Raw genomic sequence first — 72089 nt, 5'->3', positions numbered from 1 at the left:
TCCTAAACCACAGGGACTAAACCACTAGAAAAAACAAGGCAGTGACACATTGTAAGGAGCTGCCCAGAAAGTACAGCTGTTGGAATGACATATTAAGACCTTAACTAAGTCACATTTGGGAGAAGCTGTGAACTTTGTTGTAAATGGGTGCAACAATTGGCGAAACATACACAAGAAGAGATGATAGGTGACAGGACTTGGTCGGACCGGACTCAAGTACCTGGTGTCAGGATTGTGCAGTATCAACACACCATCCCCACTCTGTGAGACTGTAAAGCCACCCAGAGATGGGGGGGTTGTTGAAAGAACAAGGACAAGGACAAGCAAACACAAGGAGGGACGATAAGCGATAGGACTTGATCGGATCGGACTCAAGAACCTGGCTGTAGGACCGTACAGCCTCACTGCACCATCCCCACGTGTGTGTGTGTGTGTGTGTGTGGGGGGGGGGGTAAAACGCATTGGAGGTTTTAAGTCAGCTTCTACCCCCCCCCCCCCCCCCCCCCCCCCAAATCCTTGTCAACCAACATGTTTCTTTTCTCCTTGACTAGCCACTGCACGGGGGAGTGGCAGGAACAATGTGGGTGAGAGGTAGGTGGCGGTGCAGCAAAAGTAAACCTCCAGACATGATCTCACAGCGTCGGGGGCACAAAGCAAGCTCCATGGGCCCGGTACGCTGCCACAGGAACACCTTCCTGACGGATTCTGCCTCAGGGCGTTTTAATTATGCTCTCAGCCATCATAATAATAATAATCCCTGTGTGTGTGTGTGTGTGTGTGTGTGTGTGTGTGTGTGTGTGTGTGCGTGTGTGTGTGTCTGTGCGTGGGGGCTTCAGAATCACAGTTGGATTTAAAATAGTCCCTGTTGTCTGCTATTGTCTCTCGTGCTTTGATGTTCCTGGTAGTGAGTAGTTAGTAATTAGCACGCCTACACAATATGGCACATTTTGTCCTCTTATTCATTTTCTCGTTTACTTTCTTTTTTCCAGATAAACGGGCGGCACACGCCTTCCTTTCCTTTTTTACATTTGACTGTTAATCATTCTCCACATACAGGTAGCATTTGCTTTTTTCACATTCTCTGAGTCCTGTTTGCAGTGAAGCATTCAGCCTATTATTTTCTTGTTTCCCAGTACAATAATTAACCCTGCAATCTCCCACTTCTATTTTTTAACGTGTTTTTTTTTTCCAGCATCCCTCTTCCGAACCTCTAAGTCTTTCATCCTTTTCATGTATCATTTGCTTTTTTTCATAATAGCACAGGGATGTGTTCTGCTTACCAAGAGAGCTGTGTAATTTATCAACACATGGGAAATTACCACCTATTGTTGTTGGGGAATGAACAGGGGCGGTGGTGTATAATAGGTTTAAGCACGTAAATGAATCATCAAGCCAAACCTTCTTACTCTCTTGTTATTCCCATTTCATTTGGTCTCTCTCTTCCCTCAGTCTCTGCTGCTGTTTTTGAACCTCTCTCCACTTCTCTTTCTAATTCTTCCATTCTCAGGCCTGATCTCTATTTCGGTCTTGGCTTGTTTCATTTCATGCGGGAGGGAGCTGCAGCTCTGACCTTTGCAGCTTTTTCTATTGTTGGTGGTTATCTTGGCAATCCAGGATTTGAAGTGTACTGTTAATTCTCTTTAAATAGTAGCCTTAACTGCAGTGAACCTTTATTTGAAACAGGTTTATAGATGATGCTGTATATTTGATACTATTTTTAAATAACTGTGACGCTTCCGGGAGAGGAAATCTTTGTTTCTGGCTACAATGTGAAAAGAACAGCAGCAACACTTTTACTTTTCTTCTTTGTTTTTCATTTTGATTCTGCTTTCCTGGTTTTGAATTACCAGCTGTTGCCACTGGAACTCACTACCACTTATTTAAAAAGCTCTCTCACTGGAGTACTGTAACATGCAGCCCTGTTCTCTCTCTGTTTCTCCCTCTACCTGCTGCACACCTGTTCTCTCTCTCCTTGATTATCCCTTCTCTTTCACCTGCTGCACACCTGAGAGCAATCTGTACTCAGGGAGGAGGAGACTTCCACCAGATGCGTGTTCGGTCCGACTTTGCTCTGTTCCGGCAGCGCACTTTATTTAATGTGTGTGCTTCCACTGGGTCCGCTGCGCTGCGTCTCAGCTATTATTATTATTGTTATTTTTTTGTTTCTTTAAGTTGATGTTGTCTTCTTAGGTAGTTTAGGGGGAGGTGCAGAGAGCAATGGCCCTTCTTTTTTTTCTGTCTGGGGTCTCCGGCCCCTTTTGTTTCTTTGGTTTCTTATTTATCCTTGATTACTTTGGGGGGATATTTACATCTAATAAAGCTTGAGTTTTAAAATCATATATCTGCGTGGCTTCTTAAATTTTTTTCAGTCTCCATGTTTTTAGCCTTGATTTAATTATTTGCATTAAGGAGGCCGTAAAAAGTACACCTGTTAGATCCAACAATACATTGATGTGAACTGTAAAACGTGTATCAACAGAAGTGCTGACTCAGTAACGATCAAGCTCTATCATTATAAATGATGTGCATTAAAGGGAGTGACTTCCTACCCATCTTTGTTTTAATATACACCCTCAGTAATCCAGACAGACTTTTTTTTTTTCCTTTTCATTGTTGGCCATCACAGAGAACCAGCCTATTCTCACTCCCAGATCTTTAAGTATATCAGCTTAGTCAGCGGCCAAGCACTCAGGAGAGGAAATAAAATGGTACCACGGTAGCTTCATTAAGGGTTTCAGACCACTAGCTCAGTGGTTCTCTACTGGTCTAGCCTCAGGATCCACTACCAACTCCTTTAGGAAAAATCACAACCCAAATATCCCATATCTTTCGACCAATCAGATTTATTTAATGAAGAATTGTGCTGTATGTACCTCAGACGGTAAAACAAATAACAAAACAAAGGCACAGAACAAACAAACATGTTTAAAAAGCGCTTCATATACTTTTTGACATGTTTTTTTTTTTCCAGGCATACCTTCGCAAGCTGTTTAAAATGGCCTGTGAACCACTTTTAAGTCCTGACCTACCAGATGAGATCCACTGCTCTAGCTTGTTGCTTGTTGTTATAAGGTCTGAATCAGCTGAGGTTGTATCAGGAGCTCCAGTGACAGTGGTTGGGTAAAGTAAACTAACACCCAGAAGAAGAGTTGTGATTCCCAATTTTAAACCAATGGTCATTGTTGACGACTATTACTCTACAAAACCTATGTAAGTTATGTTACATACGCCAATTTGATTACTATTGTACTGTTTGCACGTTTGTTATGTCATAACGGCTGTTGCTCAGTTGGCAGGGTTGTCATCTCTCAACTGGAAAGTCGAGGGTTCAATTCCCAGCTCCTGCAACAACATGTCTGATGTATCTCTGTGAAAGACACTTAACCCCAAGTTGCTCCTGCTTCATAGCCAGTGTATGAATGTACATGATACTGATGGACACTTTACATATCAACCTGCGCCATCAGTGTATGAATGGGTAGGTTGTAAAAGCGCTTTGAGTAGTCAGAAGACTAGAAAAGCGCTATATAAGCTCTAGTCCATTTGCCATGCAGAAAAACCAACAACAAAACGTCATAAAAAACTGTAGTCAAAACATCTGTACACTTTCTAACTCGCAAACAAACAATTATTTGCAACCTTCTGGTTCCAGACATCAGACAACGTTTATTTGCAAGTTGGCCAGTGTGCAGGATTTCACCATGCAGAAGAACACCATGAAGCTGTCATCCAAACCGGCCTCTGATCAGCACCATGGACAGCAGCTGGAGTCGCACATTAAACCACGCTGCACTAGCAGCCATACCGCCTCAGCCTGTTCAGTTAAACTACCAAACATCCGAAACCAGTTCACTTGGGAGCTTACACTGTGTATTGATGAGAATGAATGAAAGACTTAAAATGAAATGAAATCAACCTTTATTCATGGTGGCTATTAGTTTAAATGTAGTCAATAAAAGAATCATATTTGACAATTGCCAGTTTTTCCTTCCTTGTCATTTCCTCTGGATCACAGCATCAGCCTGAGGTATTAAATATAATGTTGAGTTTTCTCCATTTCTGCGTCTCTCTGGTTTTTTTTTTTTTGTACTACAATTTTGTGAGTGCCTCTGAGGGCTGTTTAAATTTAACTGTGAGGTTCAAGTGTGCCTCAGAGAAATAAAATACTAATACGCCATATGCATCAAGAGCAACAGATAATCAGTTACAGAAAGGGACCAATAAAATGTGGTGTTTCAACAACAGTATCAATATTTAATCATCTCTGTAGTTCTTATCCTCTTCATATTCTTCCTTGTTTCTTTTTCTTATTACACCTAAGGTAATTATGTCTCTCTCTTTCACCTTTTTTTCCTCGAGTCTGAGTGTCTATTTTAGAACAACAGACGTCACCTGTGACACAAAAAAAACTGGAAATTCTTACAATTTCTCTCTGAACTCTGCACAAACTGTCTCCCTCTTCACCATCCATCTCCCCCCTCTCTCCTCCTTTTGATAGCTGCTAGGAACGATCTTTATCAGAGGAGACAGAATTGAGACTTCACAGTTAGTCTTTCTTTAATCTCCTCAACCCTCTGCCATCTCTGAGATTACTGAAGTGGTGTGTGTGTGTGTGTGTGTGTGTGTGTGTGTGTGTGTGTGTGTTTGGTTGTGTGGACGTATGTGTGGATTGAGAATTTATTTAGTGTGTCTGCTTGCATCACACACCTCACAGTAGTCCAGGTAATATTGTGTTTTGTACGATTTGTTTGCACGTGTGTCAGGTCTCAGTTTCTGTGTCAGCTAATAGGTTTTATCATATTATTATTATTCTCTTGAAAAAGACAGAAAATGTATCCATCCATTACGGTTCCAGCTGTCATTGGGCGAGATGTGGGTTACACCCTGGACTGGACGCCAGTCAATCACAGAGCAGACATATAGAGACAGACAAACAGTCACACTCACAGTCACACTTATGAGCAATTTAGAATCACTTACTGACCTAAAGAAAATGTCTTTGGACTGCGGGAGGAAGCCGGAGTACCTTGAGAGAACCCACACAAACTCCACACAGAGAAGCTCCTGTCCGACATGAGGATTCAAATCAGGAACCTTCTCGTTGCAAGAACAATTCCTTTACAAATGTTAAGTAAAACACTTAACATCATGAGTTTCTTTTGGGTTAATTGATGCATGAAAGTCCAATGCTGGTTCATATTTTGAAAAGATGTAGGAAGTTTTCATGCTTCTGATTTGTTATGCAACCTTTTTTTTATTTTTTTTTCAAATGCAAATTCTCACAAAATTTACAAGAAAATCAGCAAAGGAAAAACTAAGGAGGGTGTTGTGATGAAAAGCATTGCCGCTTGCCAAAAACAAAACCGCAAACACAATATTTGTGTCCTGTTCCAATGCACGGCCGAGCCTCAAAACAGCTGCTCTGAGTGCAGTTGGTAAAGGTCAGGGGAAACAAAGCTAAAGTCTGAGTTTCCTTCTCCACGTATAGGTGCAGTAAAACTCTGAAGAGTTAGAAAGAGGATGCATACGGAACTGTTAACACCTCAGTTTAGCATCAGAGCGATGTCAAAGAACAACTCCGCTTTATAAAGTCTACTTCACAGAGAGAGCTGCTGAAGAGGTGTGTAGTGAGAACTTTTCTGCACAGTCACGGCTGAAGTCTGTGTTACCACCCACGATATGCTGTATGTGTATGCTGTACATAACAGACTCTGGAAGAGTCAGATAAACACTCTTCTGCTTGCTGTAAATGAAGTCTTGATTCCTCACATCCAGCTATATTCCACTGCAGCTTTTAGATTAGGTTGTGCCCATGTGAGTGAATCATTAATGATTTGTATCCCGTTGAATATCAAAATAGGAACGGGCGTCTAACCTTTGCATGCACCAGTGAAGCAAATAAAGTATTGACTCATGGGATCACACTTCGACATGTGCTTGTTTGTGTGTTGGTGTGGAACACAAATTGATCACATCCTGACCCTGATCAGCCGTAGTGTGAACAGGCCCTGAGATGTACACAATGATTAATGACCGTATTGAAAAGGTAGGACATTTACATTGGTGGCAAGATCTTGAAAAACTCTTTTCAGTCGTTTTTTGCTTCCTCAATCGGAACATGCCAGCTTTACACCTGACCCCACGGCATTTTAGGACAAACACACTCTTGGGGCGCAAATGGGAGCGCAAGTTAATTTGCTATTTAAACAACATGAGTGCTGGAAGTTAAAGGGACAACATAGGGCCCCGTGTCTTTTTCATGGGGTCAGTCGGCCCCAACATTAAAACCTCTCTCTTGCACACTCACACGTGTAAATGAATGGACAAAGGTTATAGGAATAACAAACTACTGTGTCATTTCCTCATTTTAATTAAAGTTAAAAATGATCAGATTCCACTTTAATCACTCTGGTGTGTTATTAAACAGAAATATGATTCATCATACACTAGGATTTCAATAACCCTGCCACCTACCCAATAACCGAGATTCATTATTCAATAATATAATGCACATGCACTGTACAATTTGTGCAAACAGGCGTACATGTTCATAGTTGTTTTGCGTCATGAGACTTGTGACTATATTGAATCACTGATGGTCGTGTTCACTAGAATAAAATGAAACTACTGTGTTAAAGGTACCCTGAGGAGTTGTAATATTGCTACGTGTGGGCGGCTCCTTTGTTTGTATGTCGTGGACAAGGAAGTGTAAAACGCATGTAGGAGTTTTGCTGGAAATACACTACACACTCCTGACTTACAGTCTGTTGCTTTAATGCACTGAGAGACACTGCATGTGTTGCCATCAGAAAATCAGCCTTGAAAGGTTTTTATGAGGAAAGGAATGCACTCAACATGTAGCCTAATGCTAAAAGGGACCATTCATTGAAGGATGTGCGACTTTTTATAGATAAATATGACATAAATCCAGTATATCCTGTGAAAATGTCTCTCTGTCTCTGATGACTGTCGACAATGAGTGAGAAACCTGAGTCCCACCAGTTGTACTGTTGTCAGAGCCGTGTTAACATCATGTGTACATGGACGGGACGGCCTTGCATATAAAGCTGTTTTAGTCAATGACCAGAGAAAAAAAGTAGAATAACATAGTGTCACACTCAGGATACAAAATTTACTTTAACTAAAATATGTATTTATAAATAATAAATTATCAAAAAAACAAGATGTAACAAATGAAGGTGTACTGGGCTAATGTAGGTTAGACTCTTGGAGCTGGTGGAGAATTAATTAAACACACGACGGAGAATGTTGATGACCGGTTTTGTATTTCAAAGTTCAATTTTTAACAAATACCAAAAAAACACAAACTTAATCAAGGAAAATCCCACAATTTAAATAAAAGAAAATAGGCGTTCAATTAACAGATTCTTAAGGGCACTTTTTACCCTCCATACGACATATGCTAAATGTTCCCAATTTTATTCGTATAAATCAATGCACCAAAACACACTACACGTACTGCAGTTATTTGTTATGCGTGTGCAGATGTCCATCAAATTCAAATGTTTATTTAGGTAGGGGAAATCCTACCACACCCTTTGTTAGTACGTATTTTCATGGATTCATTCATCTTGATAATTTTGTGGACATATCTTTAAATTGTGTCAACCGTCTCACGGTAATTCTACTTTTGGGTCTGTGAAGCTGTAACCTTATATGGGTGAAGCACCTAAGTAGTAGCTGATCTATAAATGGATAGGAGCCAACTATATGTTGTCAGCAACTGTTTGCTAGACAAAGAGTCTACATCTGATAACGTATACAAATCAGTGTCATGTCATCTTTATTGTTTTATAGTGATGTACCCAAATAGAAAGGAATTTGTGGGCTGTACCTTCTAGCAGAATATAAGCCACACTGTGTGATGAAGACCTTGCCATTTTGGCCATTTTGCCATTTTGCCATTTTGCCATTTTGCCATTTTGCCATTTTGCCATTTTGCCCATGATGGCCATTTTGCCCATGATTGTCAATGATTGTGTGATCTTGGTCAGCGATGGTCTGCACTTTGCCAGCCATGTGTGTTGTGTTTCTGTGTTGTCTGACCATGGCTGAATAAATCTAAGATGATCCACACCGATTTCATGATTTCATAATTGTCCATCTCATACAGAAATAACCCCCACCTAACACCCTTTAACCAGACAGCCAGGCTTGAGGCCTGCCTTTTGAGGGAATCTTGAGTCTTTTGAAGTTGCTCCTTTAGCTCGCCATCTTCTTTGCTCTGGCAATATGGCCTGACCTGTTTAGGCAAACAGGTAACAACATCACAAGTCTGCTCAACTTGGGAGCAGCCATTTAATCAAATGTTCCATTGTGGATGTCTCACCAGTGTTCAGTCCTGACACATTCCATGTCAATTTATGTGCAATATGAAGCTATGAGTTAAAGTATGCTAACATTAGCCTGCTAGCACAACAATGCAGACCTCAAGCCGACGACAATTTTGTCCGCCGCTTGCGTTTAATGGTGCTTCATTATGGTGTGATCTAATTCATAACTCGTGAGTGGAGAGGGGGTTGGAGGTGTGTTACTGGAGGCGAGCCAAGGCTTCAGAAACAAACAGCAGTTTGTTTTGGTTTCATGCGAGTGCTCATGGGCGACGTCTACTGAAAAGTTGCACATTCTTCCTTTAAAAAACTGTTGTTTATCACATCGTCTATATAATGCCATTATAGCATGAGAAGCAACGACCTTTGATGAGAAGCACTGAAGCCGAGAGGTGAGAAATAGTTCAAGCCACTTCACATAATTTGTATTGATTGGAAGTCATCCATTCTTTCTCTGCCTGCCATAGAGTTTCACCAGTCTATAAATCATTAAGAATATTGCCTGCCATAAGTTTAAGTCCATCTCCATTAACAAATGTGTTTCACTTTTTTTTAACTGTGCTGTGATCTTTGAGTTTTTCTGTTCTGTATGATGCATCTGCAGAGAGATTTTATTTTATTTTTTCACATCTGCTGTAGAGGAGAAGCTCTGTAGTAAGTATGTCGTCACTCAGAGCGATCTCTATATATGTGTTTTTAACTCAGATTTGCACTCCTGAGAACTTCTAGAGAATTTCAGGAAGGCGGTTATAACATCAACTCACTAACATCAGACCACAAGACCATTTACACTTTAACAAGGCTATAGAGGCTCTGACAGAGCCACCCAACACACTTGCATCCAATCACGTCGCTTAAAAATACAGCGATAATCCAAAGAGAATTCTCAACTGAAGTATTCGGCAAAGGAACACCAGTGCCAGCTGTAAAATAGGGATGTGAGGTGGCTCTGGGTGCAATAGTATTAGAATCTAGAGACCCACTACCTTGTCTTTGTGTTTCTGTTTCGCTGAACTGATACTAGTGAACATGAAAACATGATGCTTGTTCTTTGATCAGAGTTGCACTGACAAACTGTTTCCCTGCCTTCTTTTTAGGTGCTAATGTAGTTATTTGTCTATGTGACACACACGTGTACATACGCTGATGAATGACATTGCATTCGGGGGGGTCTTTGTGTGTTTACTTCCTGAAACACTCAGACACTCCAGCACATTGCCTGCAGGCACAATAGTATCTCCATTATGTGACTGTGAGTGACAGAGCGAGAGGGAGAGAAGAGGATGTGATTTGAGGGCTTTCCTCTGAAGAAGTTGATTTTGTGTTTGCACGTGGCTCACTCAATGACTCCGCGTCCTTGCTTTTAAACGAGGGGGGCGATAAATTCATTTATTTCAGCCTTCAGTGACGGCTGGCTTATGAGAGGGAAATTAAAAAAGTCGTAGGTTTCGAGGCGGCTGTGACTTTGAGTGTATGCATGACCCACATGTTCCCGCGTGTGTCACTCCCTTTGTTTATGTGCTTGTGTGTACATGTCCCAGAAAAAATTAAAACTCCGCCCATGCCTCCCAAGCAGATTGAAAAAAGGAGCAGAAGTAATTAGTATTTTCAGCTGCAAAACAATACAAATACAAACATAAATCTCTACTGCTTAGGAGAATATTACACGGGGATTAATAATTCCGGGAGAGCGTATGAATTTACATAAAAAAAAGTAATTATTCAAAGGGAATGCATGGATTTCTCTAGGCTTGCATTCATTTGTTCCACTTTAGATGCATTTGCAGATGTGATATGTGTTTGGAAAATTGACTCTGAGTGTCTTGAAGGAGCTGTGCACTTTAGTGTCATATTTTAGGATGTGTCCAAGTAAACGTTGAAAGGTAAATGGACATGAGCTTACATAGCTCTTTTCTAGTCTTCTGACTACTCAAAGGACTTTTACATTACAGGTCACACCTACACATTCACACCCTGAGGGCAGAGGCTGCTATGTAAAGGAATGGAGCTGACTGGGACGGAGGAAGGTCGCAGCGATTGCACTGAAATGACAAACTGACAGAGGAAGAGAGGGAAGAGATTTGAAAAATTTGACAGCAGGAGGATGATTGGTTGAAAGAGCTTGTGGTTGGATTATTACTTTAAGACCAGCATAATTAGCTGATCACCAGAGCAGGGACACGAAGGAAGTGGTAGAGAGGGAGTGGCTAAAGCCTGAATTCCACCAGATGCGTGATCGGTCCGTCTGCACTCCATTACAGCAGCTGAGTTGATTGGTTTTTACTTTATTCAGTGTGTGCTTCCACTGTCTCTGTGCGTTGCGTCTCAGCTCCTGAAGTCCGCAGCCCTCTGCAGCAGATACACAAGGCTTCTATATTTTGGTGGAAGTATATTCTTTGATAAGTGGTGGTGCTTTTGTTCCACTCTCCAAATAGGAAAATACACAAATACTCCATGTTAATGTCAGACATATAATGGAAAATGAAGGAGATTTGCATAATCAGAAATCAACCCCACACAAGAACCAGCCGTCTAATTACCCTAACATTTTAATGGGAGGATAAAAGTTTTCTTCTCCTGATATCTCACTGCGGATGACTCATCTGGTCGTCTGTTGACTTTCTAAAACCGTGAGTTTTGCAAAGAACATCTATTATATCGGTGACATTTGCATATTTGAATATTTATAGAGTCAGAATCTCTCGGTATGGAATAAAGAGACGATCTTCTGCCAGCTCCTATTTTAATGTGGGGAAACAATGTTAATCAAATAATGAGTCATAGCAGAGGGGTTTTTTATGTACTCAGTTACTCTGTACCTGGTTTCAACATTGTAGTGCAAACTTTTTTTGTCCCAGTGAGTCTTTCTTGCCTGTATGTTGTGTCTGTGTTCATTTCACTGTTTCCATGTTATCATCCCATCCAGACGGCCACTTTGCCACACAGGTGATCATTACCATGAGCTCAGCCCACATGGTGCTGATGCATATTCATCGAAGAGGCGTGTGAAATGCTGCCGTCGTTTACTGTGCGTTAGTCATCAGTCAGAGGTTAGTGAACACATGTGCACAAATACAAAGCACATGTGTGTGTGTGTGTGTGTGTGTGTGTGTGTGTGTGTGTGTGTGTGTGTGTGTGTGTGTGTGTGTGTGTGTGTGTGTGTGTGTGTGTGTGTGTGTGTGTGTGTGTGTGTGTGTGTGTGTGTGTGTGTGTGTGTGTGTGTGTGTGTGTGTGTGTGTGTGTGTGTGTGTGTGTGTGTGTGTGTGTGTGTGTGTCTGAAGTACCTGTGATACATGAAGAGTGTGTGAAAAGCTTGTTTGTTGCGTTTGTTTGGAACAAATGATGTTAGTGCTTGTTTAAAAATATAGTTTTTTATTGAACAAGCCTGAATCATTAAAATGCTTCTTTCTTTTTTTTTTTTTTTACTTAACGAGCCACCGGTTACAACATGATGGGTTTTGATTCGGTGCACACACAAACTGCCTACCAGGATAAATGGGAGGTACTTAAAATGTGTGTGTGTGGTGTGTATGTGTGCAAGTGTTTCCCCTGCTGAATTAAGTAAAGGTTATTATGTGAGAATTATCCATCTGCTGGCACGAAAACCAAATTTTGTAGCCACCTGAGTCCAATTTCTGTACAACTACCGTCAACATTCTCATATGACCTCAGCAACACACACACACACACACACACACACACACACACACACACACACACACACACACACACACACACACACACACACACACAGAGTCACAAAATAGATCAAATACAATCCCAACAGAATAGGCCTGCAGATACTATGTGTTTAAACACTATGTGATAAATCCCAAATTCACAAATCCCACGTAAAAACACGTTTTCAAAGAAGGGTGTACTAAGCTGATTTTTTCTTTTTTATAATAAGGACACATGATGTTACTTTTAATTGCCAAGTTTCCATGCTAGCTGTTTATGTGCAGGCTGTGCACTAAAATGTAAGATACGCTGTTAGCCACTGTCTTACAGCGTTGTGTTAATAACCTCTTTGTTTCAGTGTGTGCTTATAACTAACGTTGAGGTCAGCTTTGATGTCACTGAGGAAGCAAGAATTTGAAAGAATTTGCACAATGTCATTGTATCTAAGGGTGCTGGGGGATAGATTTTTCTTTTCTGATGCCAATCACATCCCTGACTGAAGCTGTTTTCATGATTTTAGTTAACATTTGCAACCCCGCCGGAGATCTTCGCTGTCCCCCTAATGGGGTCCAGGCCTCAGGTTGGGAGGTGGGAAACCAATGCTCTAGACCTCATAGTCTTCTATTAGGTCTAAAGATAATAAAAATACTTGGAATTTGATTCACAGGTATTAATGGTTGCTATGACGACAGCTGCACCAAAACAGTCACATTCATCAGAATAATAGTATTTTTTTTTCCACAGTGAGTGAGCTGATGTGAGAACACAGCAGGATATAATCCAGAGATTAAAGACTGTATACACCAGACCCATACTATCTCAGTTCATGAAATTAAACAGCTGCATTACGTTTTCTGTTTGTCAGTATTGTTGTTCTCCGCTCTTTTGTTGATATAGCATCGATAAGAAGGCACATATTCTTATTACAGCATCGCATAGCGGACTCGAACTTCGTCCTCCGCTTCCCCGTTATGTTTTTTATGTCACGTCTTACCTCAGGAGACCCCCTCCCCTCCGCTGTGAAAGGGATACTCCCCTGCTGTGAGGTGGATGTGTGAACAGCCACATGAGGAGAATTTTGCATATGTGAAAAGGTGTAAGCCGACATTCATTTGGTGCTTAAAGTGTCAAAAACATCCTCACAGAGCTTCATGCTTAAAGAGCATTATTAATGTTTTATTGCAAAATTGTATTTGCATTATTTTCTGTCAATTGGTCAATTTAGAGGTGTTTTATATAAAATGTCTGGGCTAGATCCTTGCGCCTGTCTTCCCTTTTTTTGTTGTCTTCTCTGCTACAAAGTTATTGCAACTTCATTGTTTTCACAAAGTATGAGAAATAATGAAGAGTAACTTTCTGTGGGAGGTAAAAAAAAAAAAAAAAAGATGCCATTTGAACACTGTGTGTGTGAGAGTTCTTTCATGCATGTGTGAGTGCATGTGTGTGGGAGTGCTGGCACGATTCTGTGCACGCAGCAGCGCCTGGCACAGTATGTTACGAGGGCACACAGCCTCAGAGAAGTGAAAATCTTTTTTTGTAAAAAATATGCAAAGTTGTGTGCATACTCCGAATCTTCGTTCAGTCTTTTGGGTAGGGAGAGGCACAGAGAGACTCATTAGAAAACATTTAATTTCCCTTCCAAGAATTCATTTTTTTTACAAGTCAAAAAAAACATTGCCCACCTAATAGAAAAGACATTAAGGAGAAGGAGCTACATGAAACTTTCTTTTTTACTTTCTGTTGTATTCTGCAGAGTCTTGGGAAAATGGACAATTTGCTTACTATCCATCGTTTCATGGACATTATTATTGTATGTTGGTGTCACACAGAGTTCAGGAGTCTAATTATCAATGATGCTTCAGCATGTTTACAAAGTGTATGTTGGGAGATGGGGTGTCGCTCGGGATTCTGGTCCCCATGAATAGATATCCTACTGGGTCCTACTATTCCAGCCGTGGCCAACCCTGCAAGCCTTCTTTCTTTCTTTTCTTCTTTTTGACTCTAAGTCACTTGGCTTTATGACTGTGGTCAGATCAATCCTGTCAGCTCCCTTGAGGGTGGGCTAAACCATTTTGTGCATTTAGTAGGGGTGAGGGGGCCACAGAGAGAGACATATATTTCCATAGAGACTTAAGAATGGAATTCATTTATTCAACTAATGACTGTTATAACTTTTGGAGAAAATACAAGCAAAAATTAAAACTGCAAGCAGTGATGAAGGGCCCACGCACCCCTTTGCATGTCGGGGTGTGTTGCGACCACGGGGAGCGCAGCGGCAGAGGGATGTGGCTAAGCAGTGGGCAGTGCCGCGGCATATGCTGCATATGAGTGGCATATGCCAGTCTGGTCCAGTCATGTGCCGCAGCATATGTCGCATATGAGTGGCATGTGCCGCGGCATATGAGTGACATATGCCGGTCCGGTCCGCTAGTGTGCCGCGGCATATGCTGCGGATGAGTTGACCAGACTGGACCAGACCGGCATATGCCGCATATGAGTGGCATGTGCCGCGCCATGAGTGCCATATGCTGCATTTAATTGGCATATGCCCGTCCGGTCTTCCTGATGTACCACTGCATATGTCGCATATGAGAGGCATATGCCGCTCTGGTCCAGTCAAAATTCAACCGTGGATGTATTCAGGGCGGGCCCCGTATCTTTCATGACAAATTTGGTGACGATAGAACACTACATGTCAGAGTTATAACAATTGATTTCATATGGCAAGGAAGAATAAAAACTCCTTAAGTTTCAATAGGGGTCTCCCTCCGAGGTGCTTGGGCCCCTAAATATATTTTATGGGGCGCCAGAAAGCCTTGAAGTTATGGCATGCGCCCCATGTATGGAGGCTATAGTCCTCATTGAAGCGGCCGTGGGTTTGAACCTGACCTTTGCCCTTTGTTGCATTTCATCCCCCTCTCACTCCTCCCAACATTTCCTGTCCCTCTCTCTTCAGCTGTCCTATCCAATAAAGTCAAAAATGGCCCAAAAAATGACTTTAAAAAAATGATATTTTACACCAGGCCCAACAAGGGCCTCTTTCAACGTTGGGGCCCTGGGTATTCGATCCCATTTTTGTCCCCACTATGACGTCCATGCTTTGGGGAACTATAATCTCTTTGTTTAGTCAGAAGAGTCACTTTCTGAAGGAAGACTTTGATAGCCAAATAAATCCAAACCAACTCGTCACCAGCAGTGTTTTTTCTTTAAATAACACAAACAGCAGAGTCGTGTAACATAAAGCGGTCATACGGTTGAACATGAGCAGGACTTGGACCCTCGCTATTGTTGGATATCTCATCGTGTTAACTTATTTCCAACACTACGATACAAACAACACGCTCAACGTCATTTAAAATAAATAACTGTCTCGAGTTTGTTCGAACAAAACACAGCTCAGCTTTCATCTGAAACTGTTGTTTTATTCTTCTGAAGTCAAACACACGAAGGGAACAAACACTGTCTTCAAGTCATTAAAATATTAAGCTATGAGTTTGGGAGCTCAGTAATAACAGCTTTGTTCAACAAACTACAGCAAATGATAAAGAAAGAGAAAAAAAAGTGTCATATTTCCATACAGACAAAAGGCTCAGATCCGTGGCGTTACGAAAGACGCCAGATTTCATTGATGTAAGACAGTCAAAGTGCCAGATGACGACTCCTACACGCTCTGCATTGGCATCCATGACTGTTGACAATTTCATGGTGACATTTTAATTATGAAGAATTTCAAGTGAGATTTGTGCTATGTGATAGACTGGTGACCTGTCCAGAGTGTACCCTGCCCCCCGCCCAATGCATGCTGGAGTAGACTCCAGCCAAACGCCAACCTTAGCAGCATAATGAGTAATGAGACTGGCTGAATGAAGAGAGAAGCTCAGGTCTTTTATCGTTCTTATCCTTGTGTATCATTTATCTCCCTGTATCCATTAAAACTTAATACACTACTTGCAATGCTATCTATGTCAAACTTTCCCTGTATACTTTACTGTCATGTATTGATAATGTGCAAAATACAAACAGGGTGGGGACTAAAAGGACCGTGAAGGAGCACAGTGGTGAAAAATGAAGAATGCTGTCAGTCCAGAGGAAATACTTGCAGACTGAGTGAATCTAGCTCCACCTCAGTGCTTTTGCTCTAAATTGCTCATTTCTGATTTGGCTGTCACACTGACCTGGCCACGGAGGTCAACCGACCGGCCAGACCATCAGGGATTCGCCCAGGACCTCTGATGGCTATTTCTGAAACAGTCTGTAAACAAACCACAGCTGTGTCTGAAAGCACTCCCTCACATTCCCTCATTAGCTCTTCACGGTTATGCGATGAAATTAACATTAGACTCAACATTGGCAGGTGCATTGTTGCTTGACTGTAATTTACACATGTATTTACTGAAAAACTGTGCATTATAGACATATAAAGAATATAAAGAATATGTATATTGACACTATGTTTATATCTTAAGTTCTGTTAATTCATACTCATTATTATTGTCACTTCCTGTTTTATTTTGTAACTTACACCCCTTTGATTTCAAGATTTATTTTGGGCTTGTTGTGCCTTTGTTGTAGAGAGCCGACAGTGAATAGTCAGAAATCAGGGAGAGAGAGAGAGAGAGAGAGAGAGAGAGAGAGAGAGGGGAATGACATGTGGGAAAGGAGCCACAGGTTGGATTTGAACTAACATGGGGTGCGCACAATACTTCACCAGCGGCCAATTTTATTACTTACCCTTGTCTCTGACTGTGTATGAAATCACACAGTACTTACAGAGCACTATATAGTGAATGCACCATTTGGAAGTGGTGTCTGATTTCTGAATGAGCTTTATCGTACCCTATATAGTCCACTCATTGTATCCCACTATACACTTTTTGCGATTAGAAAGCTGGGTTTGACTTCTGATGGACGGACAAGAAGAGCGACCAGCGTGAAAACACAACACAGAAACACAGAGAAGTTTCCACCATTGCTCATTTTTCCAGTGTAATGTTAGTTTAGTCTAATGATGATGCAGTCAAGACATTATAGTCTTGCATAAATGAATAAGTTATGAAGGGAAAATATGTTTCATTATAGATTAAAAAATCAGTATAAAATAAATTATCCCTAAAATTAATGCAGTTTATTTTTCGTTCTTATGATCCTCAGTGGGCATAAAGCTGCACATTATAATTAATGGACGGTAATGACGTCACCTTCGGCAGCTGGTGAGTGAGCGAGTAGTGTCCAAAATGTTATTTCATTGTACCAACTGAGAGCTGAATGAGTCCACTACATAGACTGTTACTCCTTATATAGTGAGTAGGGAATGAGTGTGTGATTTCAGATACAACCTTTTAGATCCTGTTTCCCTAAATGTGTGTCATCAAAAAAGCATTTGTTTTCCAATATTTACTACCCTTTGAGTTAATACTGTTAAATACTGGCAAAGAGAAAAGAAAGAGATGATTGTGTAAAAAGGAGGTGAGTATGAGTACAGTGAACCAGAGAGAGTAAGACGTGAGAGAAAGAGAGAGCGCTCGCTATAAGGCGTTGACCTTTGCTCCAAGAAACCTCATTTTCCTCCACTGATGTCCGCCCCCATCCATCACTCTCCTCCTCCTCCTCTCCTCATCTCTTCCTCTGCTCCTTGTGTCTGTTCTCACTCTGATTAATGAGCGGGGCCCTGGCTGAACCTATTAACAATGTGTAATACCGCTCAGTCTGCAAATAGCCTGCACAGTCCAGACCTACTTTACACACTTCTCAAGGTAGCGGTGGCCTATTAGGCCGCTCTCTGACTGTGGGCCGTGTTGTCTCTCTCTGGAAATGTGCTTCTTTTACACACACTCTCTCCTTTTTTCTTTTCTTTCACTGTATCTATTCCTGCCCTCCTGCCTCCCATCATGTCTTTCACTGCCTCCTCCTCCTCCTCCCTCGTTGACTTCCTCGTCCCTCCCGGTGTCAGTTATTTTTCTCTCTTTTCTCCAGCTATCCTTGGCCCTATTAGGGTGGTCAAGCTGGGAGATTAATCGGCCTGAAAACCGCATCAATCATTCAAATGAAAACCCTTTGTGTACACGTGGAACTCTCAACCTAGTTTTCTCCTTCACTCTGAGTGGGAACCTTAGCAACACATGTTCCCATTTTATTGTACTTATCATGTATACTGTGATGTATGTGGTCGACTGTGTGTTTCTCATTTCTTATTTCCTTTTTAAAGTGAAGTTTGTTTTACTAGTGTGAGTGCTCCGATCTGTGCTCAAGCACAGTACACTTCCTTGGTCCTGGCATGCTTGGAAGAGGTGTGCTTTGGTACGTTACAGTTCATGCACAAGCACACGGGTACACAACGTTGACATCCTTCATTATGTCAATAATGCTTAAGCATGGTACAGTAGAACTTTGCTAGTGCGAGTGCGCCCTATAATGTGTTACCGAAACATTAGAGGCTTCTGTCCTTGATGTGGAGTGAGCAGGGGGATGTGATGGATACACAGAGTAGAACTGGTGAAGAGGGTGATGCTGTAGTGAAGGTTACAAAGTGTGTACTGGGAGACTAAAAGTTGCACTGACTGTCTGAGTGTTGATTTATTTTGTGCATGTTAACAAAAAAAAGGCATGGGGCTCAGGTGAGTGCAAGTAAACTGTCCTAATGTCATTTACACAGCAGGATATCTCTAATTTCAGCAAACATGCAGTACTGGCAGTGAAAAAATACCTGTGTCAGAACTCGTGTAATTCAAATGTGTACTTATTATTATTTTAAATGTTGGCATGTATATTAGCAAATCAATGGGACTAGGCCCACTAGTGTCCCAGTGTGTGTTTTCACCATGCAATACCAATTTGCAAAAGCATGAGAGACAAAGGTGCAAATACACAGCCAGAGCTCCACATACACACACACACACACACACACACACACACACACACACACACACACACACACACACACAAACACACACACACACACACACACACACACACACACACACACACACACACACACACACACACACACACACACTCAGACATGCACACACACAGCGCTGTTCTCCCCCACTGGCTCCAATGTCTTTCAGGGATCCCATCTCGCCCATAACATCTCTGTAACTACCATTGAAGCTGACACAAAGGTGGGATCCCTTTGCCCCCCCCCATTACACCTCCATGACATTCATATTTAAAGGCGAGGCGTCACAGAGGTGTAAATATTGAGCCTTTAATTGGCAATCTCAATAGCATTAGAGAAAAAGCAGGCCAGAAGAGGAACACTCCTGTAGGTGTTGCATTACTTTGTCTCATAAAAGAGAGTGTGATATTGGGAGGGCAGAGAAGGGCACCTGCAGCTTGTCAGTAGGTGCAGTGCACAGGATAAAGCCACAGTACACCAAAGAGGAAAACGTAGAAGAGACATCTTACAATGAACATTTACATACTACTGATCATTCAAAAGTTCAGCATGAAGCAGCAACACCACTGAGTGCATTTCATTGATTGTGGATGTGTGAACCCACGTATATCTGTAAAAGGGAGAGTCGTATCTTCAGTTTCCTCCTTAAAATTTCCTCCACTTCCCTTTCTTCACTTCTGGTCTTAATCATATTTTCGTAGAAACTGGTAAAAAAAAAAAAAAAAAAAACCTGTCAAGATGCCAAGATATTTTTACTTGCTTCCAGTGCAAATTAAATTAGACACCTTGAAGTAAAAGGATGTGTCTTTCTCATGCTGCTGTAATAGCTTTTATTTAGTTAAGCTTCAGGAGAGGAGTGACATCTCCTCACTGAAATGGTAAAATGTCTTTTACTGAACACAAAAATAAATGAAGACATTATGAACAGTGTTGTTGGGCTTTACAGACACACACATTATGCACACAGGGAAGATGAAAAAGGCATGTTAGTTCTCCCATCCTGTATGTCAGGACTTTAAAAGCAGTTCTCAACATGTCCTAGGGGCCAAACACTCTCTGCCTACAGACTGTGTGAGGCTGCTCACATAACACCATGTGGGATCATTATGTTGAACTCAAGCAGGCCACGGCCAATGTGTTGCTGCCAAATGCTTTGCCCCTACCTTCTGGAAGAACGTTGTGCTATCTGGGCTTTAAAGCAGCATTATGGAGGAATTTGATTTGATGCGCTCCATCGAAGGTTTCCGAGTGAGACTGGGCCTTTGTAAAACACACATAGTGCTTTTAATACAATACAATACAACATTACACTGAGCTCACCCTTCAGAAACAGACCCAGTGGGGAAGGGCGTGCGCCTTCTGACAGAGCAAAACTTTGGTGCTGACAGCGCAGGAAATCAGCAGTTAGCCTCAAGCCATTGTATCAAACAGTACAGAGACGGGCTATCTTGCGTCTTTTTGGCCAAAGGCTGCCGTGTGCACCGGAAACGTAAAGCCTTAAATCTCGGGAGAGGAGCGTCCGGCTGCCAAAATTACATTTACAACCTGATTTTATCAACCTTGAAACTACCATTTTAAGGTGGAAAAGTAACATGTTGTTGTTGTTATATTTCATTAAGTCAGAAGATGCCAAAAAATGGAGGTGAAGAAAAAACAGAGAAAAAGAGTAGAGGGAAAGACAAAAAACAGCAACAAAGTGGAGGAGGAGAAGCTGAAGATGTGAAAGAAAACCATTTCAAAGAAGAAACTATGACTGTAGGAAACGACAGTGGAAACCAATGTTTAGAGAAGAGGAAACCTGGTGAAAGGGAGAGACAGAAATTCAGACAGACATGAAAAAAAGATGTAGAGAAATGAACAGTGGGATGCCATGGTTTTGTTCGCAATCTCACTATGGAAATGGTTTGATTTGTGAAAATAGAGCTTTAGAAAATGTGACAATTTTGACAGTAGCCTGGGGTGAGCGGTTGGGATGGCCACACTTTTTTTTTTTTAAATCCGGCCCCAGCGCTTTTCCTCTCTGGATCAAAAAATGGGAGGACCTGCTAACCTATTATATAAGCCAACATCGCCAAGTGAAAGGCTGGCACACAGACACATAGGATGTCCACATCCACAAGAAAGGACAACATGAAGAGATGAAATTGAGGAAAATTGGCTACAGAAACTGTCAAGTACAATTCCTGTGATATTTTCCCCAGCTCTTTGTGTCTCACTTGATATACTGGGTGAACTAAATATAATGGAGCTTTGAATGGAATTGGGTTGCAGCCCATCATACACCAAGTCTTTGTACATCTACAGCATAATAATCATCTAATTGGACTGCACTCGGGTGTATTTCTAACCTCTCACTTTTTCAATCTAACTGCCGACCCAAAAACACACTTTCCGCTCTACATGAGGACATTTGAGAGTATATGCCACACATAGCAAATTGTTAGGTCAACAGTTAGACGAGGAGTGCGCAATTCTAATCCAAGACACTGTTTGTCAAATCCACAGAATGTCTCCTAACTGTTCAGTAGCTCTCTGTTCTTTGTGTGCCCTGAAACCAAATCCAGTGTTACACCACGCTGGCTCTGTAAATGGGAGACACAATGGGATTCCGGTCAGTTAGCAACAACTAGTTTGTGCGCTGAACCTCAACCTCTGCTTGCTTCCTCTTCCAAGTAAGAAGTAAAATAGCTTCCTTTATTACGTCTAGTTTTTATTACGTCTACCATTACTGCCAGTTTCTTGTAATTATAAGTGTTACACGACCATTTTTGCTTGTTTGGTTTTCCAAAAAGTGGTCACGACAACAGCTTCCACAGGATCCCTGTACACCACCTTCAGTACAGGTTGATCGCACCGTCTCTAGCGACACTCTGCTTTGATGTTCTCCATATACCCACCAAGTCGATTTTGACTTAAACAGGAAGTCAGACAAAGGAACTCATAAAGCATCCAGTCAATTTCAAAATAAAACACAATATCCTGATTCCCAATATGATATCCCATCACTGTATCGACATTATGTCAAAACAGGCACCAAATGACCAGCAAGTTGACCTTGCAAAGGCAAAGTAATCTGTGGTTTTTGCATGTTGTTCTATTATTTTTCGTGTGATCTTGTGAACCCGCAACTTGAGCTGCTCATGGCTGCACTCTGCTACGCCTATGCTTCAGAATCAGATCCATTGGGTTAGAGCGCAAGCCTCCTGACAAAGAAAGAACACTGCAGACGGAACACTGTGCACACTGTGGAATCTGAGGGTGATTCAGATATGTCTATTTGTCATTTTATGTTTTTGTGTCATGTTTGTCTCATCACAAGGACCGTGATTACATGCAAAACTTCCTAAATCAAATTTCTCTAGCAGCCGTTTATAAACCCTGGACTTCAGCTCAACATGATCAGGTTATTACTGGTATGTGTAACGTATGTGTTCAGCCTCTTTAATCCACATATTCTGATTTCACCAGCCTATTCAAATAGAGGAGAAGACATGACATACTTTATTCATCTCTCTAGGTGATTTTTTTTTTCACTCCTATTTTGTACCCCAAAGGCTTGAATTGTGACTACTCTGTTTTGTTTCCTGTTCTTGAGGCACAGAAAACAGGAAACCTCCCTTCACTCCTGCCTGCCTTTCTCTCCTGCTTTTCTGTTTGCAGGCTGTACTATGCTGTGTACTACCTCCCTTTGCCCTGCCAACTTGTCCTGTTATTCCTCATCTGCTCATCTACCCGATTCTTGCTCCGGGCCAAGTGGCAACCTCTGGTGCTAAAATACAAAGCCAGCACTGTAGTGTGAAAATCTACAATCTTTTTTTTTTTTCTTTCCTTTTAACTTCTAAAGGCCACTTGAGGCTGGCTCAAAGAATGGGCAATCCCATAGTTAAAAAACACAGTTTTACAGCAGAATGAAACACATTTACAGATAGTATAAAAAAGACAGTCAATAAAAAATGCTTGGGTGTCAGCTCATATCCCCATTCTTGGAAATTGTATCATATTGAATTTTTACTTAAAGGTGGAACATGTAGAATTTTTACATTAAAATATCAAAATTGATTAAAAATAGACTTAACCTATATTGTATATTTTGTGTTGAGTACTAACGTTACATCTAATAGTTCCAATAGCCAATAGAGATCTGTCATTTTATAGTTGTAACCTCTCTAGTTGGAATCACTCCCATGATTCCCCATCAGACTGAACATCATCTTTTGTTATTGTTTTGAATGAGAGTCCCCTGGTGGTGTAATTTAAATTTAAACTTAAAATGCATGATTGAGAGTATACCTCCATCCCCTACCTATAATATATCTTTAAACTGTAGAAGGTCTGCACTTTTGTTACTTTTGGAAATATAATAGAGCCTTTTATTTTAACAGGAAAGCCTCATTTTCAAAAGTGACCTGCCCAAGACTTCTGCAGTAACAATCTCAGATCAACAATTGTTATCAGACTACACTCAAAGTGCACAGAAATCCAGTAATACGACGAGGAATAATATTTCTTATTTTACAATCAGTCCAAAAGATCTGTTGAAATAGCACCAAGTGGTCCTTTAAAGAAATCAAAGTCTTTACAATGGTTCCCAAACTTGAGGGCCTTTCAGATAGGATACGGTGGGCACTGCATGCTGCTGTCAAGCCCATCCATTGTCCATTGTGTTAATTTGCGCGAAAGAACATCTGCGTGTCGCTGAGTTGATAGCAGGGCAGGGTCCAGCTTGCTGTTCTTGGGCACTGCGCAGAAGTTAAAGCATTTTTAACTTGTGTGCAGCACACTGTGATGTCACCTCCGCACGTCCAATAGGAGGGAAGATCAGATCACAACAAATGTTGTCCCACTTTCCTGAGCTCTAGTTTACAGACCTACCGGCATATCGGAGAGAAATATCTAGTTTGAAAAGAAATGTCCAGAAATGTGTGACGTGCTTGCGAAGCAGATGGAGCTGCAGCTCCTGGACGAGCCTAAACTCTCCCAAATCTTGTTGCGCCATGTGGATTTGATGGACAGACACTCTCTCCTTCTGTGCTGCTCGTCTCCTCCCCTTCAGCATTAGTAAGATCAGAGCATTCTACTTATTAGTGGACATAAACAATTACTGCCTGTCCAAAAATTAGCTATTTTCCCGACTATTGTTTCGGTCACTTAGCATGGGGCACCATTGCTTTTTGGTCGTGTGTGCGCTCCCCAATCTGCTCTGCGCCCTTCTCAGGGCACACCGCGTCCTATCTGAAAGACCCTTTACTCTGTCGGGCCCCCTTTGGCAGATCAAAATATAAAGATGAAAAAACTTCCTTATGAAAACATGAAAATCTTCTTTCCTGATTTACACTTCCAGTCCTGCAATAATTTCATAAATCCATGACTAGTTTGGGTTTGTTTTTTGCTACAGATCCTCTCAAGATTGATTGAGTTGACTGCAGGAAACCTCTCACTCAGGTGGGATGAGGAAAAAGGAAGGAGTGTGGCTCTCTTCATTACCAAGCGTTGTGCAGGTGAAGTTGAGGGCGAGATTTGACTCGTCAAATTTTCTCGTCTTAGTTTTAGTCGTTGTGACGTCTGGTGTAGATTCATTCTCAGGCTTACGTTTACTTGGAAGTCCTCTCACAAAAAATTTAAAAGGAGGATAATATGTGACCTTTAATGAGGGCTTTTTTTTTTTCTTTAATCCACCATGTAGTTCGGCGATGAGATCATCCATTAACACATATTGATGCTGCTTCTTGTGAAATTGTATCCCAGCTGAGAATGGTTTGGATTACTCTTGTAAAAGCAGGGTTTCCCATCTGGAGTATTGAATCCCGTTAGAGGATCCTGTGTTTACACTGAGTCATCAATGACTTCTCTGTTTCACCAACAGACCATACTGTGTCTGAAACTCTGTCACTCAGTGAACACATGACAGATACGACATGGAAGTCATTAAGCTGGGAAGCTTCTGACGAATGTTTCCATTTGAACTCTGCATACACACTAATGTCACAGGCAAAGCAACGCAAAGGATTTCATTAACATGCAAATATGTGATACACATCTCTCCATTTGAATTAAGTATCAACAATTATACCCTTCTAACTGGAGGACATTTCTGACCCTTTAAACTCATGTAGTTTCAATTAATTAAGAAGGATTTGACATGGCAGAGACCGCATGTGTCCTGGTTATTAATGTCAAATGGTTTTTGCCTTTCAAGTTTTAATTGAAAACGTGGAATCGCCCGACTTTCTAATTGTGGCTCTCGAGCCCCCATTACCAGCTTGCATGTCCATGAGTGTGTGTGTGTGTGTGTGTGTGTGTGTGTGTGTGCTGCCAGAGAGTGCTAAGGGCTTCTCAATAATGTCATCTTTGCAGCATATTAAAGTCAGCGATAAGTCAGAATGTTAATGTGGCCCCCTTGAATAAAGCACAAGAAACCCCGTCTGTGTGAGTCGGAAATTAAAAACGTCAGGGCCTAGTTGGGAGAATCCCACACTGTCATGAGATCCTACAATGTTACCATGTCAGCGTCGCCATCGTTTGACGGTATTGTTACACCTGATAAAAATAGAACTTCAGTATTGACCAAACAATCAGTAGGACATTCAAAAAGTTTAGTCGTTTATCTGAGGTTCAATTCTGTTTGTTCTCAGTGTGAAAATGTAGCCTAAAGCCCTGCCCTGTTTAAACCAGGTATCAACATGCATTTTAAGTGATCAGCAGGTATGTGAAGGCCCCGACACACCAAGGAGATCGTTGGTGCTAGTTGGACCGTCTGGTGTGTCCAGCTCTGTCAGACCCCTTCGGCCTTTTTTTGTCCGGCGGTCGGTGAGAGTAATCACTCTGATTGGCTGTTTAGAGGTTTCATTTCTCTGCAGCTCTCGACACAGGTTCAGGAAAGCCCCTTGAGCAAGCCGCTGTAGTATCCATGCTTTCACCCATTAGTGCGATTTCTCCTTTTCAACTTTTATCACACATTATTCTCGATTAGTAGCTACCTACAATATGAGTGGTGCGCGACAGCGGTGTGAAAATGGTCTTCTTGTATCGTGACAACGGACTACCATCGCCTGCTGGCATGGAGAGTTATTTCCTCTTGCGCTTGCGCAGAGCATACATGGTGGTTGGCCGTCAGCTGTAGTCTTTGCTGTGTTTTTAGTGCAACTTTTTGGCTATTAGTCCTTTGTCGTCTGATTTGGTGTGTCGGGGGCCTTAATGTGTGTAAGATGTTGTGTACCATTGTCTCTCTATCTTAACAAGTATGGATAACTACACACATGAGCCTTGTTCACACTTGCACATAGTTCCTAACAAAACTGTGATGTTTATTCCCTGGGAGCGGTGCATGACCACAAACTGTTGCAATCTCCATGCACGTAATGGTAAATAATCTTGAGTTTGTATAGCATACACAGCCGCTCATTTTGTTGATATTTTGATTCTCTTGAACCACACAGAGCATTGATGTAAGATACATGTTTCTTTTATAGTGCGACAGGTGGCGCATGTGTGAACAACCAGAAATTCTCGACTAATGTTCAGGTGGGCATATGAACAGACGGCTTTAATCTGCCTTGGATAACTTGTGTTTCTTTCTTTTTTCTTTCAGGCAGTGAAATGAAAAGGGAGGTAACACCTCCTGCAAATTCCCGTGAAGGTGAAGACAAGTCTGTCCAAACAGTGGAACATAAGTAACACTGAGTACGACAAACACAGAGAAAAGGAAGACAACCTGTTTAGAGGAACAAGCTGCTAATCTCTTTGGTCATGTCCTTATTTGTTCTCGGGTTGTTAACGATCCTGCTAAACATCTGTTGATGTTAATCTGTGATATTTAACGCCTCTGACAAACAGCTTAGAAACCTGTCTGACCACTTCACAGCGTGTCAACACATTCCGCACGGCGTCCTCACTTGCTTTGCAGTCTGCTTTTAAATACTGTAGTTAGCACTATGTAGGAGAATGTTTCCTTCTAAGTTCAAATTTTCCCTGCTCAGACTGCCAAGGACGTTGTGTTTGTTTGTGGTAAAAACAGATGCCCCAAAGCCGGATGTTCCATTTTCTGCTCAATTATTTGTTTCCATCTTCAAGTCTATTTTTCGTGAGCTAACTTTCTTGAGTCTTTTCAACCGACTTTTTGTCACTTCTTCAATTTATGGCCAAATTAGGGCTGCTCTGCTATGACTTCATATCTAAACTTTCAGCACAAGCCAGTGGCCTGAGAGCAGTGTTACTCTGAGAGAGTGGGGCTTACGAACGAGCGGGAGAGAGAGAGAGAGAGAGAGAGAGAGAAAGATCTAAAGTGACAGAGCAGCCGTGAGACCGAAACAGATGAGCGGGGAGAAACAAAGAAATGAGAAAGTTGAAGAGTCGTATTAGAGGAGATGAGAAGTGATTTACTGGTTCAGAGGGTGTTGTGGTCGCTGTTGGCTGGAAAATGGCTGATGTGCTTATAATTATGTGTGTGTGTGTGTGTGTCACTTTGAGAGGGTGTTTGTGTGTACATACCCGAATGCATATGGTTTGTGTGTGTGTGTGTGTGTGTGTGTGTGTGTGTGTGTTTGTTTGTTTGTTTGTTTGTGTGCTAGTAGCAGGATCATGCTAATCAGTGCTGTTTGGGACTTCCAGTGAGATATATTTATCTGGAAGTGGCTCTAATTATCTCCATGGTGATTTTCACCAAGTGGTTGGTTTCACTGTTGTGGTGGTTGGAGTGTGTGTTTGTGTGTGTGTGTGTGTGTGTGTGTGTGTGTGTGTGTGTGTGTGTGTGTGTGTGTGTGTGTGTGTGCGTGTGCGTGCGTGTGTGTGAGAGAGAAAGTAGAAGTTATTTGCAGTTAATCTTGCCTCATCTTTTGTTCTTTTTTTATTTTTGATTAATGAGATTCCAATCAACTGTGTCTGGACAACAAATCTCCTCCAAAACAAAGATTTCTCAGGGGGATGTGGCGATGAAACGGCAACATTTAAGTGGAGAAATTGTGGAAACTGAAAAAGAAGGAGATATTTGGAAGAATAAAAGAGAGAGAGGGAAGTGGATTTGACTATGAAAAAGCTCTCTGATGACGCATCGTGGCTGTAAGACGAGGGGGAAACAGCCAGGCTCCAAAATGAAAAGTCACCTATAATCCCTGTCAGTCTTATAAAAGCCTTCATTTACAAACAACAACATGCATGCTCTCTCGGTTACACTTTGTCATAGGAAAGTCGTTCACACAGGCTTTAATATAACACCTCACTGCTCTGTGCAAGGTGGAAAAGGGAGCAATGCAGCATTGTTACGGTACCAGAGGAGGTAGAAACAGAGTCTGTGTGTGTGTGTGTGTGAGGCTGACACTGTTGTTTACACGTCACGCCTCTTTTGCTCCCTTATCAAGGGCATGCTGTGTCAAATCACACATGGGTGAAGCAATGTGATGCTGTTGTTTGTTTCAGTATTAAAAAAAAACAGAGCCAGTGAAACGGCTCCAAACAGAGCTGTTGTAGAATCCCCCTCCCCCCCCCCCCCGTTCCACGGAGAAGATCACTTTATCGACAAGCTTTCACACCTGTCCCTGCTTTTTAGAATAACTCAAACTATGACATAATTAAGGATTTCTTCATTCTTTCTCATTGTAATTCAAAGTAGACATTGCTAATTAAGCAGCTACAAAGCGTCTGACTGTCTGATCTCGTGAAACCAAAGGGGGGGGAAATCTGGCAAAGGATTATAAGGAAGTAGGACGAAGGAATGCACAGAACATCCGGTTAATTTTTTAAATAACTGACTCCTGATGTTTTATCCATCACTTTATCAACATTACATCAAAATAGGCAACAAATGAAAAACAGAGCAACCTCTTCTTTGCATGTTGTTCTCTCTATTCCTGTGTGATCTACGCTCAAACTTTAAAAACAGACCCAGAGGGGCAGAACGCGTGCTTTTGGATGGAGCCGGAAGCACAGCGGAGCTAGAACACTGCGCACATGGATCCTGTGGAAACTGCCAGTAGCAAGTCAAAAAGGCCTCTCGCTATGAGTTGCATCTGAAGTGGCAATTCTTGACGATTTCAGGGGCAGCCTGTGCTGTAAATTCCAGGAGTGCATGTGTGAAAAGGCACACAACTGACGGACTCCTCCACTCTGCATGTATTTGTGTGTGTGTGTGTGTGTGTGTGTGTGTGTGTGTGTGTGTGTGTGTGTGTGTGTGTGTGGTGTGTGTGTGTGTGTGTGTGTGTGTGTGTGTGTGTGTGTGTGTGTGTGTGTGTGTGTGTGTGTGTGTGGTGTGTGTGTGTGTGTGTGTGTGTGTGTGTGTGTGTGTGTGTGTGTGTGTGTGTGTGTGTGTGTGTGTGTGCTCATTAACAGATACAAGCGATGTAAAAGTGCGGGGCGTTTAGCACAGCTTTAAAGACAGCATATCTAAAGAACGGATCAGACTTCTTAAACAATTATTAATTAATTGGTTATTAATCGTGCTGTTATCTCAAAGCTTTAATGTTTTTTTTAAAGCTAACACAATTATAGAGCCTGCTTCACATCACCAGAATCTTTGTTGTTTTTTTTTGATCTTCTGCTTTTGTGATGTTTAACAATGATGAAGGATCTCTGTTTTGGTCCTGTAGTCTTTCACTTGCTGATACCACCTAACTTCATCCTAAAGAATGAAAAAAAGTTGACTTAATTGAGTTCAAGACACAATACTTGGAGTATCCAGATTACACATTATTAATGTAGGTGTATGCAGTTAATACAACTACAAGTCTCCAGCTCTGTTTAGGGCTCTGGGGAGATGCTACTGGACAGCGAGGTTCATTGGGGCGGGTGTGGCTCAGCTGGGAGGGTCAGTCGTCTCTCAACCGGAAGGTTGGGGGTTCGATCCTGCAGCAACATGTCCGATGTGTCCTTGGGTAAAACACTTATCCCTGAGTTGCTCCCGCTATTTCATTGGGGACATATTAATGTGTATGAATGGGCTTAGTTACTTCTGATGGCCCTTAACATAGCAACCTCTGCTATCAGGGTGTGAATGAGTGTGAATGGGTAGGTGTGACATGAAGTGTGAGTAGTCAGTAGTTTACTCAGTCAGTAGTCAGAAGACTAGAGTAGCGCTTTACAAGCTCAAGTTCAGTTACCATTGAGCTAAATGCTAATGTAATGTTAATGCTAATCTTGAATCTTGAACATGCTTATATGCGTGGTATACTAACATTACCTAATGATCTTAATGAACAACTGTCAGGCATGTTTTATGTATTTGCACCATGGTATTGGGTTATGAAATGGAGACGGGCAGAATGTGCTTCTATTTATCACTTATCTTACAACTTGGGAGCCGATTACAAGACTTATACTAAGTTAAATACAATTTAACTGGAAGGAGCAAACGCCAGCAAGCTTCACGATGGAGTTATCGCTGCTATAGAGTACCCTGACCTGCTTGACATGACAGAGCAGCCAGTTTACAGAAATGTTTTTGGTAGAGGTCTTTCAGTCAGGAAAATGGAAATACAGTTAAAGTTTGTGCTGATGGCTCTGCTCTCTTGCTGCTCCGTGGGTTAACCTAAGCAGCATAACACCACTTACCAGGGAGCGAAATGCTAAACCGCTGTATGAAGGTGCACCAAAAGCTTTAGACTGGAGGCAAAGCTTTACCAGCAGTCGTGCAGTGTTTTTTTGCAGCATTAGTGTTACAGAGATTAGTGAGAAGGAAGTTGTATTTAAATGGACCTCCAATTTACAATGGCGATTCCGGAGTCCGTTGGGGCCTACTGGAAAATTCCAACCAGCAATCATCACCATTATGTTATACATAATCTGACACCAACAGACATTTTTTAAATGTTAACATTTGTTTATTTCCAAAGTCCCCATTAGTATTTGTTATATGTTTGTCAGCCCTTTATGGGCCCCCTACTGACCAGGGACCTGAAGCTTGATTTGGTGGGCACTAGGATTTTGCAAGAGCCGAGGGGGTGTGGCGCAGAATGGCACGAGGCGAGAGGACATGAGATGTTAGGTCTCCAGGCTGCAGCCATACCCACAACTCTGATATTCTCCGGACTTCTCTAAGAGCTGTGTGCAGTGATGCATTCACTTATGATTACATGTTTGTAAATGTGAATTATCCTCGTCTAATATTGCATCCCACTCCTGTCTTCCAAATCAGATAATGATTTCTCACCACCTACGAATGGGTGTTTCCAAGCTGTGAGTGAGGTTTAGTGACTAACACTTCTCAGTATCCCCCCCCCACCCCCCCGAACAACTCGTGTGTGCGTGGAAGCTCACAAACACCTCCATTACTTATCGCTCCCCAAACATTAAACACCTCAATTAATATGAACACACTACATCCCTTATCTGCTGTGCCGTATTATCTCAGGTGGCCAGATTAATGTTTTGTGCTGAATTTATCCACAGTACCTTACCTAATCCCTCCTATTAAATTCCAGTCTCCTTGTTCAAGGGAAGCTATTACATTGTTAATGATGAGTCATATGAGTAAAACCCTTTAAGTGCAAGAATGAGTAATTCGGCTTTGACAATGAGCTGCAGTAAAAGTTGAACAGACAGGGTGTTGCTCATGCGCTCATTATTAGGTGCTGTAAAAAATAATGGTAGACCATTTAGGGCTGTGATAAAAGAACACAGTTCACATTCACTCACATGGAGCTCCTGGTTGACTAATTCAAACTTGAAAATATTTGAAATAGTTTATCATGAGGTTGGAAATCATTGAAATAAATATTACTCCAATGATATTTAGATATTTGTGATAATAATGCGGAAAATAAACCAGTGGCTAGTAACTCCTTTATTGTCCTGTCAGTGTAAAATGTGCGTCCCCTCTACACAGTGAATGAGATTTATGTTTCTTCTGTGTAATCAATTTCTGACATTTTCTAAAGTCCTGACTCACAGACTGTAGTATAAGTTGATCTTTCTTCTTTGAGATCCCCTGCTGGTTTGTTTGATTGATGTTCTGAAGCCTCAGGTGTGTTTATTGTGGATAAAACCAACTTTTCCCACCACTTTATTTGTAACTGCAGCCAAAAGGGACCATATATGAATGACAGGGTGGAGCCAGAGAGTGGCAAAGCGTTACCATATCTACAGTCCACGCCAATGGCTAATTAGTTAGCTAAACATGCTAACAAGTAGAGGTGGGGGGAAATTGATTTATATAAAAATCAAGATTCTTATCCTCTGAGATTTTAAATAGATTCATAACTTCCAAAAATCAAATTTTTATTTTTGGGCTAATCAGTCACTCCTTGCTAAGAGCTAAGGCTAGCTCTTTAACTCAGTCGAATTCTGGTGCATACTAGCAAGGGTAACTGTTTAATTGTTTACGCACATCCCTAAAATTATTGCTGCAATTTCAAATTTGTATAACTAAACAACGGTTAATAAATGAATGAACTTTTGACCCTAGTAGCAACATTAAAACGGTTCCATTTAAGGACGTGTTTACGTAAAATTAGTAATGGTAAAAAGTAAAGTTAAAATTGTGTTTCATAATAAGTTGAATATACAGAGTTATTAACTTAGCAAGCAGTTTAATTTTCTGTGTATAACAAATTCATTAACATCTATTTCATGGGGTTAGTCATGTGAGTGATACCACTGACATCAGCCTTGGAAAGAATGAAAGCGATGACAGAAGGAGAGAGATGACGAATCCACCCATCCATTTTCTATACTGCTTTTTTCCCCGTCCGGGGTTGCAGTGAGGGGGGGGGGGGCTGGAGACGATCACAGCCGTCTTTGAAGAGGCGAGGAACACCCTGGACTGTTCGCCAGTCAATCACAGGGCTGACATACAGAGACACCTACAGTCACACCCAGGGGCAATATATACACCAATTAACGTAACAAGCATGTCTTTGGATTGTGGGAGAAAGCTGGAGTACCCGGAGAGAACCCACACATGGGGAACAGAGAGGCTCCGGTCCAACTGGGATTCTAACCTTCTTGCTGTGAGGCAACAGCGCTAACCACGGCACCACCGTGCAGCCCGCAAGATGATAAAGATCAAGCAAATGATGATTAACCGGGTGAATGATTAATAAGGAGCAGTGAAGGAATGATTACTCACAGAAAGAGGAGCAGTGATGCATCTTTATCAGTTGTCTCTTGGAGACAGTGAGCCCCTGCTGTTCTTCCCCTTTGTATTCCCTCTACTACTGGATGTCACTTTTTTCTCTTTCTGCCTCTCACTCTCTCTTCGTCTCTGCTGTTTCAAACTTTACCCACCTCACACTGCTGTCTTTCCATCTCTCCTATTTCTCTGTGCATCTCTATTTCTTCTGCCTTTGCCCTGTCAACCTGCAGTATCTCTCCCATCTCTCTTCTTTCTCTCCACCTCTCACCTCCATTCTTCAACCACTTCTTTTCGGCTGCGTCACCCTCTTTCCTCTTATCTTTTCCCCTCATTCAACTTCTAGCTTCTCATTTTATCACTCTTCAATCTTCCAATCTCAAACCCTCTGTTCTTTTCCTTCACCTCCCTCTCTTTTATCTCACTCTCTCTCTTTCTCGTTCTCTCCTGGTGTCATTGTTTTCACCACTGGAGCCTGGCAATAGGGAGCACTAATGAGAGATTACAGTTGATATTGAGACAAAGCAGAACACAGCAGAGCTGGAGCTCCCACACTGTTACCGCTTCACACACAAACACAGACAAATACATTTATACACACCACAGACTTTCCACCACACCATAAACACAATGAAGCACTACACTCCCACAGAGGCGCTAATAGTAAAAAGAAAAAGATTCTGAACTGGGTGTGTAGTTTTCCCCCTCCCATCACACGGTGTGACAAGAAGAAAGTATTTTTTATCCAATTTATTAAATACTTCACATTTGTAAAGGCATTTCAGTTTTTTTTTTAAATGCCACAAAAAAGAGGGTTTGTGTTGTGTTTAGGTGCTGTCAAAAGATTACAATTGTATCACTATTAATCACTAAATGTCAATAGTATATTGTGATTAATCGCATGCTTGAAATCTATTATTTTGTACTTAAAAATAAAAATTGTTGGGCTTAAATCTTGATTGTTTTTTTTACTGTCTTAAGCTAAGTGTACTTTACCTGCTGTTTGAATGTAACCCTGCTTTTATTTTGAAATAAAGTAAGGACATTCTAGTGGATTGAAGTTTACAACATTAATTTAAACATTTAACCAAAAAGGAACTCATTACGGATCAAAGACTGACGTCAAACAGCTCAAAGGAACAGAAAGAAAAGGTAAATGTTTGATTTCTTGAGGTGGATATTACTTTGGTCTCCTCAGCTGAGCCGTCTGAGAGTTTTAAATAAGAAAATTGTCAAAATTGTCCTTGTCTCGAGCTGCAATTTCCTGTTTCCTGCATTGTTGTGTTAGCAGGTTAATGTTAGCATGCCTTTGTTAGCCTGTAGCTTCACATTGCAGTCATGGTTCAGAGAGATATTTCCAGAGGGTCGACTTGATTTCTGCTATATTCATGTGTACAATGTTGCATATTCTTCCTGTAATGCAACCACTGTGATATGTTCTAGTCCCCACACACTCTGGCAGGATGAAACTCTTCAAAATGTTTTGTAATTAACCACAATGTTTCATGAAATATCAGAAACGTTTGTTTGCATCACAAGTGTCTTCAAGTCTGGTTTTAGAGTGTCTTTAAATATTTTAGTCACAAGAATATCCCAGTTCATGAAGCTGTCTCTTATTTTGAGAGTATTATGTATTGTGTTTAAAGAAGAAATACATTCTGTCAAACAGCCAACGGTGGAGGATTACACATGCAGTGATTCAGCCTACATATGGTATTGTATGTAAACTTAAATCTGTAGCAATGTGGGGTCATTCAGTCAGAATCAATGTCACCCTGATTCCGTTTGCAGCTGAAGATGAAGAGAGGGGGACAAGAACAAAGAAGCAGAAGAAGAGAGCGGGATTGGGAGTCCCAGTGTGACTTGGTCTAATTGAAATGAATTCTGACTAAAGCAATGACTTTAATGACATTTTGAATCCAGGACTGGAGTAATGACATGGAGAGGCCTCGGGGGGAAAACAGCACTTTAAAAAGCTGTAGTGAGAGAGGGAGGGAGGGAGCTAAAAGAAATGTAAGGAGAGGAGGAGAAGAAGAATTGAGAGACACAGAGACAAAGAAAGAAGAGGTTGGAGAGGTTAAGTTTGGAGAGAGAGAGTATTTATTAAGAGAGCCAGGGGAGACGGAGGGAGAGTCGGGGGAGACACAGAGAGAAGACAGACAGATAGAGAAGAGTTCAAAACTAAAGAGAGAGAAGGAGACTTTTAAAAGACATCCAGGGAGAGAAGACTTTTTTCTTCTTCTTTTCATCAGCCGTCAAGCCGTGTCTCTTTTTAGCTCATTTCCCAGACTGCGAGACACTGTCGATAGGTCAACCTTATGAAGTCGCCATCTGAAACTCTCAAACCAACCGAGGCCTAACAGAATATGGTAAAACTCAATCCTGGGTTTAAATATTAATCACCTAATGACACATTTATGAGCCTCACATCTAATATTGCTTTTCTTTGAAGGTCCTTATCACCACATGGTTGCTTTTCTAAGGATAAAGAGTATTGTATTCACAAATGACATCGTTTAAAAGCTTTAAAGACGTCATATGGAAAGGGAAACCAGAGGGTAACGCTTTAGATATGGGTCTACGAGTTATCATGAGTTTTAACATGAATCCATGCATGAAGGTGTCATGAATTCATGATGAAATAGAAGTAATGTGCATGTTTCACTAGTATCTCATTCTGACATCATACATGAATCAATGTTTTAACTAAGGAGTTTCACTCATCATGATTTAAGGATGTTGATAATATTCATGATGTCATCACAGGCAAGTCTTCAGTTAAAGGTCACATATGTAAAACACACTTTACATTGTTTTCCTAACACTAATATGTCTCCTAGTCTGTCTACAAACCCCCCAATTATCAGAAAAGTCTGTCCTCTCCCTCTTTGTCCTGCTCCACTGTTCAGAAAATGTGTGCTCAAACAGGCTGTTTGGAGATGTTCCCTTTATGACATCACGAAGTAAGCCCTCCAGCCATTTGCTGCCACTCTAGTTAATGATTGTGTTTCCACAGCGAGCGTGCCAGCAGCGACACTACGCTCTGATCCGTTTCAAATACGCTGCGAGTCTATTTTCGATTTGCACGCTGCAAGCTGGACAGAGTAAAACGACTCGGACAGGAAGTCACACAAGGAAACGCACAGAGCGTCTGGTCAATTTCAAAATAAAACACAATATAAGGACTCACCATAGTATTTTCCATCACTTTATCAACATTACGCTCACGTTCCAAAAATGTACCCAGTGAGACATGGCGCAGGCCGTCCGGCCAATCAAAATTATTATTATTATTATTGTTTAAATTTGATATACTTTATTAATCCCTGAAGGAAATTCTAGTTTTACACTCTGTTCTTGAGAGACATGCTTCTCACACACGTGTGAATCACACACATGCACAAGTGGAGAGATGACAGAGTGGGGCTGCTACACCCTATTGTTTACGGTGAGAAGGCAGCGCACCAGGGTGGTTGAGGGTTTGGTGCCTTGCTCAAGGACTCGGGAAGTGCCCTGGCACCTCTCCAGCTACCAGACCCTCTGGTTTCCAACCCAAGTCCCTACGGACCGAGCTACTGCCGCCCTAAAACCTTGGCGCTGATGGAACGCTGCGCCCATGGTGTATGTGGAAATTGTAAGTTATTGTGTCCATAACAGTTTCCAGCAGCTTTAACAGTTTAAATGTATGAAAAAGAACAAAGGCATTAACATTTAATGAATCTCTCTGACATTTATAAAACTGTATTGACCCTGATCTACAGATCTACACAGGTTTAAATCTTTAAACCAGCTCGAAAATTTGACTCTTTTGGTTGTTTAGTTCATCATTTAAACTTTAATGAGATCAGACTTTAGAGTGGCTGCTAAAAAATAGTGAAAAAGCTTGAGACAAAAATATGAATGGTCCCTTCAATAGTTTGGAAAATAACCACAAATTAAAGCTGACAGTGTGCACTTTATCCTCATAATGACCATGTCATTTCACATTAAAGGTTAGATGAGTATACGGAGAAAACACTGAAAAACACGGCTGCTGTCCAAATTTAATCCAACTTTTAAACACCATTCGTTGTCTCTTTACAATATAATGTATTACAGTGTTATTTAATTCAACGTAATGCTGTCAAAGCTCCATTCACACTGAAATCTGTGAGGGCACTCTGTCCAGCTTCTCACTGAGGTTGGTGAGGGAATCAACTCAGTGCAGAAGCAGGCTTGTGTGTGTCAGTGATTGGACCTTTATGTAGACCAGGTGTGGGGAACATGTAAACACTCCAGTTGGACTCCAGTGCTCATTCTCTCAACTTCACAGGTAGTGCGAGGCTCTCCCTGTGTGTTCTCCTGAGTGCATAAACACCAACAAAGAACTTGAATCTGGCTCTCAGTGAATCAGTTTAGTTTTTTTTAATTTTAGGGCCACGCTTCTCACACACATGCACAAACAGGACCTGTGAACATGCATTAGTGGAGAGATGTCAGACTGGGGCTGCAACAAACTGCTATGCAGGCTATGCCTTGCTCAAGGGCACTCTGGAAGTGTCCTGGCACCTCTCCAGCTACCAGACTAACTTCATTATTGTGGTCCGCACCGGACTTGAACCTGTTCCCATACGGACTGAGCTACTGCCGCCCCCCAAACTTTGGGTGCTGGGTAGTTTTGTGGCTGTCCCTCAGCCATTTGTGTTCACTGTTACGGCCTCCCTGTCAGCTCTTTTGCTTTTCTTAAGTGTTTTCTGGGACTCCTGGACAATTTAGGTTTCAGAGTCAGCTGCTTGTTAGTTCAATCAATTTTGGTGCATTATTTAGTTTAGAAGGTTGTTATGGCTCAGTACTATGGTTCCGCATCTGGGTCCCACTTCCCCCTTTCCTGACAGAAATCCCTCTGAATGAAAATCAACCTTGATGAACTCCGACAGTGTTGCATGTCAAACCTGTGTATGATGTGACGATGTAAAATGCAGATGGAATTGTTAGCCAGTTGCTAACGAATGTTGCCAGTTGCTGCTTTTTTTTTTTTTTTTTTCTTTTTTCAAATCAGCTAAAGTGTTTGAAGGGTGGATGTTGCTTTAATTCCTGGTCAATTTAAATCAGGACCTTCAGCTTAAATTTGTGCCCTGGATTCGGGGGTTCTGACATAAATTAGAGTATTTTTAATGAATCTGGCTCCCAGGGCGAGAGTCTAAAATCATCATTAGTGTGTCGGCACAGAGAATATTAAAAAGCGAGGCTTTGAACTTCTATCATCTAAGAAAACACTCGCGATGTCTGATTCTCAACAGTGCTTGATGAATCGGCTTTACAAAAGATCAGAGCTTGTGTCGTCTTTGTGTGGCTAAAACAGGATGTTGATATTCAAGGTGAACAACTTCTGTCTTCTTAATTTAGTCAGAATTAATTAGAAACAATTGACACAAAGAGCACAACATTTGTGAAATAATCCCACCACAAAGTAGACAATTTTAACACAGAGTGCTGATTTTATTGAATTCTGCCTTTTTTTAACTGACAACCTGAATGATCCTGAAATGGTTTCTGTACACTGGGGGATACAGATATTTGACAGGCTGTGGGGTGGAGGGGCATTAAGTGGGTGAACTTTATATCATGAGAAACAGTGAAGGGAGGGTTGGGTCAAGTACTCGGTTCATCTGACTTCATGCCAACATTCAAACAGATACCAATCACTTTTATCAGAATTCAAAGTGGCTGTGTGCAGTAAAAAGTTACTGACTTGAGTTAAAGTTCTGGAGTAATTACTTTTATAAATACTTCAGTATTCAAACTTCTTTAAAAAAAAAAAAACTCAAAACATTTTGTATTGCCACAATGAGTGAGAAGTCAAGAATACATAGGGAACATTCTGCTACATGATGTTTAATTAGAAGAATGTCCAAAAACCCCTGATGAGCATGAAAAATGACAGCCAGGCTTTACACAGAGAGAAAACATTCAAAAAGAAAGTTAAACATCCGTTTCAGTCGGTGCGACGCCTCTTCTACTCTGCAGCATGTTCTCACTCCTGCTGCTTCTAAAGCTCCCTTTAGTTTTTTTCTCTGTTTCTCTGGGCTGTTAGCCCCCAACATAAACTACAACATATAACAAGAAAAGGGCCTCTGTGACAGCTTCTCTATTAAATAAATGTACTTCTTTACTACTTAGCGGGCAATGTATCCTTAGAGAGTGTAAACTGGAACGATTATATTCATAAAAACAAAAATAAAAACATAAGACTGTGTTGTTTTAGCATAGATATAACAGAGAACATTTTCCTAAATATGACTAAATATCCGGCCTTTTAAGGGTTAACAATAATAAGACAATCTTTCTCTGTAGAGGTCTGCAAATTACGAGGCCAATATTTGAAACTTAAAAAAAAGTGGAGAATTCAAGAGTCAATTTTTTTTTAGGATTGGCAAATTTAGAATAAAAAAAGATGATTCTTAAATACAATCTTTGTATGTTGAGGGAATCATTCTAGAAACATGTATTTAAAGAGTCATTTTCAACATTTGAATACTTCATTAGATTAGACAGTACAGATCTGTCCATCAGCGTCTGCGTGTCAAACGGGAGCTGTGCAGGGTTTAAGCAATAAGCACCTTATCATAGATTTTTAGAATATCGAAAATAAAACCGATTACATCATGAATGAGCTCATAACACTGATGTGCTCAGACTCCAGCTCAGGGGAGACTTGGTTTTCTGCAGAAGAGGGGAACAACAACATTTATTTGACTCGTGTATTTTATTTTTCTCGCCTTTTGTGTTTTTGGCAATTCCACATAAATCAGCTTTTCTACATTCATGAAATTGTGCTAACAAGGGTTCGACCACAAACTCCTGTATATTAAAAGTTGTCATACTCACCGGTTTACTACTCCAGTAAGGGTCTGTAGCCGGCTAATCAAAAGTAACCTTAATAATTAATAATTATAATAATAATAATTTAATAATTTAATAATTAATAATTTATACTTTATTGATCCTGTGAGGGGAAATTCGTTTTTTACACTCTGTCTAGTAAACATGCTACACAATCATAGGCCGTAATACACACACATGCACAAACAGGATTTCTTGCTAAACTTAACTGAACTCTCAACCAGATCACTTTTATGTCGTATGGTGTAAAAGTAAACTAACAACACACTGCAGCACAATCATGGTAGTAAGGCCGGGAGAATGAAAGAGTGCATAGGTCGACTTTCCAATCTTAAATACACCTGAGAGACTGGCCAGGTCGGCCCAGGTTTGGCTGAACACTGGGCCACCAGCGACCTGCAGGAAGACAAACATAAAGACAGACCGGGCAACGCAAAAAAATAGCAGGCCTTGCTGGCAGGAGGGCCTTCACTGTGATGTTTAAGACAACAAAGGAAGAAATAAGTGACTCGAATCAGCCCTTGAGCCTTTTTCAGCAGGATATAAAACACAATCAAAACTCATCACACGATGATGACAAAATGCCGCTGTTACATTTATCAGTCAGAGTTGCTGTTTGTAAATGTCGTTTGATGAGCTGTGTTTTATGAGACAATCAATCCCTCCTTATTGTCTGCAGTCGTCTCGTTGTGAAAGAGAACAAAGTCTGTGGTTGTGTGCGTTTACTACAGCTTACTTCTGTACATGTCGCATAATTGTGAGTGCCGTCAGTCTTCTCTCACTCGTATTCTGTTCTTCCTCGATTGGGCTGTTAAAAAGACTGCCGTGTCCCTATTTCCAGAATAGAGAAATCCGGTTGGAAGTGACAGGTCGCACAAAGACAAAGTGGTGCGTTGGTATTAATAGCTGTAGTCTGTCTTCTATGGGGAGGGGAAGTGAGAAGACAAGGAAAGGCCCCCTATTCAAATAGTAATTGCTCACAGTTAATCATTGGTGCCTGCGCGTCGTGAGACTGGGCAAATTCTGCTTTGGGGGAAATTAAGAGTGTGATTGTACAACAGCGGTCGTCACAAAAGTCAGCCATCAAATTAAAGATAAAGGGAAGTAGTATGGGGATTGTATTGCTCTGGATTCATTAGATTTCAGAGCTTGACACAGAAACTAATACACCAGGGAGGGCCATTTCAAGAGCTTTGGTTAAAGGGGAATACCGCTTAATTTCTGAATTCCCACATCGTTTAGCGGCTGCCATTTGTTCCCACCTTGGACTTTAATTGATATCAGGACAATATCTCCCAACTGGAATGATCTGTAGCTGCAGATGTGAAGATTTCCTACTGGGGAAAGTAGATAGTAATGTGTAAATTCAAGGCCGTACAGAAGTAAGGTGTAAGAGAGAAGGAACTGGAGTGCTTTGTGTAAGATATTTTCAATTACACAGTTTCACTTCTGAAATGCGAGAGTGGCAGAGGGAGGAGAGTGTGAGGGTTAAAGACAATTCAGACTTTTTAAGGCATCGTGTCTTAGAGGAAAGTCAGACTGTGAAAACATTGAGTAGCAGCAGCTTATCTTCTATAATACAGTGACATTGTAACACCACATATCTTATATATATATATATACATATAAGATATAGACAAGAGGATATCATTTTCTTCTCAGAAGAAAGGATTTTACCAAAGACAAGATAGGGTTTGGGCCTTCAGGCTATATGCAGATAGGTTTTTGGTTTACTCACTGACTAAAAACTCTGGGTTGGGTGTACGGCCCTTCACTGAGAATACAGCAATGTATTTTTGCACATCTGTCACCCTTTGAGAAGCAGCTGTGCAATCCATTTGTGAATCAGACCCACAGATTGTTGTTTACGGTAATGTGTAGTTGCAGACCGATTAGGGTGCCCACGCTGACCCCTGTCCAGCATCGACAATGGGCCACATGGGCATCAGAACTAGACCAAGAGGCAATGGAAAGAATTGGCATGGAGGAAAAACGACAAGTTCAAAGGTCAAGGCTAACTTGGCATCCAAACTCCCAACATCTCAATTCAACTGAACGTCTGAGGGATGTGCTGGAAAACCAAAGAAGCTCTTGGTTTCAACAAGACAAGAGCTGAGTTGGGCACCTACAATATATCAGGCTGGTGAACATTACGTTATGGCCGACGGATGTACGTTGGTCAGTGTGACTTGACATTTATCTCAGGATCCTTGTTCATGGTTCATAAATCTGAAATTGGAGTACGTAGGCAGCAGCAGCAGCGTCCTTGTTCCAAACAAATGATTGCTGCCGATGATGGAGACACTCAGCAGCACTCAGGCTCACGGCAGCTCAGGAGGATGTAAATGTCCGCCTGCTGAATGGAAGCCAGTCGTGGGCTCTTCATAGAAGTACAGCTGAGAGCATGTACACACACTGCCTACACACACTGTACACTAGAGTGTCTGCCACACACCTTCTGTCCCTTGCCATTTCACACATAGTAGTCCCCCTCCCTCTCCTACGCATTCAAAGAGAGCCTCACTGGAATTCCTATACCATACTATACTGTGCACATGTACATACACACTCCCAGGCATGCAGGACACTGGTGCTTTTAGTGTGTTTCACCATGTTGCATCATTTATCTTCCTGTCAGTTTGTACAAGGGGCCTGATCTCAATCCATATTCATGACCATCAAGTCATAAATTAGTGTGTCTGTGTGGGAGAGCAATCATTAGATCAGAAAACTTCCACACACTAATAAACCTAAACCAAAGTCTTTTTAATACTGATCCACTTAAAATAAATCAGTATATTTCCCGTGGATAAACGTATTGATGTAACACATTTACATGTTATTTACAAGTAGAAGGAAAAACAAGAGTTTAAGACTAAATGGATTGAAAGTCTATGAACAAGTAATTTTCGAGTAAATAATCAGTTTATTTACTTCAGCAGGCTTTCTGCCTCCTTAGCTTCATTTATTGCACTGTGCCCCTAATGAGGTTGATGATAAATCTCAGGTTAATGAGCCATAATGGATGTAAATTAGCATAAATTGATACATTAGCGTCATCCTCCCGGAGCCTCTTAATCTCTTGGATGGGGTGACTCCGAATGAGATATAAACTCTCGCTTTTATAAACCTGCCATGAGCTCCGTCTACCAAACCTCTACAACATGAGAGTGATGTGTCTGTCTAGTGATTTGTCTAGTAAACAGTTGTTGACAACATATGGTTGGCTCATACACAAATAAAGATCTGCTACGATTTAGGTGTTTCACCCATATAAGTTTACAGCTTCAGACACCCAAAAGTAGGAGTGCTAACAGGTGGTAGACAGGTTTGAATAAGACATTTCACAAAGTTACCAAGATGAATGAATTTTATGAAAATTCGTACTAACATACTGTATATAGCTATCTTATTATAATTTACAAGTGTTGATTTTGACAATCTGCACAATTAGGGGCGTACTCAGTGTGTTTTTTTATTTTTATTTGGGTCATTATGAGTTTCCTTCATATTGTTTGCTTGTTTCTATTTATTCCTCAACAGAGCTATGCATAAAGCCTGATTTATACTTCGGCCACAAATCTACTCCATAGCCTATACGCTGTAGGTTTGCTCAGCCCTGTACCTAATGGCGAAGCCCACGCACGTATAGCCTAAAGTGCAACCCCTAAAAAAATGTAACTTCCTGTCCAAACAACGTAACATCAAGCCCTATGATTGGACCGCTGAGTAGCATCATGTTTCCTGCATTTAGAACATTTCCGCGCCGTCACCGTTTTCAAAATTCTGCAGAGGGAAAAACGCTACAAGCTGGTACAGTCAACTGCTGCTAAATATTTATCAGCTCCAACTCCAGCGTTATAAGCTCTGATCCAGTCGCCATGGTTTCCTGTACACAAACAAGCCGAGAATATGGCAGAATCAAAAACTGATGATAAAACAAGTATATAAATCGTATATGAATATATTATTACATCATATTACGTCATATCCTGTATGGGGGAAGTGTGATATATCTTCAGATTCAGATTCTTTACTGTCACACAGAGGGAAATGTGTTTTGCAGCAGGAGCACACCTAAGAAACACAAAGACAACATCACCTCAAAATCTAAATAAAAATAAAATTTAAAATTCAGACAACAAAACAAAAGTTTTTAAAAATATAAAACATTGTAATAAAATCAGTCAAGAGCTCATACCAAGATGGGAATTCCTACCAAGTTATCAAAGTGCAAAGTAGAGGTGTGCAAATGTGCAGTTTAAGTGCATGAAGGACAACGAAAAGGCTAATTGTTATTTGATTTATTAATTGCACTGGGTACAAATAAGACCTGGAGACTTCCTCAAAGGAGCTCTAAGATGATGACTTGAGGGTAAAATCTTCTTTGTTAAAGATCTCATGGCCTGGTGTGCCTCTGATGTTTTGAAATGTTTGGCCTCTGCCAAAAAAAATTCTGTTTGTATGTGTGCAAACTTTTTATTTTATTTTAAGAAATAAAAAAAAAAAAAAGAATAAAAAAAAAAAAAAAAGTGAAATGTATACGGAAGAGGATTAGGACCATGGAATAAAAAAAAAATGGGATTCTGATTTTGTTTTAGGATTCTGACTTTTTTTTTAGAATTCTGACTTTAAGGCGAGACACTACAGGTCAATAGGGTAAAAAAAATTAAGTCACAGATATCAACATGACACTTCTCCAGTTTATTACTTATATCAAGGCAAATATTTTTAATATTACAAGTTTTCTTCACCCAATTTTGTTCTCCTTTTATTGTGACTCATGAAGTATTTTAATTTATAAAAAGGAATTCCACCATAAAAGACAGAATATAGCAAGTTTAGTTTACATAATAAGACATGTGCAATCCTTGATTTATTGATATTACAAAGGAAATATCCTGCCTATATTGTCCCATATGCTTTTTTGTAAAGCGTCTCGAGATAACACTAGATATGAATTGGTGCTATACAAATACTGATTGATTGATTGATCTTGCCTACCTTTGCATGTAAAGGCAAACATTTAAAACCTTTACCTCACTGGGCCTCTATTAATGCAGCAACCTTGCAATTTACCTAATCTATAAAAAAAATATATATATAGATTAACTATTACAGCCCGACCAATTAATCGACCAGCCGATAATATCGGTTGATTTTAGCCTATCAATTGACTATCAATATCGGCTCATTTTATCGCAGATATGCGCTGATATTACTAAATTTATTTACCTGCCAAATAGCATTTAATTTAAGTATAAATATCGGTCCCAAAAAATCCATGTCAGGCGACCCCTCATTACCATGTGTATTTTTGTAAGGTTTTTATTCTGGGGCTTTATTTATATTGATCTTTATTTTGATAAGACAGTGGATAGAGTGAGATTGGGCAGGAGAGAGTGGGGAATGACAAAGGAGCCCTGGAATATTTACTTTACAAAACACAGATATGGTTGATTAGCATGGAATTAAAAACAGACATCCTCCGCAGTTATTACAAATGACCAGTAGTCCCCAGGTAATACTAATCCCGTGTGAATAGGGCTCTATTTACCTTTTTTTAAAGATGGTTTTCCTATTAGTTGTTTTGCATACACTTCATTTTCAAAAATAATGGTTTATAATATTAACGTCTGTAATCCTTGTTATTCATATGTAGTTTCTTAATCTAATAATTATTACACTGCTGCTGTGTTCTGTGCAGTCTGACGCAGAGGAGATGTTTCTCAGCAGCACTTGATCAGATGACCTGGCAGCACTCCAGGTGATGAAAAAAAAAAAGACCTCACGTCAATCATGGCAGCAGATGGAGCAGATGCAGAACATTTCCTTTGAACTGTGATGAACTTTCCAATCACGACCACAATGTAATCAACCTGATCAGAGCAGGCCAGCAAATGATCCCATTTGTTTTCACTGTCCGGCTCATCTGATTTTCCATCTATTATATTCCCCTGTAATTCTCCATATTACAGTGTGCGAGCAGGCCACACACATCACTGTCTCTCCCTCTCTGTCTGCTCCCTCTACGCACACACAGACACACACACACACACACACACACACACACACAGACACACACCTCATCATATGCACTCAGTCTGCTTTGCATTACATTAGCGTTGCACTCCGTTGGGTATTTTCTGTATGTGACTGAGACCCAGACAGAGCCACCGAGGGCTCTATTATATATGAGCACTCCCTGTGATGATCACTTTTCTGTTAAGGAGTAAAGAGTTTTGGGTGATTAGCCAACTGTAAGCTGTCTGCCTGAGACGCTGACCTTGTGGCACTCGCCTTCATCCTCCAGTGGACTAATTGGCCTGTAAATCTTTTAGGAATTCAAACAGTGACAGTCAGTGTCCGCCCGGCCCAGCAGGGAGCTGTACCGCCGCCTGCTCCACGACAGCACCGTGAAAATATACACCAACAAGCATGGCGTGAATGAATTGCTCAATTTCAGGTGTGTGTGTGTGTGTGTGTGCTTGGATGTGTCTGCTCAATAACTCAATAAAAAGAAAAAGATAAATGGAAAAAATATCCTCATTACCTCCCAAACTTGTCAAAGCAGTAGACTAATTAAGAGAAAGTGCCAAGAGATCAAGAGAAGAATTTCAAACTGAGTTCACCAGATACATTCAGAGTAGACCCTGAAAAAAAAAACAAGCCTGTTTTTTCTGTGTGTGTTTCTTCCCTCAGATAGCGCCTTTTTTTTTTCTTAATGTGTACATTTAAAGGGCAGATAAACAGCATCCTAATTCAATTACCCACAGTTCTACACACTAATGTCGGGACTAACGTTTTGCTGTAACGCCACTACTTTTTGTGGTATCTAACCAAATTGCATTGTAGCATCCTGGAAGAAAGAACGTTGCACGCTTTAAAAAACGGGTAGGTGGTTATTCAGCCGTGAGCTTTCTGTCTATTAAATACAGTCATGATTTTACCCTACTCCGGTTAAACGACAAGAATAACACAGTGAGTTGTAGTCTGTGTACAGGAAGAAAAAAAGTCTCTCACAAGAATGAAGCACCAAGCTAAATAATAACACACTTCTACTAAACTAGCTCTCAGAGAGCCCGGCGCTGCAGACACCAGAGACCCAGGTACTGCTCAAGTTAGACCAAGGAGGAAGCACTCCTCACAAACTGCAGGCTTGATTTAAAACACTGCCTGCTCCACGATATGTAAACCAGACTATAGAGTGATAGACAGGTATGTTGTCGGTGACATGCTTCATATAAACTGTTGACGACTTTAGCTTCACAGTACCGTTCTGCCACTGCAAAAATAAATAATGTGAACATCAATATGAGCTATGAAAAGGATAAAGTAACGCTGACGCTACTTTAATAATGCAGTAGCTCTGTTAGTAACTCTGTTACTTTTTGATAGTAGTAACTGTAACTATTTACTAATTTTTACTAATGTGCCCAACATTGCTACAGACATATCAGAAGATGTGTTTTAACCATTGTCTGGTTGGATAGTAGACACATATATGTAAAAAAAAACCTTTCGCACAAGGTATGTCATCAGATCTATTGCAGCTGTTTTCCAACAGAGGAACAAAATAAATAGCTAAAAAACAGAAAATGTGTTTCACGTCATACATTCTTTTTTAGTAAAATTATAAAAAGATCAATCAACAAGTAAAGCAGAGAGAAAGAAGCAGGATTCTTTTCTTTACTGAGAGGACAATTACAATTGGGAAAGTATCAGGTTTAAAATCATCACTGTCTGTATAGTATTTACTTCAAGTGGATAACACTTTTTTTTGGGGGGGGGGGGGACTTTTTAGGCTGCATTAAAAAATGTCTGATTCCTGGAAACTGTTTATTACCACATAAGGCCACTATAACGATTGACTTTCTTATGTCTTTACAGTTTGTTTCTAAAAGTTTTACAACATGAATTAAACAGGCACATGCTCCACATTGAGAATCTACTCTGTATTCATTTAAAAGCAGGTTTCATTTAGATTACACACTTCACAATAGTTAACCATGAATAATGGAGATAAGATTAGATTAAAGTCTCAACCTGTGTGACTTCTTCCTCCAAATCTTTTTTCTGTTTTCTTTTTATTAAGATTTTTGTAATTGTTGTTTGCCATTACGAAATTAAAAATTAACTATTTGCATGCCCGTTTGTATCATATAGGCTATTAATTTGCATTTGTAAGAAAAACATTTTCAACATTGTAACAGGAAATAAGATTATTGTACTATTATTATTACATTCTGACATGGATCAATTATGAGCCAACATTGGTTTTGGTGCATTGCATTTTTTTTTTTCTTTGTTTTTTTTTTTTATGAAAGATTTTTGGTGCTTTCTCAGATTAAAAAAAAAGTCCTTTCATTAATTTCCTCCTATTTCCAAAAAATGGTCAAAGAGGGCACAAGGGTTAGGTGGATAGGGGTTTAATTTTATAGTGTCTAACAGTGACTTAAAATGATAAATAGACATATACTAAGTTAAGAAATGGAGTAAGATGAATCAGCATTTTGGGGTTTTATGCCTGTGTTTCCTCTTGCTGTACTGTCTATAAAATAATCTGTAACTGCTCAATTCTCCTCCCTGGGATAAATGTATTTCTGATTCTGGTTACAGTAAAGATTGAATCAGTGTCAATGTGTGCATGATCATACTTTAAATGATTCCTAATTGATCACATGTGTTTTCTTTTTCAGTAAAGATGTGTTGTTTTAAATGTACAAATGCTTTGCCATTCCTCTGGTCTTTTTTAACCTAAATGTCTTTGCTTGTTACTCTCAAATCACTGCCATCAATCAGTCACCACGACAACAGGCCATCAAGGAATTTGCAATGCATGTTATGACCATATTTGACCAATCTGTGTACAGCTTTTAACCCAGTGCCCATAACTGTGGGTACATACGTTCTCCAGAGTTTATGATGTTATTACACTGAAGTCAGTGTGCACTGAGGGATCGACCCAGGATAATTAGGAATGTATTTACGGTGGCCGATACATGCCATTAATTTCCAGTAGCTTTATTGTGCCCATGCAGTTTCAGAGTGGGTGATGATTGGAATTGTGAGAGGAAGGTTGTAAATAAGATCCAGCCATAAAAAGAAACAACACAGAGCTGCTCCTCATAATGAAAGCTTGGCTTTAAATATCTTTTAAGATATATCTAAGTAGTTAATGTGAAGTTTGTATAAGTTATCTCTTCTGCATGAACTCTTTCCTGTTGTGAACTTCAGTGAGTCACAGCCTCTGTGTGTGGAGTATACACAATCCTTTTCATGGCATCAGTTTGTGTCTGGACAAAAGTAAGACCACAGTGTTTCAAATTATTTTATTCTATCTGATAATTACTTCTTAAGTCCGCTTTGATGTCCAGATTTCAAGCTGGATCTCTGAGTCCCATAAAGATTTGTAAAAAAAATCATGTTCCAGATTTCAAAGTCATTATTTTCAACCTAATAAGATAACATAAATTACAAAATACTTATTATTTATATAAAGGTTCAGCACTTTCTTGTCTTGACTGTTCTGTCTGTCAATCAATCAGTTAGCATTTTCAAAGCTAGTACTAATCTATAGGTGTCATGAATGCACTGAAGAGCTTGGGGCTCTTTCTGCTCAGTCTGTAACTTCTTGCTGTCACACCACAGAGACGTTCTTTTCAAGAGGAAAATGGTGTTCTCTTTCTTTCTTAAAAATCCAGTACATTTCACTTGCCGGCTTCCATCGCTGCAACACCTGTTGGTTTGACGTTTGCCTGGTAAACAGAGGGGCGTCCAAAACGCCAGTGTGGGGGAAGCCTTAAAAAGCGCCTAACTTCTCTGGTCCAAAAAAATGAAGACCATTCAGGACCAGAATCTAAAACTAGAAGGAGGACATACTGGCTGCTGCAATGTTGTCAGAGAAGCACTTAAACATAGCATGTTTCTTCAATGTCTGATGATACAGTAAAATCATTTTATTTCATTCAGTAGGTATCTTACATATTGGACCTTTAGAGGTAAAACTACTACTATGGTCACTGCCCAAAACAAACAGTGGACCATTCAGTTTATTGAGACCCTCACAGACCTGACTTAATTTCATTGGATGTTATCTCTGTGTGTACATTTCAAAGTGAATGTTTCTCTAGGCAAATGACTGGCAGCCATTTTGCCATTCCCACATGTTGCAAGACTGCAGTCGTCATGGGAACTGGCAACATGAAAACCATCTGTATAATTACACCCCCCCACCATGCTCTGGCTTTCTAAGACAGAAAGGCAGAGTGAGATGAATGAAAGAGCAACAGGACAAGAAAAAGGGAGGGAGAGGGAGAGGACGGAGGAGAGAAAAAAAGAGACAGGGGCCTGGGGGTCCCTCTGCACCTCTCCCTCATTAATGCACAAGAAGAAGACGGAAAACAAAAGGAGAGCCGTGCAGACATATTGCAAAGAGAAAGTGAGCCAAGGACAAATGGAGAGAGAGATCAAGACGAAGAACAGGGCGAAGAAATGACAGAAAGTGGGAAGAAAGGGGGGTAAAAAGAAAAGGGGGGAGAGGGAGCAGAGAGATGACAAATTGTGACAGTTAGCATGCATAACCAAGTAAAAGAGTGTGTGCAAGTGGAAGTCAGGAGTAGAGAGTAGGAAAGTGCAAACACATCAAAGAATGACAAACGAGAGCTGAGGACAGAGATTAAACACAGACGCGTTCGGGGAAGGAGAAGGGAGGAAATCCAAGCCCCTGAATCTGTTGATTTTGAGGGTTTAATAGAGGAAAGAAGAAGAAAAATGACACGTGAAAAAAATGTTTTTTCTGTACGTAATATATCATATGTGTAGAGATCATCTAATTGCGGTTTCAAAGACATACAATTTGAGCACCTGTTGTGTTTTCAAAATTTCACACAGGTTTTGTCTGTAATATTTTAAAAAAAGTTTTGTCTCTTTGAGAATGAAAGATTGTACCCAACAAATCCCACCTCAAACATGAATCCGTGAGAGAAATGAGGGAGGTGATGTTTTATTTCAACCCATTCCACATATCCAGATGGTAAGGTCTGGGTTGATTGGGACTTTCTAAGCCATTGTGTTTCTAACAAGCACTTGTGATGCACTTGTATACAAGCAGATTAAATGGTACTTTCCTTGTTCTCAATCATCCTCTTAAGTTTTGAGCACCTTTTTTTTTAGTGCCAAACCAAATCATAGACTGTAAATATAAATGGACAAAGCCTGAGTGATGTCCCCCATCTGTTCGGGCTCAAGGAAAAAAAGGGTATCACAAAAAATATAAATGTTTGCTTTTCATCTTTTCAATACAGTCACAAATCCCCCAGGATATGGAGGCTCATTGGCAGCAGCCACTTTGCTGGAAATCCTGTCTCATCCTAACTTTCAATCAACTTAACGACAGGCAGAGAACTGGAGCTGAGGCGGGATTTAAGCCTCCTGATACATCACACCCACCTGTCAATCAGGTCAGCTACGCGCCTAACTATGGATAACACTAACTGTTTACAAAATCCAGTACAGTGTGTGCCAGTGAGGACAATAACTAACTTTTTTTTGTTGTATAAGGCTGTTAACATGTTAATTTATGTTGTAAAAACTGGCTTTTTTGGCTATGGTGTGTTTGTGACTTCCGGTGTTCCTGGAGACAGCCTCATGTGGACACTCCACAAACTGCAGGATTTTGCACTTCTGCATTGGCTTCATTTTTGAATAGCGGAGGTTGCTGCCTTCTCAAGACTGTCTACTTCTCCAACCAGTCATCCAGCACCCCTAGTTCTGCTTTCTTAAAACCTCTTGCTTCCCTCCGATCATCTCGGACCAATCACCTGCCACCTGGTTCCTTTATGTCCTCTTTACTCGACTGTGGCGTCTGTGATTTTAAAATTGAACCAAACATTTGTGTAACTCATTTGTATGTTGACTTGTTTTCTATACAAAGCTCTGGTAACTGATTTCTTTGCGTACTAATTCATGTTAACAAATAAATAGGCATTTCTTTGGCTTGTATTATTTTCATATCTTGCACCACATGAAAGTAACGTCCTTTGTTACTTTAACACTATTTTAAAGGGTGGATGCATCTGGGTTTCTTTATGGCACGATGCATACGTTTAGTGCTGCTTGGGTGCTTATTAACGGCACAGTCAGGTGCAGTAATGTCAGTTGAAAGGCAGTAATATTCTGCAGAAGTTAACACAATACTTAATTGCAGAACTAGGAGAAGTTAGTTCACAAAGGCAGCAGCTGAGACTGATAATTTCTCCACACAGTGCTTGTGTAGAAAGCCTTCATGGCCCACGATGGGGGGCGGATCCATTAGTGTGTGACATCACGTGAAAGCTACGAATTTACTTGTCCGAACTCTGACATGAAAAGTGGATCGGTGGATTTGTGTCTGACAGTTGTTGTTTTAAGAAGCTGAAGGGGAATGTCTTTTCTTTTTCAGGTATCCTTAAAGCAAAGTACTGGAACAATGAAACATTTTGAACAGGTGCCTTAGATGAAAGTCAGGAGATTGTAAAGGTCATTTGGATAGACCTTTGGGAAGCATGGATTTCATTTTATTCATCATCATTAATGTCCACGCAAAGTATTGCAGAAAACCGTTGTAGGGGTTCTGAGGTTTACAGGTTTAAAAGGATCCCAAGTGTTGTGATGCCGCAGAGACGATGTGCACTTCCATCCATGTGAAAAACTAAGATGAAGAACGATTAAGAAAGACGGAACATTTTGTAGGGATAATAAAACCTGTAAAAAATGCCCTTAATGGTCGATTTCTATTGTTTCAAGTTCAGTGTGACATAAAAAGGGAGCCTGTCAGAATACATTTAACATTTAAGAAACTAGGTAAGAAAACTGAAAGCTTCCCTCTCTGTTTCTAAAAGACCAAGCTCACCGAGCTTGTGACATTACAGCGCGCGCTGGGTGTGCAATTACTCTATTACAGACGTATCTGGAACAGAGCTTGAGGGAAGTGTCACACACCAGTGTGAACTGGTTGTGAAATATGAATCCAAATAGAAATAGGTGCTAATTGAGGTGCTTATAATGGGCAATGATGCACAGCGGGTGTGTGAATGTGACAGTAATGGATTCTGACAATTTAAATATTATGACTGTGGATGGAAACTATTTGAGAGATTTTTTAACAAGTATATTACAACTTTTTTATTTTTTCTACGTCTAATAGAGTTGGCGTCAAGACCACACTAACCAAGACCAAGACGTGCTCTGAGACAAGACCAAGACATTTAGGGATTGAGACAGAGACCAAGACCAAGGCAGGGCGAGACCGAGTCAAAACCAAGACCATAAATATCAATGAAAAAACATAATTTTGTGTGCCACTCTCTCAGATCATAGCACTAGGAAGTAACAGGGGGAACACTTAAATTAAACTTGAATGAATTTAAGTTGTTTGTTCTTTTAGAAAGAGGCGTTTCCTTCTAATCACAGTAAGGACAGGAAAAAGTAAAAAGCAGAGCGTGTGTGTGTGTGTGTGTGTGTGTGTGTGTGTGTGTGTGTGTGTGTGTGTGTGTGTGTGTGCAGACAGTACAGAGACTGCAGTCACCTCCGGCAGGAAACAGCTGTCACCAGTTCCTGCTCTGCTCCTCCTTTATTTTCATATTTATCCCTCTCTCTCTCTCTCTCCCACAGCTCTCCACTTTCAGACATATGGAGCAGTTGAAACTCTTTAAGACTGGCTCCTCTGGGCAGGTAAGAACAACGTCATTAACATATTCTGGAATTTTATCTACTCCTTTTTTTTTTTTTTTTGATAAATTCCAGTGTGAAACTGAAGTACCATTTTGTGCTGACATGAGAGAGGTTAGATGAGGACAGGGCTTAATATAATAAGCTCAGTTTGTCATGTCAGCAGTGCAAACAGTATGAGTAATGTATACACTAGAATTTAACTCTTGGCCTCCGGCTTAATATCCTGCGGCTTGAACTTGAAACAGAACTTGTTTAAGGACGAAAAAAGGACTGTGACAACCACCCATAATCCAATCCAATATCCGACGACAGAGTCGCTTAGTCTTTTGTATCAGAGGACTGGAGTTAAAGCTGTTTACAAGCCTCTTTCCAGTGATCAACAATAACACCTCTAATCCCCAGAGTGCCCCAGGGTCCCTTTCCAGCTGTGGACCCCCCCCCCCCCCACCCCCTGAAACATCCAGGCTCCCTAATGGGATCCAATGTGAGGAGAAAGAACAGACAGGCTTTGTGTGTGGTAATTAATCCAAGCTCTGTGACACAAGTGTAATGTGTTCCCTGCTCTATCTCTAATAATTAAAACAAATAAATAACTAAACTAATAAACTGGATTTAGGGATCTGAGGACAATGCAGTTAATCAAAGCTGTGTCTGCGTAAATGCCAAGTGACTGTTTAGAAGAACTTGTTTTAATAATAAATAAATAAATGTTTCATACAATGGTTTATAATTAACACCTCTAAGTCTGAAAAGCCTGAAAAAATCTAGAGAATTTCAGAAGGACTGCCCCCGAAATACTAAAGATCGGGGTGTTCACACATGCACCTCACATCGAGAATCTATCTCTGTTGTACGGGAGTACGTTCAGACGGGATCACCTGAGGCAAGAGATGATGTAAAAAGAGCTACACAGGAGTGGAGGATGATGTAACAGTGTCACACCGACGCTATAAGGCGCATATTTGCTCAAGTTTTGATGCAGGCCAAGTCTGGAAATTGGTCAAATAATAAAGTACATCTTATATCTTCTTCCTTTTCCTTCCCACTAACTTGCTCGAGGTAAAGTCTACTGATTATATCCCGCTCACTCTGACTTCAAGCAGAAAATATACTAGGGGGCCGGCAGGAGAAACTCCGGATACAAAGTGAAAAAATTTGGCTGTTTGCGTTCACACATGCAGCTTACCCTGAAAGCTTCGGGAGTTTTGTGCAAGTGTGAACAAGACTTAGAGAACTGTGTTCCGGCCCCTTGAGGTCTAACTCGGCCAGATCATGTCTCCATGCATGACATACTGGTAATGGCAGTAAACCTAAATCAGTTAGCTTCAGCATATGTTTCACTGTCTTCCTGTCTCTTAGTCTTCCAAATAGTCATGTTACTTGACGACACACAGGAACTGAGGTATACAGTATGAGCCCAGGAGGAATAAAACAAAAGAAAGGGGTGAGGATAAGAAAAGGGGAAGAGGAATAAAGAGAGGGAAGATAGAAAGTGGATGGGGGAAAAGAGGAGAAATGAAAAAGGGAGAGAGACGGGGAGCCTCCAAAGTGGCTTTTAAACTGCTTCAAATTGGTCATTAGTGTAATCAGGGGGAAAAGCATTGTGGAAGCCTGCTCCATTAGGGGGAATGGTGACTCCCTGTCCCTCACTCCTGTTCTCCCTCTTTCTGTCACTTCCTCTCTCATCATTTCTACTCCGCTTCCTCTCTGGTGCCTTCTCTAAAGACACGTCCATCTTTTAATGCAGCTCAGGCAAAAAAAAAAAAAAGCCTGCACGTCTCCACTGATGTGACAGCCTGAATAAGTTGTAAAGCTCTGCAGGATGGATCATTTCAAAAATCACTGTATTGAAAAAAACAAGTCAAAGAAAGTTCACAAATGCAATATTTAGTGAAACATTAGTGGAGCGGAACCGACGTCAAACAATCTTACATGAAAAAGATTGCTCTTTGCTTTTAAGACTTTGTTGCCCTGTTCACTATACAAACAGCACAATTGACTTTATCTGAACTATAAGACCTTTTTACCCCAAAGGAAAATTGTTGTGCAACAGTGATGGTAAAAACTAGAGGAAAGTTTATAAAATGCTAAACTTAATGCAAGAGGAATGTTTATCAGTAAGGTATAAAAAGAGGAAAACATTGAAATGTTTAACACTATGAATGGTTAACTGTCTGATGCAAATGCAAACAAAAATAATGCACATGGTCATGAGCAACAAAGCACAAGATCAGAATTTGCACTTTTTAAAAAATGTCATTGCACTTCTTGATATCAAAATCAGCAGATTTTTACTTCAAAACAATGTACTTCTCTTTATTCTGGCCATTTCTGCCTCACTTCGATAGCACAGCTGAAGAGAGGCAGGAAATGTTGGGAGGAGAGAGTAGGGGATGGCATGCAGCAAACGGCCAAGGTCGGATGTGTAGTGAACTTATTTATGCTGACCGCTGATAATTATTGTTTTACTTCAAACACTTAACACGGTGCCACTTGTCTAATAATTAGTCCAAAACATCCATCCATCCACCTCGCCCCGATGCTTTTCTGTCATCGCATCCTTTTGGTCGCACCGCACTCACATTAACAAAGCATTGAATGAGTGATGTGCTTGTATTGGGGCAGCGAGGAGGAAAAATCTTCTCTGTATTCTGTCATTTGTTAAATAACAACAAAAATGGGGAAAAAAATGAAACCAGGGGTGTGTCGGAAATCACTCCCTATTCACTATATAGTGCACTATATATATAAACGCCATTTTGTAGTGGAAGCATGAGTTTTCTATTTAGTTATTCAGAGACCCTGTCTTCTGCCTATGTTGTCTCATTGTCCTGTGTTCTAGAGGTTTCTGGGTGTTAGCCTTTGGGCAGTGGATTTGTAGCCTCTGTCCGATGACAGCAAGCAGGACATGAGGACAGGACTTCATCAAAACAAAAGATCCAGGTGCCAGACACTTAGCAAACATTCATGGAGTTGTTTAGCAAGGGTGGAGCCAATGTTGGATGGAAAGATACTGCAAACAACAAACCCTACAGTACAACACTTTGCTTGACATTTGTGATAAGCCTTTATACAAACATATTATCGACCTCAAATGTTCCTAATGATGGTTCTCAGTCATCCAGGTCATGGTTATTTAAAGTTTGAACCAAAGGGCGACTGGCCTTAGGCCTTGGCACACACTTAAAGATTTTGAAAATGTGAGAGCCCACACATGACAAGAAATCATGACAGATTGAACAGTTCAGTTCTTATAGTCTGTGGTGTGCAACAAGACAACCAACCAGAGTTTCGACTATCAAAATGTGTTATTTAGCGCAGTCAAACGTGACTTAAGAGTAAACAAACATGATGGCCAAGCTACACTTGGCTAGCTGTTAGCCGGTACATCCATTACGGTAAACATTTTGGTCCAAAACCAAACCACAATCCTTGTCGGTTGGATTGTGGTTTCTTTTACAGGATACGTTGTATAAACACTTGTTTTGTTGCCACAAATCAACAAGTTGGTCCTGCATTTATGACATCCATCTAACGTTATGTTTCCGTTTGCTGTTGTCACCATGGTAATGTTTGTTGTTCTTCCTGCTTCAGTCACCTTGGTTCCTTACTGGCTATTGTTGGGTTCCACGTGACAATCCCCTCGCTGTTCTCCCCACACAACAGGATTTCTGATCGTAAATGATTTCAAATCAGGGCAGCCTGATAGTCTTCTGAGCAGATCGGGGAGGTTAAAATCACTCTTCACGCGCCTCACACCACAGGAGGAACTGGCAAGATGATATCGGGCCATTGCTGACTCTGGTCGGAAGAGGGGAACAGGCCCCAATATCGGCAATTATCTTGTAGTGTGTACCTCACTTTAGCTGAAGATCTCGAAAGCATTTTACCTCTCCTTTGGAAGGCTTCCTCAGATCTCAGATCTGTACATTGGGACCGGCTTCCTGAACTGAAGAATGCTTTCGGAGTAGAGGTGAATTGTTTCAACAACTTCAGCTAAGGCCAGTTGCCTTACTTCCATCCTATTACTTACCTCTCCCTTGTCAATAACGTGTTATTCTAGCACGACTAATGTGTTACCCTTCTCCAAATGATGATACTTAAGTCAGCTCCATTTTCTGTAAGACTACTAGAAGAGACTCTCGGAAATCTTTCCCTGTTCATCTTTGTTGCTCTTTGTTCATAAAGTCTGACATGAATCAGAGCATTTCAGGGTCTCTGTGAGGCTAATGGATGTGTTCAATAAAGAATTTAAATGTGTTTATTAGTGGAGACTCAGTGAGTTCGGATATGGGCTTTTTGCCAAAAGTATAAAAGGTGAAAACTAGATGACTTTAATAGGGAGGTGTTTAAAGGTAGTATAAAAGAAAATGTTTTTCATCCTAAATGACATATTATGTAGCAGACTATTAGTCTTTCTGACTTTTTATGCCTTTTTACCCATTGCCAAGATCTTCTCGCTTTTCATTATGGCCTGGACACTCTCTCCTCTCCCCCTCCTCATCGCTCCTTCCCTTTCTTCTCTTTTTGACACTTTGTCCCATTACTTCCTCTTTTCTGTATTTCTCCCTCTTTTCAGCCCAAGCCAATGATTCATTGCAGCTCAAGTTGTTGAAAGGAGGACCTGCACATCTTTCTCCCAACTCTTTCAAAATCTGTTATTCCCCTTTCACCATGTCTTCTAAAGCTCGACCACCCCTCTTCATCTCCTCTACTCTTCTTTCTCTTTCCCCTGTTCTTCCCCAAGTCTTCCCTGTAGAGTCAAACCAAATGGAGCAAATCCTTCAAAAGAGGCTTTTGATGATGAAAAAAACAAGGCAGCCATTGGAGAATGCCTCGTAGCATCAGCGAGGCGCGCTGGGCAAGATTAGCAGCCAAAAGGCCTTTTTCTGCCTGCCGCTCACTCCAAGGCTCCAAAGTTCTTCTATGGCAACCGTCCAAAGAAGACGGATTTTACCCATGACTTCTTGTTCAGAAGACTGAAATAAAAACAGAGGATGGGCAATGGATCGAAGCCCAGTGTCTTCAAAGTTCAACAGTTCATGAAATGAACACATTTTACCTTCTTGAGGGCTCATTTCAGGTCAGCCAGAATGAGGCTTCCATTTGTCAATTGTGCTACACTATCAACCAATTAAAATAAAAGTATTTGTATTTATTTTTTTGCCCTAGTCATTGTTTTTCTTTTTCAGTAATGATGATTATTACTGTCAGTAGCTCAGCCTGTAGGGACTTGGGTTGGGCACCAGAGGGTCACTGGTTAAAGTCCCTGTGTGGGCCAAGTCTGGAAATTGGTCTGGAACCTGAGAGGTGCCAATTCACTTCCTGAGCACTGTTGAGGTGCCCTTGAGCAAGGTACCGAAGAATGTAAATATTTGATAATGTATTTTTTTCTGTGAACGCACACTTGAATATTCACCATTATGATTAACATTTAGGCAAGGCAAGGCAAGTTTATTTATAAAGTACATTTCAACAACAAGGCAATTCAAAGTGCTTCACACAAGACATCAAAACATCTTATATTTAGCAGTCTTCTGGCCCTGTTAACGATTTGTTGTCTGTCTTTCATTTGATACTGTAATGACTCGATGTCGTTCCCCTTCATGATCTGTTGAGTTTAAATAAAGGTTGAATGAATGAAGAACTCTCTTTCTTGTACTTGGGCATGGACCTTCACTGTTGTATTCACCATTGGCACTGATGCCAGTTATGCCAACAAGACTTATACAATGTGTATTCATTTGGTTTATCATGCCTTGGGGCCCTGCCATCTGATGAGCCAATGAAAGCTTGTGTAAACACGATGGATTTTTTTCTACTTCAGGGAGCTGCAGCTGTGTGGGCGACTTCAGCAGCATTCAACAGGAGACACTCATTTGATTGTGGAAACTTGAGACAAGGACAAGCCGCACACATGGATGAAGCAGCTATTTTAGGAATAATAAAGAATAGCGATATATATTAATCCCTGTCATATATGTGAGATTTTACTGTGTACTTAATGGCTGTAAAAGCCTTAATTTTCTTAAAGCAGAGTGCACGCTAGGGTTAAATTTATATCTGATTTCCCCCTTCAGAATATCTTAAGCACGATTTTATCTTGACAGATTCCCCTTTTGAGTCAGGTGTGCTAAGAGTTCCAATCTGCTTGGAAGGATGCCATGGCCATCCTGATTTGGCAAATTCCTCCTGTCCATCGTCTGCTATGTTTTTTCACTCTAAAAAGTGTTTGACCACTCAAGATTTGGTGAGATTTTCAGTTTTGAGAGTCAGGACTGTGGATGTTGGTGAAAGGAATTTGTTGGTGTGGGTGTGATGTGCGGTTCTCTCCACAAACCATGGGAACACATCGGTTTAATCTATGATAGTTTGTTGTCATGTGTGGGGTCCTTCACAATTTCAAAATCTGTTAAACTTTTAAATTCTTTCAGTATGGGCTCGGTCACTCTGCTGAATCACAGAGCTGAATGGACGTCATCCTTTCATACTCTCCTTGGTTGAACTCGAGGTCTCTGCCTCTTAAAAGGAAGTGTTTTCTTGCCACTGTAACTTTTCTAAATGTTACTTAGTGCTCATGATGGATTAATGTTGGGTCTTTGTAACATAACAATGAGTAAGGTCTCTTACCTGCTTTTTGTAAAGTGTCTAAATTGAGAATTTTTTTTTATGAACTGGCGCTATACAAATTCATGTTGAGATAGAGAAATAGGTCTAAGGGTTATAAAAGACTGAACATGTTTTCCCAGGCAATTTCTTTCAATGCACATGGGTAAAATTAAAGTAAGTAGATACCCTCAGAAATGTTAGGTTCAAGCAGAGCTTTCATAAAGACATGTTACATTTTCTCAACAACTTTCAGCTCCCTGCTGACAACTACAACTTTCAGAAAGATTACTAAAATCAGAGTGAGCAGTTACCAAAAGCTGTCAGTGAACTCTGGAGCCTGAATTCATGTCTTCTGAGTACAGTAACATTTTGTTTATGTGTCTCTATTAGATGTCTCTGCCAGCTCCCAGTATTTCCTTCTGTCTACTGTCTGAAGACTGTAGACAGACCGAGAAGATAGGACAGAGAGACTGTCAAGAGGGAGACGGACAAAGCCAAAGAGGTCGAAAGTAATGCAGAGAGGGAGGGAGGCGGACAGAGTAGTAGTGAGGTGGGTGGATGTCTAGACAGAGAGATAGACAGATACAAGAAGACACAGGACACCCGGAGGCAAACCGCAGGGAAGTAACTTAAAATGGACAAGCAAGGACAAAGCAAGAGGTAGAAATAGAAAGCGGTAAACTGTAAAAACAACGGAGAGACAGAAGAAGACAAGGGTAGGAAGCAGGAGTGACAAAGAAAGACAGAGGAAGAGACACATCAAGCAACAGAAAGAAGTAAAGGGCCACGCAGGAACCAGAGTGAGGGAGTCATTCATTTAACGGGGTTGCCATTGGGAACAGCATCTCTGAAGAATGTGTGGGTTGATTATGCAACCAATTGACTATAATTCACCCGGCTGACAGAACATCATGACCAGCGATCCAAGGGGAGGGCAGACATCACTGAAAAGGAAATATAGGCTGTGTAATGCTGTAAATATCCATATGTTGGCAAACACTGATGGCTACTGACCAACAGATATGACACACATAGACGGGGCTTATCAGGAAAACACAGCAGCAGGGTAAACACCAAAATGGCTAAAACCCTTAACATGTATTTCAGGTTACTGTAAAGATGTCAGCCATTCTAGTCGCTATGGTGTTAGGTAGAAAACAGTTGTATAATATCCATTGGAGTTCAAAAAAATAGCCCTGATGATCTCACTGTTCAGGATTGGAAATACAAAACATAATGTTTTCCCAACAAGGATGTGACTCGGGTTACTGACTGGGATATTGGAGAGCCAACAAACTATATTTGGTGGCCAGTTGTAGAATTTTTATCCCCATAAAACAATATTCTTTCTAAGGGCGTTTTCATTTCAAGAAATATTATTCTACATTCAGAGATTTTTATAACAAACTATAGCATGACAGTGCTTCTTGTCACTAAGTGTTACCTAGCAAGCTGCTGTGTGATTTGATACACAACCAACAGGGTAAAGTTAAGTTTTTATAAGCTGCTGTCAGCAAAAAAAATTGCCAGCTTTTCTTTCTGCATCTGGCAGCTGCAGCTGTCTTTGCTTTTAGCCTGGATTATGTGTTTGACTCCTTTGTATTCATCTCATATTAAATATTGCTCTTTGGTAACGAAAATCTGCTGCACTGCGTGAAATGCTCCAAACATAGCCCCATTTATGAGAACATGTTGATTAAATAAGCACCATCATGTATCTGCTCAGCGGGATTGATTTTGTTACTTATTAAAGCCAGATAATAAAAACTGTTCACATGAGTGTAGAATGTACCTCTTAGAACAAGTCTATGAAGCATTGTCTGAGGTTGAAGCGAAAACATGTTCTTGGTTAAGGTCAGTGCAGATTTGTAATTGCTGGTATGTGACAAATAATTAATCAGCCGCTTCTTTATAGGATGTCAAGGCTGTGTTACAAAACAGCGCTGAGTGATCAAACAGACAGTGCACAAAAAGAATCATTCCATCATTTACTTTTTAATGCCCCGGATGGAAAAATGTGAATGATGCAACGGTTAATATGTAATGTTATTTCTATTTAAAGTAGCTCCAGATTGTCAGACGTTTCTGTGTCATGCTTTTCAGATTTTTTTTTGGGATACTTCTCTGATCCCCTAAAAGGAAATCTGTGTCTTTTGTAAGCCATCATCCTCAGCAGTGTCAAAGCACATTGGATCACATAGGATTGAACCTGGGATTTAACCAGCACAGGATGTCGTACCCACTTTGGAGTTTCTCTGAGTCATTCTGACAAAGACTATGGTGCTATAAAGGAAACTTCAGAAATGTTGAAGGTATATGATTTTATTACATCTCTTATATCTTTTCTTATCAATGTGTTTACCATTGACTTGTAAGCTAAGTACTCTTTTTGGCTGTTAAAATTTAAGTCAGTGTAACACTTAAAATAAAAGTCACAATATTCACCATTAAGTAGTTGCTTATTAGCATGGTAAGTAATATGGTGATTAGTAGCATACTGGCTGTCTAGTCATAGAGCATTATCATTAATGCAGGATGTCATTATTACTGCCTATTGGAAGTAAGTTAAGAAGTTGTTGAACTTCAATAATGATCGTAATATGTTGTGTTTATAAGGTCGAAGTAAGCTAAAACATTTTCAGATCATAATTCATGTTCAACAACTTGCTAACTTACTATCAATACGCGGTTATTAGGAGGGTATTGCGGGAAAACTCAGTTAAACAAGATTTTATCTATAGTTTGTGGTTAAATAGAGTTAGGTACTAATAAGCGCTTCACTAATAAGCAGCCAATGTACTACTAGTTAGCATTCTAATAAGCAACTAAATAATGGAGTTCAAAGACAAAGTTTCTCAAATGCCCACAAATTGAAGTGTATTCAATTTAACAAAGTGCTGTATTGTGTTCCAGCAGTCAGGTGCACTAACATGAAGGGATTGACGGTAGTATTAGTTGTGCTGATTTCTACTAAAAATTCACAAAAACCATGAATTTGGTCGGGCAGACAGCAAGAACATATAGGCTGTACATGTTAAAGCGCTAGCTGGAGGTGAGTAAATATCTATTGGAAGTTTCTTCTTTTGTGAGCTTGCCTCCCACAGGATAGCTTCAGTTCATTTAGCATTGTAGCCCTGAAGCTACAAATTAAATGTTGATCTTATTCACAATTAATTTTTTGGGATCAATCATATTAATTGTTCTGCAATTTGTAAGGATTAAGAGATGTTGCTGTATATTCCAGGACAAAATCTAAAACACTGAAGGTTCTCTGCTCTATCTGGTAAAATTGTCCTCATTGTAAAATAAGGACACCTTGTCATACCTTTGTGTACTATCAAGAAGCAAAGGGAATGATTTCACGACATAGCAGCAGGAGAAACTTGTGGTTTAGGACACATCAGACATGTAGCTGCAGGAGTTGGGGATCAAACTCATGACTTTCCAGTTGAGAAACAACCGACTCTACTAACTGATCCACAGCTGCCCATGTGTTGTATCTGTTTTGTGTAAAAGACGCACGTTGTAGCTTTTGTTTCTGGCCAACATTGGATGGACATCAACCACTCTGAAGGACTGGTTTAGGGTACAAAGAAACTTCTTTAAGAATACTGCCCAAAGATTAAAACAGATACAACTGGTAACACTCATCCGGACTGGAAGCCAGGTCTAACGAGTCAGTGTTTTCGATCCAATCCTGACCCCAAGCAAACTTATTTTGTGCTTCAGATTCTGGTTCTCCAAAGCAGCTAATATTGCTAAAATTAAGTTCACATTAAAGATAGCCAAGAGTCCGGTTGGACTCATAAGGATGCTGAACAGCATTATGCAAGTCTGTACAAAATGCCGAGGGCCATGACAATGTATCTGTATGTGATGCCTTTGGAATAACAACAGGCTCAGAATTACCTTCAGGCAAAGTTTGCAGGGTTGTTTATCATAACTTCTTCATCCGGTCCCAGATACTCAGATACCTAACACCAGTAGGGGCAAACCACCAGCCTATACTTCCCTTAACTCAGAAATAATGGTGACAGAGTTTGAGCACTGAAGAATTCACAGAGTCTGAGGCTTCCAGATAAGACTCTATCGGGCTTTATAGCTTCTTTTTGACAACTCGCTGCCAAAAGCAGTTCATCTTCAATGATGACGATAACTTTGGAGCAGTCTTGTGATTTTTTTTTTTAGGTAGTTTAATGGTGGTGGAGAGACAGCCGTGTTGCCAGGAGGGTTTAGGGGAGAGGAGGAAGATGGAAAAAATGCTGGAAAGTGTCTCTGGAAGGTGCCGCCCCAAAGATGTAGGTTGGGGAGTCATATTTGTGACGTGAAGATTTTTTAAAAAAAGCAATAAAAGACTGTGTACCTGCAGGATAATGAGATAGTTGATGCTATGCACGATCTGACGAACGATCCAAGCCTTGATTTATCCTTGATATCACTCCCAAGTACAATAGGTGCCTTTGTAGTAAAATATAGTCCACACTATGACTGAGGGCCAAACTGCATTCTGGATACAGAATGTGCTAATTAAACACACAGCAGCAGAGATATATAGAGGTGGTCCTCTGTACAATAAAGGCTCTCTAGTTTTAACATTAATGGAAGCACTTCTACAGCTTGTGTAAGTGTCTGAATGTGGAACAGGTCATTGTTGATTAAGAGTTACGACAATGCGTAGTGATGTAAGGCTGCGGATGATGATGAAGGGGCCTGGTGCCATTGCAACCAGATGTGCATTCAGAGCATTAGTGGCATCCTTTTTCTTTTTCTTATTTTTATGTTTGTTTAATTGATTCCAAGTAAAACATATTTATATGATGAAGGTGGTTTGATGCGGCTGCACATGCACAGAAAAAAATACTCACGCGGTAATGGATTCTCTTATCAGCAGCACATGAAGCTTATGGATGAGATTATATTGCAGTGGGTAGACGCTCCAGGCAAACAATCCATGGTAAAATGATGAACACTCATCTCAATCAGAAACGGTTATCTTTTCATTTTGTCTGTTTGCAACCCCTTTGTGTCGACCAAACAGAAGGTTAGCATGACACTACTGGGAAGAAGCAGAATGCATAGAGGAAAATGATTTTAAAATAGGCTTTTATTTAAATTTGATATATTTGTGTATTTAAAATCAACATAATTGATGTTTTTCTTTTGTCTTCCTGACAGTGATTTTAAAAATTACTCATGCCATACGTCACTAGAAAGCTGCAATTCCTGTGATTCCGACCGTGTAAACTATTTCAAGCTCCAACCACCTGTCATTATTTGTTCTTGTTTAGTTTTACATTTTCTTAATTTCAGTGTTTAGAAATGCATTTCTGTGTTTCTTTAATCCCTGTGTAAATCTCTGGTATAAGTTTTTTGTGCTTGCTGATTTATTTTCTTATTTGTATCCTTGTGCTTCCTCTGTGCATTAACCAAATTATAGTCTTTAGTGTTTCACGTTTTAAGTTGTAATTTCTTATTCTCGTATTTCTCTATTTCTTGTGTATTGTTAACTTCTTGAGTTCCCTGTGTCTGTTGTGTTTCGTGTTTTATTTTTTAGTTCTTTCTCCCAGGGTTTCTTGTCTTCTGTTACTTCCACCCTTTGTCTGGTTTCCTGGCAGTCAGGAGGGTCCTCATGTATGGAGGTTATAGTGCTCCAAGCAGACACCCCAGGGACCAGTCTGACCCGTGGCTCCAGTCCTGCATGACATCTCTCCCCAATATCCTACTCTATCCACTGTCCTATTAAATAAAGGCATACAGGCCCCCTAAAAAAACATCTTTTACAAAAGTGTATGCACATAAATGACCTGGTAACTCTTCAGGAAAGACAATTCATTTAAAATAAGTATTAAAGTAACTACACTAGTTATGTATTTACCATAACTTACTAAACAGAGGTGTCTATTTTAAGGGTCCTGTGTTTGACCCATCCTTTACCACCAACCACTCCCAGGTACATTATTTTTTTTTTTTGCATATTATATGACATCGACAGACTTCAAAGGCTGTGAGGTACCTATACAGCATTAATCATTTCATGCACTGGCCCACTGACCGACCTGAAGAATTTGACAGGCTGGAGGGAGAACAGGCTGTTCCTGGTCATGACACATGTTCTGCGTGTCCAGAGGAAAAGACGTCCAAGATGTTGCGTATTGTAGGAATGTCATAACACACGCATCGTCATAATCACTCAGACACACCCAGCAAAGTTTTTTCCTTCTCCCATATACCAAAAAAGAAATCGGCAGTCCTGCCTTTAAATTCAAAGCTCCGTCTGACTGGAGTCATTTGACAGATAACATCAGAAAATACAACTATTTTTGTAGCTTTAGAGACTCATTATCATGTTTTCTTAAATCGCCCTGACAACAATAATGTCTTCCTGCTTCCTTAACTATGAGGCTTTGTTATTAGTACCACTAGTGTCAATACTTTCAGTGTTATTAGTGTAATGTGTGATGTGAAATCTCGTGCTTGTTTACACTGAGTGGGTGTTGTGGCATGATGGGAAAAAGTGCTGGTGTGTTGGTGTATGAGAGCCTTTAGTTTACGTGTTTTAAAATGTGTTGTCACTTGTATTGACTGTTTTCAGTGGATCCCCCACTCGATAAGGGACTATCCGTCAATACATTTACAATTTTTTTAATTCATCAGACAAGTTAAGCAGAGAGAGGTGACCCCTGTGATGAAAACAAAAAACAGAGATGAAGAACTCATCTGCATCCCAGTGAAAAATTAATAAAAACTGTGTGATATAACAAATAAACAGAACGCAAAAAAATGTTGTTTAATAAGTCTTTAATAGACTTTTTGACAAAAAAATATATATATTCCATGCACACCTTCACGACCCACCTTTTGGTCCCAACCCACAAGTATTTCTTTCTTTCTTCCCTTGTGAAACACATATTATAAAGGTTGTAGTGAATTTTAAGAGAGTAGCAAAAGCCTTTTGGTCCTCTCTGACATTTTATTTGTAAGAGATATTAATATTTATGCTGCTGCGCCTGCTGTTGTATTCAAATAGTTGCTGTCTTTTCCAGCTGTTCTCTCTACATTTGTAAGTAGCAGCTGTGTTTCTTGGAGTCTAAAATTATGTTTGGCTCACGAAATACAATGCTCTTCTTCCAGTAGACTTGTCGATGTTCACAACTTCTCTCATATGCTGCAAACATCGCCTCCTCTATATAAGCACACTCATTGCAAGACTGGGAAGCCCTCCAGCTGATTAGTGTTGTGTGATTCATTTGTGAAACTGTGGTTTTTAAGTTGACTATTTTTTCTTAAAGGTTTTAAAGGCACAGTATGTACATTTCGCCACCAGGGGGCTTCTTATCAAAACGATACCAAAAGATGATGTCCAGGCTGGCGGGGAATCTTTGGCGTTAGCTGATATGCCTCTTCGTCCTTCCTCCCACCCACCTCGTTTTCTTTTCAGCCTCAGTAAATGCTTCATGAAAAGCAGAGATTCTTTTTGTAAGGGCTGCTTTCTTCCCCCCCAGGCGTGCGATACAGGCTTATCCCCCTCTGAAGGTCACCACTTCTGTATTACCTACTACCTACGTGTGTTTTCCTCCTGCTCCTTCTCTTTTCACATGATGGACAGATTGGGGCTGGGCTACAAACCCCAATGGTGCTCAGTCTTCATGTGGACAACCTGCTGCTAACACAGATCACTTTCCTCTTCACTTATTGAGGCTCGGGTTTTTTTTTTTTTGTCTTATAGACCTAATGCATGTCTTTGATTCTGATGCTGGATGACAACTATCATCAATGTGTAGCAGGCTGTCTTCTGTAATGACTGCTTGTTGGATTCAGTGGCTTGATGTGCTTAGAGACGTGTCGATTGTATTGACAGATGTGTGCAAAGACCACATCATCATTTTCAAAATGTTCATCCTCATCATCATCACTTGAATCTTCTCTTGTGTATCAGTGTATACATCTGGATAAAGATCAAGTTTATGCTTGGATGTCACCAAAATAATCACACCTACGTGCACTTCTTCAGCTTGTATTTGAAACTTTGTTTGTGAGTGTGTGTGTGTGTGTGTGTGTGTGTGTGTGTGTGTGTGTGTGTCGGTGTCAGTGTGTGTGTGTGTGTGTGTATGTCTGTCGGTGTGTGTGTGTGTGTGTGTGTATCTGAGGTTGTTTTACTAGTGTTTTGTCAATGATTCTTAAATTGTTTTAGGGAACTCCTGGATTCCCTCCTTAACTTTGGTGCCATTGAGCCAGCCTCCTACAAAAACATAGACTCTATCAAACTTCAAAACATAAAACCTTATTGGTTGAGTTACACTATTTTAAACCTCCTGTTCAGTGTTTCCTGATTTGGCCAGCAGTAGCTCAGTCTGTAGGGACTTAGGCTGGGAACCTGAGGGGCGCCAGTTCTAGTCCTGAAGCAGACCAAAGTATGGGTGTTGGTCTGGTGGCTGCAGAGGTGCCAGGTCAATTCCCAAGTGCTGCAAAGGTGCCCATGAGCAAGGAACCAAACCCCAAACAGCTCTGACGCATTCATCTCTCCATTAATGCATGTCGACAAGTTTTGTCTTATGTGTGTGACAAGCATGTTTCTTGAGTGTGAACCAGAATCTCCTTTATGTATGTAAAATTAAAAATATAATTAGAAAGACATTAAGTATTCAGACTAATAATGTTATTTTTTACCAGGATTTAAACATGTAAATTTCAACATAATCAAAACGTGCATTTTAATATAGAGTCTGTGTTGGACTTCCAGGATTTTTGGAGCCAGCCTCAAGTGGACACTTGGTGAACTGCAATTTTTTATTAACTTCCACACTGGCTTGCTTTGTGGAGAGGGAGAGAGATAGCTGTTGCCCAGGCTACCACAGTAATTCTGAATGAGAATTACTAATTTTTACGGCGGATTGCCCTCAGATACGAATCTGTCAAAATGACCTACAGCCTTCAGAACTTTGCGTAAACTCGAGCCCTGTTTAACTCAGTCTGCGAGGCAATGCACCTTAACTGACACACTCGTTTAATTTCTGTTCTAGAAAAGCACCACATACGAGTTAGGAGTGACATTTGCAGAGTCTTCTTAAGACATCAGCATTTCAGTTAGGCATAGAGACATTGTCACATTTAATGGGATGGAAATGCTCTTCTGCAAGGCAGCTTTGAGTTTTGATTCAGGCAAAGAAATAATTGTATTTTGAACACAATAACCTTTGTAGCCTGCAGCTTCACTTCATCTGCATTTTTGAACTGATAAAGATTCAACTTTTATTATGGAAACAAGCCACCTGTCACCCTCAAGGAGGCAACGCTCTCATCAAAATGTCACTTTTTGATGGTGCTGTTTTCTTTATCAGTCACAAAGTATGCAGCATCTCTTTTAAGTCGTAAATAACTGGTGGAAGGCAACAACCAAAATACTCCACCTTCCTCTAATCCCCTCCATCAGTCCCTGCTTCTGTGCACATCTATTTATCTCAACCCCTGTGGAAGGAAAGAAAGAAAGAAAGCACCACACAGCAAAAATAAAACCTCACTCAGACATAGTTCAAATAGAGCTGCACACACTGCTACAGTAGTTATAAGCATGGTGTGAAGATGAAAGGTAGCATCGCCCCTCACATGTATAGAAAAGGATTCCAGCCAGCCCAGTGGTAATGATTTGTAAAATAGCATCATTTCTAAGGCGTCAGTGGGAGGGAAAAATGGCTGTTTTTCACCATTTGTGAATTTGTTTCTCTGGATAGAAAGATTTTGCAGAGTTCCTGTATTGCTGGACTGTCTGTCAATAGCTATCTACCCACCTATCTATTTCCAGCTGCACATCTCATGGTTGCAGTGCTTTGCTGGAAACCGGCTTGAATGCTCAGTCAAAGTACCTTTGGCAAAAAAAAAAAAAGAAAAAAGAAGTAGCAGACAGCAACAAAACCCAGCTTCTCTCGGGTTCCCTTTTCTATTATTGTACATCATCTCCACACAAAGACAGGGAGACCGAGCAACAGAGAAGACAAGTTAAAAAAATTGAGAAAAAAGAAGCAAGTCAGCTTCACCAATTCAACCCACAAAACTGTACCTCGACTGTTCCTCCTCTCATCCTCGCAAAGACAAAAATGTTCACTTCTCTCCTGGTCTTTGTTTCTATTCTTTCTCATCCTCCTCCACAGTGAAGTCAGAGGTCACGGTCAGCTATGGAACTGCAGAGAAGGATTCCCAAGCATCCAAGGATACTTCATTAGGATGGATGCTTCTGTTGTGCTTCTAGTCATGCAACCTGTAATACCATAATACATCACCTATTATGTCAGCTATCCTGCCCAAGGCACCATAACCCAGATAAAGTTTAAATTACATATTTACTTGATTATTTCCATATAACCTTTCAGCTCCCACAGCAGAGCCGGGGGCCGTTGGCACTAGAACTTCCATGAACTCACTGACTGACTATAAAACAGTATGCTCTCTTCTCTCAGTATCATTACTTAAATGGTGCTGTTGAACCCAACCCAGTAGCAGTAGGTGATTGGTACTTTTATAACAGAGGGATGGCCTAACAGGATCAACTAACTGAAAAATGTTCTTTAAATGTGATTTCCATTTAGGCAGTGGATCAGTAGGTAGAGTCAGTTTTCTCTCAACCGGAAGGTTGGGGGTTCGATCCCCAGCTCCTGCAGCCACATGTCCGATGTGTACTTGGGCAAGACACTTAACCCCGAATTACTCCCGCTGCTTTATCGCCGGCGTATGAATGGGATTAGTTACTTCTGATGGTCACTTTACACAGCAACCACTGACATCCGTGTGGTGAACTGCGGTGTAAAAGCGCTTTGAGTAGTCAGAAGACTAGAAAAGTTCATAGCTATATAATTGAGCTATATAAGCTCAAGTCCGTTTATCATTTATATGGATACTGGACAAAGGGCCTTTTAAAACGGCATACGTTCCTGCGTGGTGCTACACATAGACAATGAATGGGCTTGACAGTGGCTTTAGATAGCAAGAGACCACCGCTTGCTATCTAAAGGCCCTTTAGATAGGATTCTAAACTGTGATTGAGAATTATTAGACCACTGTTATCTTTGATATTTTACCTGTTTTAGTGTTGGTTGAAATCCGAGTTGACACTTTTGCAAACCAGTGGTAATTTCTTTAACCAAAATTACAGCTATAAATGTTAGTCAATGACCTTTCTATTTTCCCATGATAAAGACTGAATGAAGACGAACTAAAAATAGATGCAAAGTGGTGTGTGTGTGCGCATGCGTGTGTGTGTGTGTGTGTGTTAGTGAAGCTCGGCAACAAACAGAGCACAAGCTGAGACGATAACTAGCGTTGACCAAGCAGCAAGTGACTATGGTCTGGGCCTGTTTGGTAGGTTGAATCTGTAGCTTTATTGTGTTCAAATGTATGCCAGAAGAGGTCAAAGTATTCTCATCATAATGTGAAAGTATCCCACTACTAGTAAAAAGTGCTCCATTCAAAGAATGTCAGTATTTGCATCTGGTTGAGGTTAAAGTATTTAAATGGTGATAGTTCAGAAATGTGTTTCCTGTGAGGGTTTTTGGATTCTTTTTAAAGGCTCCTTGTGTATATTTTCTTCCTGCTTAAGTTTGCAATTTGCAAACTGGTGCAAACAAGGTCATCCTATTTTGGTTTTGATTTATCCCACCCTGAGTGTGACATCAAGGGAAGATGACCTTAGTGTGATTAAGGTTAATTGTAATGTACCAGCAGCAACATTGGTATGCAGATGATAAACAGGTTTATATGTGTGTGTCAAACCAAATACACCTACATGAAGACATCTTTTCAGAGTACCGTCGGGCTCCTGTGTTGTCTTGTTCAGAAGAATGTCAGGACTGAAGTTACAAAAGGAAACCAAACCTGTACCATGACAAACCAAAGGAGAAACTGTCATGAA

The sequence above is a fragment of the Labrus bergylta genome, chromosome 9 (genome assembly GCF_963930695.1).
Source record: "Labrus bergylta chromosome 9, fLabBer1.1, whole genome shotgun sequence".
NCBI lineage: Eukaryota > Metazoa > Chordata > Actinopteri > Labriformes > Labridae > Labrus > Labrus bergylta.
This window is presented reverse-complemented; position numbering follows the sequence as displayed.